General features: G+C 37.8%; 1 protein-coding gene across 1 annotated transcript; it reads left to right on the top strand.

Annotated features, from left to right (window-relative positions):
* The first annotated feature begins 40,452 nt into the window (after positions 1-40,452).
* On the top strand, positions 40,453-46,310 carry LOC149203631 (uncharacterized). Its single transcript, XM_089401940.1, has 3 exons — positions 40,453-41,926; positions 42,106-45,197; positions 45,513-46,310. Exons 1-3 carry the CDS (start codon positions 40,453-40,455, stop codon positions 46,308-46,310), a joined length of 5,364 nt encoding a protein of 1,787 aa, XP_089258066.1.
* The last annotated feature ends 25,779 nt before the right edge of the window (positions 46,311-72,089 follow it).

The following is a 72,089-nucleotide window of genomic DNA, read 5'->3' as shown; positions in this document are numbered from 1 at the left end:
AAATACTTGCAGCGATGAAGAAACATAACATCTATGTGGAGCATTCTTCAACTTCAACTTCATCTTCAGGAATGGCTCTTTCTGCATGTGGTTGTCAATCATCTCGGTCTGGTTATGCATTAAATGTATCTTCTTCTTCTCATTCTCATGAGTGGCTCATTGATTCTGGAGCTTCTTATCACATGGCCAAAAACAAAGCCATGTTTTCTTCTTTAAATGATTGTAACACCAAAAATATATATGTTGGTGATGATAGATCTCTTAATGTTGTAGGGACTGGAACTGTTCATCTAGACAATGGTCAGTTTAATGATGTATTATGTGTTCCAACCTTATCCTGCAACCTTCTATCTTTATATCAGATAACTCATTCAGGTGAAGGTAAAATCATTGAATTTTCACCTCATGATGTTGTAATCAAGGACTTAAGAGATCGTAAACAGATTTTGGCTACTGGCATTGTTGATGATTCTACAAGGTTTTATAAGTTTCACAACTTTGGGTCATCAAATCTTCCCTCAGTATTTGTTGCTCATAACGATGAAGTGAGCAAACTTTGGCATGAGCGATTTGGTCACTTAAACTATCGCTCCCTTCAGCATCTATGTAAAGAAAATATGGTGACAGGTCTTCCTATGGTATCTTGCAGAGATGGTGTTTGTTCCGGATGTGTACTCGGAAAACATCATCGGGACAGTTTTGAAAAACGTGCCTCTTGGCATGCCTCAGCCCCTTTACAGCTTGTGCATAGTGATTTATGTGGTCCACTTCCTGTTGTTTCATTCTCTGGCTGCAAGTATTTCTTAACTTTCATTGATGATTTCCCCAGACGCACTTGGGTATACTTCTTAAAACTCAAGAGTGAAGTATTTAACACATTTTTGGCCTTCAAAGCCTTTGTTGAAAAACAATCTGGACATCAAATTCTTAAGCTAAGATCTGATAATGGCGGAGAATATGTTAAAAACACATTCATCAAGTTTTGCACTGAGAATGGAATAGAAATGCAACATACTGTTCCATATACTCCACAACAAAATGGTGTAGCTGAAAGGAAGAATCGCACCTTAAAGGAAATGGCTAATTGTATGCTACAATTTAAAGGACTTGGTCTTAGTTTTTGGGAAGAAGCAATTAACTGTGAAAATTACATAATAAATCGCACTCCTACTAAGGCTTTAAAGAATATCACTCCAGAAGAAGCATGGATCTCAATCAAACTAGATGTAAGTCACTTCCGTGTTTTTGGAAGTGAAGCGTGGGCCCATATTCCAGATGAAAAACATAAAGCTTTAGAACCTAAGAGTGAAAAATGTACTTTTGTTGGATATTCTGAAGATGTCAAAGGCTATAGACTTATTCCATTTAAGTCCAAAAATGTTATCATTAGAAGAGATGTAAAATTTGATGAAAATATATCGGCCTGCGAGCCTAGTCCGACGGATGTGCCACCTCCCTATCTCTTCTACCTTTGAAAACATTTCTTCTTCAGATGATGAAAGTGAGGATGACAATCCTCCCCCACCATCTCAGGATCCTCCTTCAGCTCTTGATCTTCCAAAATGGGTTCGTGCTACTCGAGATGCAGCAGGTGATCTTGCCGGTGATCCTACAGATCAGCGACGCACACGTTCTCAGTTCGAGAGAGCCTCTTCTTTCTGGCTCAAGCTCCAGTAAATTATGATCCTGACACCTTTGCAGAAGCTTCAGGCCATCCAGATTGGGAAGCAGCTATGAATGAAGAATATCATTCATTATTGGCAAATGATACATGGGATCTTGTTCCTCTACCAAAGGGACGAAAACTTGTTAGATGCAAATGGGTTTACAGAACCAAGTATGGACCAGATGGGAAAGTTGATAAACATAAAGCTCGTCTTTTTGCTAAAGTACATCAAATTCTTAAGCTCTGATACCATGTAGGAATTTACAGGGTAAGTTCCTCAGACAGAACACCAAAGGACACCGCTCACAATCAGATCGCAGATCAATACACCAGTATTTTTGACGTGGTTAAAACCCTCAGAGAGGGAAATAGTCCACAGCCTGAGCCAACGCGGCCACTTCAGGCAATTTATTAATAAAAGAATGAAAATTTACATATGCTTCTCTCATTGCTGCTTCCAAGGCTTCCATATTCTTAAAGCATTTTGATTCTAAGTGGCCATCTCGATTACAAAAATTGCAATGTCTATCAGTCTTCTTCCCTTTGTTTTTATTTGTCTTATCATTTTGTTGAAATGATTTTTCATTTTGGGGCTGAAATTGCTTAGGACCCTTGTTTGGTTTAGGACCATTCTTTTTAGGATATGACTTCTTAGGATTCTTTGAATTTGGTTGCTGCTGGGCGGCTAATGCTTTCTTGGAAGAGTTTCCAAGATTAAGAAGACCAAGGTGTAAGAGTTTTTCTTGTTCTCTTATTAAATAATCACAAAAAGAGTCAAAGGAAGGGGGCTTGTAGTCTGTTCCTTAAGAAATGAAGGCTTCTCTTGTAGAATGGAAGGTGGAAACAAACACAGAGTAGGCTAGTCCCAGCTTAGTAAGAATGAAATAGATAAGGTTACTATCTTCTTTCTTAACTTTAACACCTTCCAAGAGATATCTAAGGGTCTTGAACTTGGACAAGAAATCTTCAATGCAAGAAAAATTATTAGGGTCCAATGTAAGCAACTCATTTTCAAGTTGATGGGCTCTAAGTTCATTTTTAATCCCAAAAACTTTATTGATTTGTTTCATTGCTTCATCAGGAGTATCAAGTTCTGCAATATGGAATCTAAGATCTGGAGAAATAGACATCCCTATCAGTCCATGTGCTTGATCTTGCCTATTTTCCCATTTAGCAGCCTTATCTTCATCCTTTGGTTTCTTTTCTTGGCCTGAGGCTATTCTGTAGAGACCTTTACTTCTAAGTAAATCCTCAATGTAGGACAACCATTGGAAGTAGTTTGTGCTGTCAAGGGTAACTTGGTATTGACTTTCCATTTCAACGAAAACTGAAGCTAAAGATGCTAAACATAAGTGTTCCAATGGATAGATCTCGAAAATTAGGTTGGTTTACAAAAAACAGCTCTGAAAACGGCTTCTGGATGAAGAAGTTATGGCTTTTTGAAAAAAGTTGTTGAAGTTGCTAACGAAGTGCGGGAATGTGCGGAAATGAAAAAGTCCACCCCCAAAAAATGGAGACTTGAACCCAAGACCTCTACTCTCTTAAAATATCTTTGAACCAATTGAGCTATACAAAAAATTTGAGAGAGAGAGAGAGAGGGGGGGGGGGGGTGCTTTGGGTTGCGTGCTTGCTTTGAGAAAGCTCTTTTTCCCTACAAAACAAAAAACACAAAACCCAACACGGACATGCAAAGAAAACGAACCTTACGACTCGAAGTTAGCTTTACCCGAAAAACTAAATATTTTCAAAAATGAACCTTGCGGCTCAAAGTTAGCTTTAGCCGGAAACTAAATATTTTCCTCAATGTTTCTGATTTTCCGAGATCACCCTAAGGCGCAGGGAAAAGAGCATACACATGAGAAAAATCCTTCCTTTCTGTTTCTGATTTGCCCAGATCGCATAGAGTCGCAGGGAAAAGAGCATACGCAGAAATGAAAGGTATAGATCCGGTAATAAAAAAAAGCTAAATAAACCGAAACCGAAATAAACAGAGAGAAAATAACAGTAAACTGCAAATAAACACTGTATACCTCCAGATCTTAAAAATGACGCAGCTAGGGCTACCAGAAACCTTTTCGCGTGAAAAGAAAGGGGTTCCTCACTAGAACAGATGCTCCCAACACAACAGAGCAGTCCTCTCGGCCCGAAAGCAGTCAGAAACACCAGATCTAGGAAACAACAGTCTGATGCAGTTCTACCGGCTTCAGATTTGGATCACCAATGGACGCGGCCCTCAAATAGCTTTGATACCATGTAGGAATTTACAGGGTAAGTTCCTTAGACAGAACACCAAAGGACACCGCTCACAACCAGATCGCATACACCAATATTTTTGACGTGGTTAAAACCCTCAAAGAGGGAAACAGTCCACGGCCTGAGCCAACGCGGCCATGTCAGGCAATTTATTAATAAAAGAATGAAAATTTACATAAGCTTCTCTCATGCACGGATTACCCTACAAATGACCCTCCATGCGCTTTAAATAGAAATCATGGACCAATCGGGTGTCAAGCCACGGATCAAGTGTCGGTAATACCGAGGAGAGAATGAACTGTTAGATCACTACATATCGTGACCGTCGGATTGTAAGTTACAAAAATGTACAGCGGTAAAGAAACACACTTTACCTAACTCTATACTAGACCAAGTTGTACTTAACTATTTCCTATGTGTCGGAATATCCTAACACTTATGATCATGCCATCCTTTGTTTCAAGCCATTAATGTCATCCTTGGTCATGTTGCTAAGGTGTTCAAGTCTTCCTTTGAGAATTCTAAGTGTCAAAGCGACCTAATTTTACATGTTTGTCTTGTCATTCCTCCATAGAAAACTTCTTCTAAGTAAGCCTAGAAGTGAATGTGTATCCTTGGAAGTCAAGCATTATGCAGTCCTTGATGATAATTGTTGTGAAGTGCCTAATGACAGTGACTGCATAGTCTCCAGAATTAGTGACTGTGCAATCCTTGATGATAATGCTTATGAAATCCTTGTGGATAGTGCTTGTGCATTCCTTGATGATAGTGCTTATGTAATCCTTATGGATAGTTCTTGCGAAGTCCTTGATGCTAGTGTTTACGTATTTCCCAGAGACAAAAATTGTACAATCCTAATGGACAGAGATAGCACAAGGACATCTCTACAAATAGTGACCGCACAATCTTTTTTGACAGTGAGATCAATTGTGCAATTCCTAATCCTCTCTCTCAGTCCTTGCGCAATGTTCCATCATAATCAGTATGCTACATGACCAAACAAAAATAGAATAGGTGATTATGGGAAATATGTTGTCATTTCATGAGTGAACTTCATTTGTAGGTGATATCAGTCTATCATGGAGAGATGATGTTCCGGGAAGTTAGCAAGAAGAGGTTACAACAAGGAAACTTGTGGAGACAAGATGGAAAGATGCTATCATGCGAGAGTAAAGGAATCTTGGATCACTACAGACAAATGGAAAATTACATTGAATTAGAAGGTTCCAACACTCATCCAGACCCTTTGGAAGGAAAAGTTGAAGCACATCCTAGATCAAACATCAATAGTTGAAGACATAAAAATGGATAAAGAAGCCTCACATCATACATTATCATCAAGTCTCATGTCACAATCACCAAACTATCGTCATGAAAAGTGTCAACACAAGAGTGTTGTTTGGTCCCATGTGTTTTGCCACATTATTTGTGGAATGTAATTATGTAATTTCAAAATGAGAAAATGTAAAATGTATGTAAGCCCAAGGGTCCCACATGGAATGTGAAAAATCACTAGATAGTTATAAAGTCATGTAGAAGCTCAAAGGTCATACATGAATTTGAAAAGTCACATGGAAGCTCAAGAGTCATGAGGGAAAGTCAAGAGTCACAAGGGAGGTGGAGAGTTACCTCATTTGTTATAAAAACACCCTCAACAAAAGGAAATTTTCACCTTGGATTATCTAGATTGGCATAGGAGATAAGATCATTCTTTGGAGGAGCAAGTGGGGGATTAATGTTCCACTATCGAGGATAGTGTCGCATCATTGTAACTATGTATCTTGGGACTTTCACTTAGTATTTGAAGCTCTTGGAGCCAACACACTTTCATGCGTATGTCGTGAATGATTGTATGACTATTATTTCATTGTTTGTGGTGTATGTTTATGTTTCTACATACTAATTAAAATGAACTATTTTGTTGGATTTGGTATGCATCTTTTTGAATGTACATTGTTACTTGCTTTTATGATCATTGTTATCTTGTGAAATACTTTGTAGATTAACCAACGATTAGCTCTATTCTCTTAGGCGTCTCTTTTAGGATAATACTATTACTTTTCTTCTAGAGGCTCACTCTTTCTTTCCCTTATGTGAAATTACCTTATATACATTGCAATTGTATGCTTAACAATGTCAAATTTCTTGTTTCAAAGGTTGTGTGCATAATCTCTTATGTTGATAATTACAACGAAGGAAAGTCTCTAAGTTATGGTGGTTAAGCCTATTATCCGGATGGGGCTCCTACTCCAAACCGTGTTAGTTCTAGTTGGGACTTCATATTGAGGGTACCCCCCATTGTTGGTGACATCCAACACTGTCAACAAATTTGGCGCTAGAAGGAGGATCAAATGACAAGCTGAGCCCGTTAAATATATTTTTAATCTCTCATCTTAAATGGCTTCTTCCCAAATAATAATACCGATATGTTTTGCTACAATTGGAAATATTGTAGTCCCCACAAAACTGATTCATGACTTGTCACATTTGAAGTTCAATGGCAAGGATGGAACATCTATAACTATGCATACACTTCAATTTCTTAAGTTTTGTAATTTTCATGAAATCAATTCTGAAGACGTTGCTTGTATGTGATTCATCCTCACTTTTGAAGGTCACACTAAGAAATGTTGTCATACCTTGCCATGTGTTTCTATCCAATCATTCGAATAAATTTTCAAGGAGATTCATCGAGATTTTGATAGGTATAATTGTAAAGATCTATATAAAAGGGTTACTCAACTTAGAATGAAATCTGATGAATTTTTAGAAGATTTTCTTAATCAATTTCTGAATCTTTATTATGAGTTTCATGAGGAAGATGTGGATTGGGATTTCATGAGTGAAAAGTTTCAGTATTTGGTTCAGACCTCTATTGAACAATTTCAATTTGAATAATCTTCAAGCCTCATTCCAATCTTTTTTTTCAAAACTCATCTCAATCATAAGGAACCTCAAATATTAGAGGAGGAGTCTGATGTCCCTTTTGTTCCTTATCCTCCTCCTTTTCCTTTACTGAATAAAGTAAACTAATATATTGATTTTGAAGTTAGTAAAATTGAAAGTCAAAATGTTGGTCCACCTATTCTACCCTCATTCCCTTTCAATGGTCAAGATCTTATCCAAAGGAGCTTTGAATATTCTGACACATTCATAAATCCTAATGTAAAGTTTGATTCTTTGGTTTCCCAAGATAACATTAACACACAATTTTAATCTTGGATATGATTTGATGGAAAACATTTCCTTTTCAAGGCATACCTTTTGACCTTTATCATTTACATCTCATGGCTCCCTATTACTTGATTCACTATTTCAACCTTCTCCATCACCATTTTCTTTAGATACCCTTGATTCTCAATTGGTTGGTTCAAGTGGTGTTCAAATAGAGGATGGATACATTTCACAAGTTAAGGAGAAAAAGGATAAAGATTTGTTCTATCTTACTTCTCTTTTTCAAATCCTAGTGTATGTTCAGGTGATCCTTCCACATTTTTAGTTGATCAAGAATCTTGTGATCCTAATGATCATTCAAGCAAAATTTGAGCCCTTGATCAAGGTAAAGAATTAAGAAACCATCACCGTAATCACAATGACTCCACTGATATACATGATGGTGACTGCCCAAATTCATGTGTTGATTTCTTGATTTCTAAAATAGACTTGGATATGCATGATTTTGATTTAGAATATGATATGATCATAAAATAATTTCTTATCGAAGTTTCTTATTTTCACCCTCCTTTATCCCTTGACACATGTAATGAAACAATAGATGGATAAAATGTGCTATTCTCTTTGGATCCACCATTTGATGAGCTTGATTTCAAAGCGACACAAGGTGATGAGTTTGTGTGCAATGAAGAAGAAAGTAATTCAATATTTGAGCATTTATTGTGTAATCTATTTTATGATGATGAAATAACCATTGAAACTGTTGATTCTAACAACTGCCATCTAATTGGTAATGATCTTGCTGAAACAATTGATGATAACTGTCTCCACACAAATGCTAACTTGACCATGCTTTCAAAATTCAATCATCCAACATTTGAAAGTTCAAAGACTTGTCAGGAAGTCGAGGAACTTCAGCTTTAGTTGATGGTTATGTCAAGTTCTTGCAATTATGATGGGATCTTTGAACTAGGTCAGATTAGAATTCTCTCCCATAATTCTTTTCTCGTCATTGTTTCATTGGATGTGTGACAACCCCTAGTTGATTTTATATGTCAATAAAATATAATACCAAGGTCATGGGACACATATTCTAAGCTGAATGTTGGGAAAAACATAGTGATGGGTATCATTGGTGATTAATTTATAGCTATGGAAATTGGAAAAGGAATTAGAAAAGGAAAAGTGGCAATAATTTATATTTTATTTATGATATACAAGAAAATAGGAGAAAAGGAAGGTGAAGAGACATATATTTGCATGTGAGGGAAATTGAATGAAAAATGAATAAAATAGAGGCCTCAATGATAAAAAGGCTTATGAGGATAAGTTCATTTGTCAGTTTTACATTTTGTCAGTTTAGTTTTGGAGCTCTCTTCTACTCTCTCATTCTCTCACACTCTTTCACACTTAGAGAAATATTGGAGCATTCTTGGAGCACTTTGGCATACATTGGATTTGGAGAAAGAAGGAAAAGGAAAGCAGGAAAACACAAGCAAATAGGTGGATCAAAAACTTCAGATAGATTTACTTGCATGTAACATGTTGCATGTGTGATTCCCTTGCTGATTTATGGATATATGGTATATGCATGTGATTTTATGGTTATGTTCTTTCATTGTCATGGAGATTTTCTTGGATTGACAATGGTTTTAGCCTTGCCTTGCCATTTCCTGGAGAGCCATGGTGTTGTGGGTTTTTTCCACTTGATTTTTTTCTGATTGGTGCTCATGATTCCTTATGGCTGTGGATTGGAACAAACACTATAGAAACCCTGGAACAACTTGGATTGAGTTGCTAGTCCTAGAGCCTAGGTTGGCACAAAAACTATGGAGCCCTTGGTGGGTTGAGTTACTAGTACCTAGATTCCGGTTGGATATACATTGTGGAGCCTTGGAAGGCTGTGGGTTGAATTACTAGGTCTTAAAGCCCTGGAAAACTTGGGTAGAGACCGACCTAGTTGGTGTTAGTGATGTCCGACGATGGAGGTGGAATCACTTCTTTTTAGGGTTGAGGTGGTTTGGCCTTTGGAAGCCCTGTATTGGTTTTTTATTGGTTTATTCTATGAGATCCCACATTCATGCTTGGAATATGGTGCAGGGGTGATGGGTGAAAGAGAGATTTGGTTCAACCCAATCTATGGTCGGGTGGTATGTGGAAGTCCTTGACTTGGTTGGTATTTTCACATGTTAATATGAGACATTTTCCTATTGTGATCTATGAGAATTTGTAGTGATATTATGGATGATTATCCATGGTTTCTATGTTGGTTATATGTTGGTTAAATGATGTACTCTATCTATGGCTCTTTACATGTTTTGGTAAGCTAATGAATGGTTCATGAATGCATGGACTGACAAGTGTTGTTGTAGCTATATGGAGAGGGAATAGAGATTTCTTGGTTATTCTCAGATTAATCTCAGACTATTATGATCAAATATGCATTCATGATCTATAGCTTCTATGTTTTCCATGTGTTTGACGAAATGTCTAGTATGTTCTAGGAAGTCTAGGTCAAGTACTTGATTCAAGTTTGAATGTTTAGCTTTGTCCTCATGTCAATAATGATTTTGGAAAGTATCAGACATTTTTGGGAAGTGGTCTAGAGGTTGGCCTAGAATTGTGGTTCAAGTCTTGGGACCACATCCTTTGAACTAGAAATTTTGGGTTATAACTGCATGGAAGTAGTGTCATGCATGCAGTTGGAGCCCTATGACCGCACCCTTGTAGGGTTGCACGTGTGGTTAGGATGTTAAGTTAGAGAAACGTAGCCCCAACTCAGGGTTTGGTCACTTGTGGTGGTTATTTGGCCTATGAGTGTCTTGTAAGCCTTGAGGAATGTCTGTGAGTTGTCAATTGTCAACCCCTATTTCATAACCGAAGCTTGGAGGTCGGGTCATGTCATAGTAAGTCTTCATCTATTATTTACCCTGGTAGGTCAGTGAAATTGGGTAAATGTGGGAGGGGGTGGTTATAGATTGGTATCAGAGATTCCAGGTTCAAACACTTAGAGTGGATGGGCGGAATGTGTTTTTCATGCATACATGTTAGTTGTCGATGTGTTTTTTATGCATGCAATGTGATGGTCATTGTTGCAATTTTGTCATCATGTACAGGTTGACAATTTTGATGTTGGGATGATTGATATATTGATTTTGTTATATATACATATGTTGTTCTAATCTGGATTAACTGTGTAAACAAGATATCCTCCCTTGAACTTTGCTAAGGTATGCTTAATTATGTTTATTTTTGGTTTATCTGACATGGTACGTTTGCGAGAAGTAGAAGATTAGTGATGAAAAGAAAAATGGTGGACTACAGTTCATGTGACTCTCCTTATAGATTAGATGAGAAACAAAGAGATGAGTACTCTTCTGACATAACAAATACTTTGAGAAGTTTAAAGGCAAAGATCAAAAGTTGTAAGGCGGATAATGATAGAATCATTCAGTCACATGATAGAATTGTCAGGGCACATGAAAAGAAAGTAGAGGTCAATGTGGCCATCCTTCAAAGTTTATTAGATTTATAGAGACATGGTTAGCCACATATCAGTTATGGACTGGAGGAAATAACTAATTGGGTGTATGGTAGAAGGTCTCATGGTGGGCACATGTCAGGCAGGGATGACACAACCAGAGGTGGCAGTTGGATGGATTCACCTGACAAGAGAGGTAGTGGTTATGGGTTCTATTCTATTTTTGGTTTATATAGGAAGCATGGTCACCATTGTTATCATCCTTACAAGAATAATGAGAAGAAATACTTTCCAGATGAGTTTGAGAAAGCCAAGCCTCCTACATTTGATGGAGAGTTAAAGAAATTGGAAGATGCAGAAGCATGGTTGTTTATGATGAATAAGTTCTTTGAGCTGCATTATTATTCATAGAATATGAAAGCCAAGATAGCCATTTTCAGACTCAAAGGGAAAAAAGACATCTGGTGGGAAGATGTGAAGCATGTCAGAAGCATAAAGACAGAGGAGTTGAGTTGGCATGAATACAAGAGACTTTTCAGGAAGAAGTATTTTTCAAAGGGATTTTATGACGATAAGGCTAAGGAATTCTATGAATTGAAGATGGGATATATGACAGATGATGAGTATATGACTAAGTTCTTGGATCTATTGAGTTATGTACCATATCTTAAGGATGAGAAGATGAAGGTTCAAATATTCGTTAGTGGATTTTCCTTAGGATTTAAAGATCAAATTGAGTATGATGAGCCTCAAACATTAGATGAAGTAATTGGGAAGTTGAAAAATTATTATGAGTAGTCTAAGTGTAATTCAAAGCCTAAGAAGGTTTAGAAAGGTAATGACAAGACTAAGGGAAAGTGGGATAAGAAGTGAGGAAGATCTTAGGATGTAGGTAACAAAGAGAATGCAATTCCATACAAGAAATTCAATGTAATTGACAGAGGACAAAGATTTCATTCTAAGGAGAATAATAAGGGTGATGGCCGAAAGCCTTTGCAATGTTGGACTTGTGGCAAGGATCATCATAGGAGATATTTTCTATAGCATCAAGGTGGCAGACCTCAGATTTACATTGCTCAGGAGGCATAGACAATTGGGGATGTTGGACATATTATTCCTCATATTTATGTAGCATTGGATAATAGGCAGGTTAATCATCATGCATCTATTATCGAGATGGAAGGTAAGCTTTGTGATCAAGTTATTTCTATTTTTATTGACCCTATATCTAACTATAATTATATCAGTCTTGACCTGGTGGATAATTGTTGCTTGAATAAAGAAGTGCATGCAAAATCTTGGTTGGTGCAATTAGCTATAGGTACTAAGAAAATAGTTCATCATTGGGTAAGATCTTGTGTATTTGATCTGAACAATATGTTTACATCAACACATCTAAATGTGCTTCTATTGGGATCATAGAATATGTTGTTGGGTATGGATTTATTGTACATTCATAAGACCAAGGTAGATTTCTATGATAAGTCTATTGAGTTCTTTGATGATGATGGAGAGAGGAGAATCTTGTAGGGTAAGAAGAAACCTACATCAGTGAGAATGGTTACAACTATGCAGGAAAAGCGCAGTAGCAAGAAGGGATGTGTATTGTTTGTAGTTCATATTTCTAGTGACAGAGAAAAGGATGTTGAGGATTCTGAAGTCTTGAAGAGGTATCATGTTTTGTAGTGGTTTCATGATGTATTTCTAGTAGAGATTTCAGAGTTGTTGCCTCATAGGGAAGTGGACTTTTCTATTGAGTTGATGACGAAAGCAACACCAACATATAAGGCACCTTATAGGATGACCACTCTGAAGTTAGTGGAAATAAAGTCACAACTTAAGAAAATGCTTGATAAGGGATACATCAAGCCAAGTGTGTGACCTTGGGGTATACAAATATTGTTTGTGAAGAATAATGATGGTACTCCCAGGTTGTGTATTGACTATAAGTAGTTGAACAAGGTGACGATCAAGAACAAGTACCCTTTTCCACGGATTGATGACTTGTTTGATTAGTTGAACAGGGCATCAATGTTCTTGAAGATTGATTTGAGACCAAGATATCATTAGGTACGCATCAAAGAAGAGGAAATCTACAAAATCAGTAGTTCCTTTTGGTCTTACTAATGCTCCAACTACTTTCATGTGCTTAATGAACAGTGTGTTGCATCCTTATCAGGACAAGTTTGTGATAGTATTCATTGATGACATATTGATATATTCTAAGAATGAGGAAGAGCATGAAAAATATCTAGCAACATTGTTAAGATTGTGAAGAGAGCATCAATTGTATGCCAAGCTTAGTAAGTTCAGTTTCTTTCAGACAAAATTTCATTACTTGGGGCATGTTGTTTCCAAGGAAGGTATAACAGTGGAACCAGAAAAGATTAGAGCTATCATGGAGAAGGAAACTCCTAGAAATGTGGATGAGGTCAGATCATTAATGGGATTATCAAATTACTACAGGTGATTCATCAGGAACTTATCATAGTTTTCTTATCCTATTACATCTTTGTAGAAAAAAGGAAAGAAGTTTGAATGAAAAGAGGAATGTGCAACTAGTTTTGAGCAGTTGAAGGAGTTGCTTAAAAATGCTCCAGTCTTGAAGATTGCAGATCTAGATAAATCATTTGTGGTATGTACAGATGCTTGCAAGAGAGGAATTGGTGGAGTCTTGATGCAAGAAGGACAAGTAGTATGCTACGAGTCAAGGAAGTTGAATGAGCACAAGAAAAAATATGTGACTCATGATCTTGACTTGGAAGCTGTTATTCATGCATTGAAGATGTGGACATTATCTTCTTGGCAAGAGATTTATTCTGACGAGTGATCATAATGGACTGAGATACTTGTTTGACCAACCTAATTTGAATGCCAAACAAGCTAGGTTATTGGCTACTTTTAATGAATTTTCCATCAAGATCAGGTACATCAAGGGAGAGGAGAACATGGTTGCAAATGATCTTAGCAGAAGAGTGCAGGTAAATCACATTGCAACTATGAGTTCATATGGGATAGATTTGCAAGAGCAGATATTGCAGGTAGGGTAGTAAGATGATAGGTACTGACAACTTAAGCACATGTTACAACAACATGGTACAGGTGAATAGAATGTTGATTATCATCTCACAGAAGATTTCTTGGTGATATTTAAGGACATGATCTATGTGTCGGATAACAATGAACTCAAGAAGCTTATATTGAGGGAATTTCATGTTAAGCCGTATTTAGGTCACCTGGGATATCAGAAGACATTGACAATTGTGAAGAAATTCTATCATTTGCCAAAGTTTAAGAAAGAGGTGGTTGAGTTTGTTGCGAAATTTTTGTATTTCCAGTAGGTGAAATTAGAGTGTAAGCATCCAGCTGGTTTATTACAATCGATTCCAATTCGAGAGTGGAAATGGGATGTCATTTCCATGGATTTCATTACAGGTTTTCCAAAGACATCTAGACAACATGTTTCCATTATGGTTGTGGTGGACATGTTTACCAAGGTAGCTCAATTCATTCCCGTGAATTTTACTAATTCAACTAATGAGGTAGATCATGTCTTCATCAAGGAGATAGTGAGATTTCATGGTGTTCTTAAGAAGATTGTATCCGACAGAGACGCCAAGTTCACTTCTAGGTTTTGGAAGGGATTGTTTGTAGGTTTGGGGACATAGTTGGCCTTGAGTACAACTTATCATCCTTAGATATATGAACAAACAAAGATGTTCAACATGATTCTTGAGGACATGTTGAGGATGTACATCATGTATCAACAGAGAAAGTGGGAAGAGTACCTTTCACTGGTAGAATTTGCATATAAAAACAGGTATTAGGAGTCCTTGAAGATGAGCCCATTTGAGGCACTTTATGAGTGGAGTTGTAATACTCTTATGAACTAGAGTTATCCATTGAAAAAGGTACTGATTGGACCAGATATATTGGCAGAGATGGAAAAATAAATGTAGGTTATTAAAACAAAGCTAAAGGAAACATAGGACACACAGAAGAGCTATGCAAATAAGAACAGGGTATTGTTTTAGGTTGGGGAACATGTGTGCTTGTGCATCAATCCCAAGAATAACTCCTTGAGGATTGGGTCATGTGCCAAGATGGCACCTCGATATTGCAGTACTTTCGAGATCCTTGAGAGGATTGGACTAGTGGACTATAAACATTCACTTCCTCCGACAATGAAAGTCCATGATGTTTTCCATGTTTCATTGCTTAAGAAGTTTGTTTTGGATGTTGATCATGTGATTGTATGGTTTGTATTGCAAGTGGAAATAGAGGGATAATTCCAACCAGAACCACAATGCATATTGTAGTGGAAACAACTTATGCTTCAGAAATGAGAAATTGAGCAGGTTAAAGTACACTGGAAGCAATTTGGGCCCTATGAATCTACGTGGGAGATGACTAATCATATGCTCACTTTATATCCTTCATTATTTTCTAGTTCAAGAAAATGAGTTTTTGGTATATGTAAATGTGTATATGGATGTTGTTGTAAGTGCCATAATGAGTTGTGTTATAAAGCTCCAATAAGCGATATTATTGTCATGTTTGTCATGTTGTTCATGGTTTGTAGTAGTTTTTCATTATAAATATTGCATTGAGTTATGTTATAAAGCTCCACATGCCAATATGTTTTGTTTTCAGCGGTTTGTTGGTCATAGGTGTCATTGAACACCGATGATAGTGCTCCCCCAAGGGGGAGGGGTTTGTAACATCCCCTGATTGATTTTCTATGTAAATAAAATATAAGACCAAGGCCACGGGACACATATTCCAAGCTGAATGTTGGGAAAACCATAGTGATGGGTATCAATGGTGATTAATTTATGGCCGTGAATATTGGCAAAGGAATTGGAAAAGGCAAAGTGGAATAATTGGCATTTTATTTATGAAATAAAGGAAAATAGGAGAAAAGGAAGGCGAAGACACATATATTTGCATGAGAGGGAAACTGAAGGAAAAATGAAGGAAAATGAAGAAAATAGAGGCCTCAATGATAAAAGGCTTATGAGGATGAGTTCACAAATTTTGTCAGTTTTACCTTTTGTTAGTTGAATTTTGGAGCTCTCTTCTACTCTGTCATTCTCTCACAGTCTTGCACACTTAGAGAGAAATATTGGAGCATGCTTTGCAGGTAACAGGTTGCATGTGTGATTTCCTTATTTTTTTATTAATGCATGGTATATGCATGTGATTTTTTGGTTATGTGTTTTCATTGACATGGGGATTTTCCTCAATTGATAGTGGTTTTAGCATTGCCTTGTCATTGCCTGGATAACCATGGTGTTGTGGGTTTTTCCACTTGATTTTTTTCTAATTGGTGCTCATAATTCCTTATGGTTGTGGGCTGGAACAAACACTTTGGAAGCCTTAGAACAACTTGGGTTGAGTTACTAGTCCTGGAGCCTAGGTTGGGACAAATGCTCTGGATCCCTTGGTGGGTTGGGTTACTAGTCCCTGGAGATGGGTTGGAAAAACACTCTGGAGCCATGGAAGGTTGTGGGTTGGTTACTAGTTCTTAGAGCCCGGACAACTTGGGTAGAGACCAATCTGGTTTATGTTAGTGATGTTCGGCCATGGAGGTGGAATCACCATGGTTGGGGGTTGAGGTGGTTTGGCCTCTGGAAGCCCTGGTTTGGTTTTCTATTGGCTTATTCCATGAGATCCCACATTCATGTTTGGAATATGGTGTGGGGGTGGTTGGATGAAAGAGAGATTTGGTTCAACCCAATATATGGTCAGGTGGTATGTGGAAGTCCTTGACTTGGTTGGTATTTTCACATGTTAATATGATACATTTTCCTATTGTGATATATGAGCATTTGTAGCAATTATGTTAGTGATATTATGGCTAAGTTTCCATGGTTTCTATGTTGGTTAACTGATGTACTCTATGTATGGATATTTACATGTTTTGGTAAGCTAATGAATGGTTGATGAATTCATGGAATAAAAAGTGTTGTCGTGGCTATGTGGAGAGGGCATAGATCTTTCCTAGTGATTCTCAGATGAATCTCATAATATTATGATCATATATGCATTCATGACCTGTAGATTCAATGTTTTCCATGTGTTTGATGAAATGTCTAGTATGTTCTAGGCAGACTAGGTCAAGTGCTTGATTTGAGTTTGAATTTTTAGCTTTGTCCTCATGTCAATAATGATTCTAGAAAGTCTTAGCAAGTTATGGGTTGTGGTCTGGAGGTTGACCCAAAATTGTGGCACATATCTCGGGACCACACCCTCTGAACTGGAAATTTTGGGCTATAACTACATGGAAGCAATGGCATGTGTGGTTTGAGACCTATAACCACACCCTTACAGGATTGTGTGTGTGGTTGGGTCATTAAGTCAAAGAAAATCAGCCCCAACTCAGGGTTTTGTCACCTGGGGTGGTTCTTTGGCCCTTGAGTGTATTGTGAGCCTTAAGGAATGTCTATGAGTTGTCAGTGGTCGACCCCACTTTCATACCTAAAGCTTGGGGGTAGGGTAATGTCATAGTAACTCTTCGTTTCATGGTTACCCTGGCAGGGTGGTGAAATTGGGTAAATGTGGGAGAGGGTGGTTACAAGATGTAATCTCACTCTTGAAATATTTTCAATGTTATCAAGTTGATCTTCTCAGTCCTTAAGATAAAGATTCTAATAGGGTCAAATATTCTTATTTGGTTAGTTCTTCTTCACGTGAATCCCTTGTATCTAAACTAGGGTTGTAATGCATATCTTTCATGGATGTACATAGATTTGAAGCAAATCATTTTGATTATTGAGACAAAGATTATCATTAGCTAAAAGATTCTTTCTTATCAAATTCGTATGTGAATAATCAATTTCTTATCCCTCTAGTGTATGTTATGAAGTTAATCATTTTTTGGCACAATCAATCCTTTTGATTACCATCAATGCTTGAATCATTTGGTGGATCAAAACCCTCATGTTGATATGGATACTAGATTTGATTTAACATATATTTCTAATTTATTTTCGGCCTAGTATCCTAATTGGTTTCCTGGATTTATGATGCTAGCAATTTTTAATCCCCAAATCTCTCATATTATTGATCTAGTATGCGATCGGGTACAATGGGAACCAATGGAGAATCAATAATCTTATATGCCAATTCATTAATTTGATCTTAAAACTGGTTCTAAAAACTATCACTCTATTAATCATTTTCCCACTAGTATATTTGATGATATTTTTTATATATCAGTTAATCTTGTTAAGCCCATTGATCCTTGTGATTCATCATTTCACTATTTTGGTACCTGTCAGATAGTTGAGGCACTTCAACTTCTGCTGATGTTTATGTCAGGTCCTCACGATCTTGACAAAGTTTCTTAGCAAAATCAGATTAAATATCTCTTGCAATATTCTCTTTGTAATTCGATTGTTCTGATTGAAAGTTTATATTTCCAAGAGTTTCAAGTTTTCAAAAAGGTTGTTTCGAATACTATGACCGAATCTTTGATTGGCTAGAAGACTCTTATCAAGCGATTTCTATTGCTAGTAATAAGTTTTGATCTTTCTTGATGTCCGCTAATATTGAAAATACAAAGAAATGTATATTCACGAGAAACCCTTATGGTTTGTATGATCATTGTTCTGATCAATAAGGTAAAGTTGTAGATTGGTTAAAGCTAACTATTATGGCACATATTTCTGACAATAGGAAATACCTTCAATTTCTTGTGCAAGGTACTCAAATTGACATCTTTATTTTTGCACATTATTTTATATTGTTTCTAATCATTTATATATTTAAGCTTCTAGGTTGGGAACAACTTGAATGGTTACATTGGAAATTTGAGTTCACATAATCCTGGATTTTTAGTTTAGATATATTATGATTTAGGTTTAGTTTTTTTTTCTTCTTATTTGCATCCTAGTTACTTTTGTAAAGTTGTAGATTGGTTAAAGCTAGCTATTATGACACATATTTCTGACAATAGGAAAGACCTTAGATTTCTTATGCAAGGTACTCAGGTTGACATCTTTATTTTTGCACATTATTTTATATTGTTTCTAATCATTTATATATTTAATCTTGCAAGTTGGGAACAACTTGAATGGTTACGTTGGAAATTTGACTTCACATAATCTTGGATGTTTAGTTTAGATATATTAGTATTTAGGTTTTTATTTTTTTATTTTTCATATCCTCTTTACTAGCCTTTGATTTGCTTTCATATGTTTTGCCTTTTATGCCATGTCATGTTTTCTTTGTCACATTTTGTTTTAATAAGACAATCTATAAAAGCTGTCATGTTTGGCTCTATGGTAATGTGGCAAAAGTTGAAATGGAAAATGTGACAACTAGAAATGCTTGGCTTATATTTGGTATACTTCTTTGTTTGGGCCTAAATATATTTCAAGGTCAATGATGCACGTATGGACAATATGTTTCATCCTAAACAAAAACTCAAGTGGATCTACGATGCTCGTATCTATAATTGTATATTATTTCCTTGAATCATATTTTATATTGATTGGTTTTAACACGTCATCTCAGTCAAGTAGAGAAGGGAAAGGAGGATAAACTTAAGCGAGCATATTAATTCTAGAGGTGTATATATAAGAGTCTCTACAAAACAAGGAATAAACTCTCTTGTCCATAAGATAAGATGAGATCCCTGTTCTGCCCTTGGCGAAGTAAACACTTATGAAATAAAAAAGAGCATAAAGTAATAAAATAAATAGAGTGAAAGAAGAGAAAGGATTCATGTGTAAAGAGGTGAAAGAAGAAACTTCTTCGGGGTACTAAACAAGATCGTTGGAAGTGAAGCAATGCTTGTGATTCCTTGAAGTGAATTCGCTAGGGTACTGAATAAGTCTACTGGAAGTGGAGAAGCACTAGAGACAATAATAAGACTCTAAGTATCTTAAACTCGTGGAACTTACATACTCCTACTCCCTAATCAAAACCATTGAATACTTTACTAGTCTTGTGGAATGTGTTAAGTTGACAAGAGGAATAGAAGGGACTACATCTGTAACTAGGTAAGTAAATAAGCTAGAGTGACGAGCCGAATGAGTCAAAACTTCTAGAAGATAAGTTGGGGTCCTTTTAGTGTGTCACCAAGTGTTTTTGCTGTGAAAAACACCCTCCAAATTTTACCTACATCCAAATTTTGGAGCCTCCTTATGGTCATGCCATCCTTTGTTTCAAGCCATTAAATTCAATCATGGTCATGTTTCTTAGGTGTACAAGTCCTCCTATTGGAATTATAAGTGTTAAAGCAATATAATTTTACATGCATGTCTTGTCATGCCTCCATAGAAAACTTATTCTAAGAAAGCCTAAAAATGAATGTGTATCTTGGAAGTCAAGAATTGTGCAATCCTTGATGATAGTAGATGCGTAGTGCCTATTGACAGTGATTGCACAGTCTCTAGAACTAGTGAGTGTGCAATCCTTGATGACAATGCTTGCATAATCCTTGTAAATAATGCTTGCTCACTACTTTTGACAATGCTTGCACAATCCTTATAGATAGTTCTTGCACAACCCTTGATGCCAATGTTTGTGCAGTTCCTAGAGATAGAAACTATGCAGTCCTCATGGACAAAGATAATGTGAGGGAATCTATGAAAATAATTATTGCACACTCTTTGTTGAAAGTGATGGTACTTCTTCAAAGTCAGTGAATTCAATTTTGGCTCATAGTTTCCCAATATGCACTAAGTGTGTTCACCAATCTTAACTCTAATTGCATATCCTCTATCCCTATATAAGGAGTACAATCCAGGGTTCATCCTTATGTTCATCTTTTGCTTTTGATCTCTATGAACTATTCGAGTATAAGGATCATTCTTGTTGAAATTAGCAACAAGAAATGCTAAAAATAGCACTGCTATTAATAAAATTTTGGGATACATTCCAATTTTAGTTAGTCCCTAAACTAAAATTGAGAATTAAAATCTGAATTTGATATTAGCAGCTATTAGTAAAATAATTAATTAATTCATCTTAAGTTAATTAGTTGTAGAAAATAAAACATGAAGTCTATGTGAAGACATGCAACAATTTCTCCTTTGATTGAGGAAGTTATCCCTTGATTAAAGGAGATCAGGATGAGTTGTACCTTGAGTTGTAATTAGTTAGCTTAGTTAACTGAGTTAAGTCCAGTTAGATTAGTTCCAAAAGTTTGTGGAACTGATTGTGAGTTTAGTTAGTTAATGCATGCATGCATGTAACTATTGCACTTCAGATAACTGAATATTATCTCATAAATAACTCATGCATGTTAGTTTAGTCAAAGACCCAGTTGAGATCAGATGCTGGGATAGTGTACTATCAGTTGCAGGAATATTCCATTAAGGATATCTCTTGCATGCAGAAGGAATTCATTCCTTGGAGATTACGTAGTTACTTCTGAGTTTGATGAGTGTGTGATGAGGCCAATTCACACAGGTGGCAACATTGGACCCCAGGAGAAACTGCACAAGGAAATAGGAGGCTTGGAGGATTGGAGGAAGACATATGTTGTGTCTATTCAGTCTGTGAGCTGGATTGAGGGATTTTACTGAGAGTTGGATAGCTTGTGAGCTAAAGCTTTGTGTAATCCAAACCTATTTCCACTTGTATGATAATACAAAGATCGAGGTTTTTAGCTGAGGCTTTCCCAGAGTATTCTTTTGTGTTCATGTGTGATTGATTTCTAATTCTCTATTATATGTGTTCTATTTGATCTTGCTCATAATTGATTAAGCTTTCGCAAGTTTGTTTGTAGAAGTATATCAAGTATTTTTCTTTAGTATATTGCATTATCAGGTGATCTACAGTGGGAATCTCTACATGGTATCAGAGCAAAGGTGATCAAAGTGAAGAACAGTATACAAAGAAGGGAGAAGTTCGAGGTTTGAAGTTCTTGATTATAGAAATCGAGTTCTTATCACAAATCAAATTTCACCAATGGAATTCAACGGTTTAAGACTCGAGTATGCCCTTGATGACAGCTCGAATTATATAGCCTGGAAGGATCGCATGGAAGCAATATTAGAGGACAATGGTTTGAAGGACTTCATTGATCAAGAAGTCCCCAAGCCAGCAGCAACTAATGTTACAGAATTGGAGGAATGGAAGAAATGTGTGGCTAGAGCGAGGAGAATCCTCCTGGAGGGAGTTCGAGACCACATTGTATCGAGCCTCAATGGGAAGGAGACACCACTTTCAATGTGGAAAACATTGAAGGATCTATATCAGAATAAAAATGATTAGAGGAAGCTGGCATTGAAAGACAAGCTTCGAAAAATCAAGTTTGAAAAGGGCGACACCATATCTACATATTTGAACAAGCTCACCACCTGCAAGGATGAGCTTGGAAGCGTAGGGATCACGACAACCGATGATGACATGGTGAGTCTTTCTCTCCTCGGTCTTCCTAAGAGCTGGCATAGCTACCAAGACTTGATAAATGGAAGAGAGAAACTGCTAGATTGGGAACGACTTTGGTCGGATTTGATGCAGGAGGAGATAAGAAGAAGCACTAGAGATGGATGTTCATCAAAACAAGATGATGAAGAAAATCTAGCCTTAGAAAGTAAGGCTAGGAAATGGAAAGGGAAGGCATCCCATCCCAAATCCAGTTCTTTCCATGGTGGGAAGAAGTTTGACAAATTGAAAGTGTGATGCTTTCATTGTCATGAGGTGGGACATTATGCTACAAATTGTCCACAGAAGAAATCCAAGAAGGGATCCTCGAAGGGATCAGATGGTGAGGCACTGGCCTCATAGTTCGAATTTGATTTCTCTCTCATCGCATGCATGGTTTCATCCATGGTGGGATGTGTTTGGTACCTGGACAGTGGAGTCTCTTTCCACATGTCTGGCGACAATAATATTTTTAGTACCTTGGAGGAGAAGGATATCCAGATGTGGATCGAGATGGGCGATGATGGAAAGCACCGTGTTTCAGGTGAAGGTACAGTTGTGTTTCAGAGGGAGCATGGAGCTCCTCTCACTCTAACTGATGTAAACTATGTACTGGGTCTGAAGAAGAATCTCGTGTCTGTTGCTATGCTAGAAGACAAAGGCTATGATGTAGTATTTAGTAAAGGAAAGGTATTCTTGAGGCATATCGGTACTGGACAGACCAAGGGGATTGGGATTCAAGTTAAGAATCTCTACAAGCTGGAGGTAGATGATTGTGCTGCATTGAGTTCCAAAGCAGAGTTGGTGCAGAGCCAAGATGTTGGTGAGCTATGGCATAGAATATTGGGCCACTTGCACCATGGGGCCTTGAATATCATGCAACAGATTTCTACCGGACTTCCCAAGGGAAACTGGAGCAGAAAAATACATTCAAAGGTTGTACCTTAGGTAAGTATGCGAAATATTCCTTTCAGGATCGACACAGTAGAGCTAGAGCAATCTTGGAGCGAGTTCACACAGATGTGTGTGGACCATTCTCTACAGCCTCCACCACTAAACAAAGGTACTATGCTATTTTTATTAATGATTCTTCTCGTAGATGTTAGATCTACTTTATGCAAAAGAAGGATTAGACCTTCTTAAGGTTTTGTGAGTTTAAAGCCTTGGCAGAGAAAGAATTTGGAAAGAAAATAAGGGCCTTGCGTAGCGACAATGGTGGAGAGTATTTCTCCCAACAGTTTAAGGACTTCTGCGCAATAGAAGAAATTAAACGGGAGTTGACGACACCCCATAACCCACAACAGAATGGGGTGGCTGAAAGGAAGGACATATCGATTATGGGAGCAACTCGAGCACTGTTGCATGACCAAAGCCTACCACTTCATTTGTGGGCTGAGGCATGCAATACAATAGCATAATTGCAGAACAAAAGCCTGCACCATATACTGGGGATGAAGACACCAATGGAAGCATTTTTTTGGGAAGTGACCAGATGTGAGTCACTTTAGGATCTTTGGATCATCGCTTTATTTCCATGCGACCAAAGATGCCCGGAAGAAGCTAGATCCAATAACTGAGTTGGGGATACTTGTGGGGTACACTAATTCACCCCACAACTATCGAGTGTTCATGCCTACCAGTTAGAGGATAGTAGTACGCAGAGATCTGAAGTTCGATAAGCAAAAAGCCATGCGAGTATCACTTGAGAGGGAGCTCAAGTTGCATGAAGAGGAGGAACTTTTAATTCCTAAGTAGGAGAAGCCTCAGATTGATGTGAAGCAACCACATGCAGAGGATTTGGGAGTGGAGACATCCACTCATACTGAGTCTTCCAGAGATGGGTGGAAATGCTCAAGGGATGCTGACAGGTTGATGATGGATGTGTAAGAGAATGTGGGAAAACCATCTTCTCAGTGCAGACAGAGGTCACCCGAGCAGTACACTGGTTACATGGCCTTGGTTGGGGAGTGTGTAGAGTCTGAACCTTCTTCATTCGAGGAAGCAGTGCAACAACCAGTCTGGGTTGATGCTATGGTAGAGGAGTATGACTCTATCATTCGGAATAGTGTGTGGGATGTTGTCCCAAGACCTCAGGACAAGTCAGTGGTGAGTTCCCGATGGCTTTACAAGGTAAAGCAAGTAGCTGATGGCAGTGTTGAGAAACATAACGCAAGGTTTGTTTCCTGTGGTTTCTCATAGGTCGAGGGGATCATGTACAATGAGAATTTTTCTCCTATAGCAAGGTACTCATCTATCAAATCGATGTTGGCACTATCAGCTCAGATGGGTTGGAAGATCCATCAGATGGATGTGAAGACCGTGTTCCTCAATGGGAAGATTGAGGAAGAGGTGTACATTGAGCAGCTAGAAGGTTTTGAGACCTTTGATCGTGAGTCGCATGTGTGCCGACTCAAGAAGGCTTTGTACGAGCTGAAGCAAGCACCTCGTGCTTGGTATACCAGGATCGATAGATATTTCACTAGGTTGGGCTTCACCAAGAGTGAAGTGAATCCGAACCTTTATCACATCATGGTAGAAGGTAAGCCATTGATCATTGTTCTTTATGTGGATGATCTGATTTTGACAAATGATGATCAGTTGATCAAGTCTTGCAAGGAGGACCTTGCAAGAGAGTTCGAGATGAAAAACATGGGTCTTATGCACTACTTTCTAAGCATGGAAGTGTGGCAGAAGGATGGGGAAGTGTTTGTGTCTCAAGGCAAGTATGCCAATGATATACTCAGGCAATTCCACATGTAGAAGTGCAAGCCCATGCAGACTCCTCTAGCTGGTAACTAGAGGAAGGAGGATGCTACTTTAGGTGAGGTAGTAGCTGCGACTGTTTATCAGCAGCTTGTGGGTTCATTGATGTATCTAGTGAACACATGACCAGATTTATGCTTTGCGGTGAACCAACTGAGTCAAGCTATGTTTCAGCCTACCAAGCTGTTTTGGAAGGCAACGAAGCATGTGCTGAGATACCTCAGAGGCACATCTTAGTATGGATTATGGTACAGACGGACAGAGGGAGTGAAGCTTCAAGGCTTCATAGATGTATATTGGGCAAGGATTCCATCAGATCAGAAGAGCACTTCTAGAGGAATCTTCAACCTTGGTTCAGCTGCAGTTTCCTGGTACAGTAGGAAATAGAGGTCAATTGCACTTAGCTCAATAGAGGCTGAATACATGGTTGCCAGTCAGGTAGCATGCGACGCCATTTGGATGCAGAAGATTCTAGTGGGATTGTTTGGTCAGAGGATGGATCCAACTGTGATCTACTATGATAATCATAGATGTATCAAACTCTCTGAGAATCTAGTATTTCATGACAGGTCCAAGCACATAAATATCTGGTATCATCATCTTCGAGACTGTGTGGTGAACAGGATCATGTTGTTGCTGTATGTTTCAACCAAGGAACAAGATGCATATATTTTGACTAAGACATTGTAAAAATGCAAGTTTGAGTTCCACAGAGACAATATTGGGGTGACTGATAATCCCTTTCTCGTTGAGAGGGAGTGTTGAAAATAGCAACAATAAATACTAAAAATAGAAGTGCTAAAAATAGCATTGTTATAAATATCATTTCAGGATACATTCTAATTTTAGTTAGTCCCTAAACTAAAAATGAGAATTAAAATTCGAATTTGATCTTAGCAGCTGTTTGTAAAATAAATAATTAATTCATCTTGAGTTACATAGTTCTAGAAAATCAAACATGAAGTCTATGTGAAGACATGCAATAGTTTCTCCTTTGATTGAGGAATTTATCCCTTGATTAAAGGAGATCATGATTATTTGTACTTTGAGTTGTAATTAGTTAGCTCAGTTAACTGAGTTAAGTCCAGTTAGATTAGTTCCAATAGTTTATGGAACTAATTATGAGTTTAGTTAGTTAATGCATGCATGCATGCATGTAACTGCTGCATTTCAGATAACTAGATATTCTCTCATAGATAACTCATGCATGTCAGTTTATTCAGAGACCCAGTTGAGATCAGATGATGGGAAATTGTACTATCAATTGCAGGAATATTCCATTGAGGATATCTCTTGCATGCAGAAGGAATTCATTCCTTGAAGATTGCGCAGTTACTTATGAGTTTGATGAGTGTGTGATGAGGCCAATTCACGCAGGTGGCAGCATTAGACCCCAGGAGAAACTGCGCAAGGAAATAGGAGGCTTGGAGGATTGGAGGAAGACATGTGTTGTGTCTATTCAATCTGTGAGATGGATTGAGGGATTGTACTAAGAGATGGATAGTTTGTGAGTTAAAGCTTTGTGTAATCCAGACATATTTCCACTTGTATGATAATACAGAGATCGGGGTTTTTAGCTGATTCTTTCCCAGAGTATTCTTTTGTGTTCATGTGTGATTGATTTCTCATTCTCTATTATATTTGTTCTATTTGATCTTGCTCATAATTGATTAAGCTTACGCAAGTTTGATTGTAGAAGTAGATCAAGTATTTTGCTTTAGTATATTGCATTATCAAGTGACCTAAAATGGGAATTTCTATAGTTCTCTCACCCATGGTTGCAACTGCCCCATCATTTGGGTGAGTTACTCAACTATTTATTTTTCTTTCACAAGTGTCAATTTTTCTTTCTTTTTCTCTTACATTTGTCATTTTCTCTTTCTCTATATTCTAGTACTGTTTCTTTTTCCTACTTTAATTATTGCATGTGTCACATGTGTTTTCTTTGTATTTGCAAGTGTTGTTTTCACTCTTGCATGTATTACTTTCACTTTTTTCACACATATTAAGAGCACCTCCTAGAGGCGGCTCCAACACACTCTCTTGCACCAGTTGATGCTATTTATCATTAGGACATGGATTGGACACATTATTATGGCATAGCGCACCTTTTGGTTGCATTGTGACACTTGTGTCGTAAAGGTACATCATAAGTGTCACATTTGGAGATAAGTGTTGTTTTACTGTACATTTGTTGGTTTTTGGTATTGTGTGTCTTCTTGTCATGTGCTTGAGTGTATATGTGTGTGTGATCATGTTTGAGACCTGCTACATGCTATTAACCTTTTGTCTCATTGATCTCACTCTTAGTTAATTTCGGAGTTCATACCTATCCTCATAACTTGCACAACTCACGAGCACACTCAATATTCAAGTTAAAATGATGAGTTCACTACACACTACTGAGCCTTAGAGATGAAATACTTACCTCTTGGACCTATGCATTACACCCATATTGAGGACAACCTCCTCCAATTGTGCATTGAGAAACCTTAAAGTACAAACCCTCAATCTTGTTGTTTAGCCTTTCCCACTACACAATTCATGATCCCTTTCCCCTGCATTGTGCATTGCATAGTTTCAATGGAAATTTGGGTCATCTCAAGACTCTTACACATCTCATCTATGTAGTCCCCTAAGCCTCCTCTTCAATTATTACACACTATGCAATTAATGCACAAACTTGCCTCCCTTGTCTTCACCACTTGCTCAATTGTGCAATTCCTTGCCCTGCCTTGCCTCAACTAAACATTGTGAAGTTCTAGTGGAAAATAGGTACATATTTAAGTCACTATAGTGCTAAACTGAGCAATCCAATAGTCTTCTCCTCAAACACTACACATTGTGTAGTTATAGTGCCTAGTCTTGTCACCCTTGTTAATTGAACCTGCTTACTGCGCAATTCCTTGTCCTTCCTTGCCTCCTATTGTGCATTGCACAGTTCCAGTTGATAGCATGGTCATCCCTTAGTCCCTACAGAGATAAAATGAACAATTCCTAAGCCTCTCTCTTATTCCTTACACAACGTTCCATCACAATCAACATGCTACATGAACAAACACAAATAGAATAGGTGATTATGGGACTGATACTGTCTTTTTGTGAGTGAAATTCATTTGTAGATGATATCAGCCTATCATCGAAAGATGATGTTCAAGGAGGTTAGCATTAAGAGGCTACAGGATGGACACTTGTGGAGACAAGATGGCAAGATGCCATCATGCAAAAATAAATGAATCTTGGACCACTACAGACAAATGGAAACTTACATTGACTTAGAACGTTCAAACACTCATTTAGGCCCTTTTGAAGGAAAAGTTGAAGCGCATCGTAAATAAAAAAATGAAGAGTTGAAGGCATACTAGTGGAGAAAGGAACCTCACATCAATACATTTCCATCAAGTCTCATGTCGCAGTCACCAAAATATGGACATGCAAAGTGTCAACACAAGAGTGTTATTTGGTCCCATGTGTTTTGCCACATTATTCGTGGAATGTAATTGCATAATTTCAAAATGAGAAAATGTAAAATGTGTGGAATCTCAAGGGCCCCACATGGAATGTGAAAAGTCACTAGATAGTTCTAAAGTAGTGTAAAGGCTCAAAGGTCATATAGGAATTCAAAAAGTCACATGGAAGCTCAAGAGTCACAAGGGAAAGTCGGGAATCAAAAGGGAGGTGGAGAGTCACGTCATTTTTTATATATACACCCTCATCAAAATGAAATTTTCACCTTGGATTATATAGCTTGGCATAAGAGAGAATATCATTATTTTGAGGAGTAAGTGGTGACTTAGTGTTCCACGGGCTAGTGTCACATCATTTTAACTGTGTATCTTGGGACTTTCACTTAATGTCTGAAGCTCTTGGAACCAACACACTTTCATGCATATGCCGTGAATTATTGTAAGACTATTCTTTCATTGTTTGTAGTGTATTCTTATTTTTATACATACTAATGAAATTGAACTATTTCTTTGGCTTTGATATGCATCTTGTTGAATGTGCGTTGTTTCTTTCTTTTATGATATTTTTAATCTTGTGAAATACTTTGTAGGTTAACCAATGATTCTCTCTATTCTCTTGTGCGTCTCTTTTAGGATAGTACTATTACTTTTCTTCTAGAGGCTCACTCTTTCTTTCCCTTCTAAGAAGGTACCTTATATACATTGCAATTGTATGCTTCACAATGTCAACTTACTTGCTTGTTTCAAAGGTTGTGTGCATAATCTCTTATGTTGATAATTGCATCGAAAAAAAAGCTCTAAGTTATGGTAGTCAAGCCTATTATCCAGATGGGACTCCTACTATAAATGGTGTGAGGTATAGCTGAGAATTCATACGTAGGAGAACCCCTACTATTGGTGGCATCTATCACTTTCAACATAACTCTTAAGTAAGTATACCTATGGGATGACCTAGTACCAACAATCTCACTCTATACCTCTAACTAAGAGCAATGTTGATTTGTTTTATTAGCTATATATATATATATATATATATATATATATATATATATATATATATATATATATATATATATATATATATATATATATATATATATATATATATATATATATATATATATATATCTATATATCTATATATAGATATATATATATATATATATATATATATATATATATATATATATATATATATATATATATATATATATATATATATATATATATATATCTATATATATATATATCTATATCTATATATATATATATATAACAAACTTAACATAAGAGACATTAGAATTTTTTTGTTTTTGTTTTTTTATCATGATTATTTTATGCTTTGATGGGTCTTTTAATAAAAAATTCCATGTTGTTAAAAACATAATCATGTACACGAGACAACGTTAATATATTTGAAGATTTGAAAACAAGTAACATAATACTATTGATAAATATGTTGAGATTGGTAGCTTGGGAGGTAATCCAAACATTAGGGTATAGGATTTTGGAGGAATTGGCACCACAAAAGAGCTTTGTGGGCTAAGAACCCAAGAGGTGGGTTTTGGACCCAAACTTATGGGTGTGAAACCATGCATAGATTTGATGACTTGGAACATAGAGATGATAAAGCACCCTTAAAGGAGCAAGGGGCTACTTCAAGCTCTAAGATATCCCTTGTCATTGTGGATGAATTAATTTTTATGTGTTTTGTGTGGGCCAAATGGTTAGAGATTCAAGTCGGCCTTGACTTGAGGAGACCCTTTAATGGGCTAGTTGTTACCCCTAGAGAGACATATAAATAGAGATGAGGAGGAGCCTCATTGTAAATCCAATCAAGGCATTCATTCCTCATGTGGAGACTGAACTAGGAACCAAAATTTCCTGATATATCTGTAACCTTAATAAACTCAAGTGAAGGAGAGAATACGACGAGTTTGAGGTTTGTTCTTGTGACTGTTTAGGATGCATTTTGGGTAGGTAAAGATAGAAATGGAAAGGAGGCTATGTAGGAGAACATGTCAAATTTTTTGAGGGAAATTATGGGCATAAAACAGCGATGATTTCTCTGTAGCAAGCCGATAATTTTTTTTTTGATTGCAGGTGGGAGGAAGCCCTGATTTGGGAGGTTGAATAGTCTAGGAGGCTACCTAGACTAGGCCACATTCTTATTTAGCAAGAGCACATGGGATAAGGTTTGTTGGTGAGGAATTTTTGTCTTTTATGCAAGTGAAATATGCCTTAGATAGGGTCGAGTTCTACAGAGAACTCTTGTTAAGATCCGATGTGTTTTGGAGAGTAGAAGAAGACATCTTCTAAGAAAGAAGGGTGAAAGATTGGTTTCCTAGTTAGAACAATTTCTTTTCACATCTTGTGGCTGATTGGAGGGTAGCAAGTAGGTTTCCAAAGTGTGTGCTAAGTAAAAACCTGAGAAGGAAATTAGGTCTACTAGGATTTTTAGTGGTTTGGAGGTCAAGGGTTGACTCTTTGAATGTCAAAAGAAGGAAGTCAAGTGGAACAATTAGTCATCCCTAAGTTGACTGTTGGAGAAGGTATTTTGACAATGATAAATGGTAACCTCCATGCCCTAAGTTTTTTTTCATTGGAGCATCACAAGAAGGAAATAGAGGGAAGAAGTCCCTAAGTGTTGAGGAGCAGCAGTGGGCAGTCTATGAGTTTTCACAAATAAAGTTGTAAACAACTCACAGGAAGACCTTATGTGTTCATTCGTTAATGGACTAATGATCAACTAGAGGGAATATTGGAGATGTGTTCAGTGACCTAAAGGAGAAAGAATCGTTGATAGAGGAATATTTTTGTTGCTTTAAATCGAGAGCCAAAGGACCAACATATGTGTTTAGGACATGTGCATTGAAAGGGGTAAGGGGAACCACATCAACAAGTAGGTCAAGTGTTGTCTTGTTCAAGGTAGATTGGTTATCAAAGGACTGACACCAAACCCTAGTTTGTATTTTTTTACCAGTGATTGTATGAGGTCCATGATCCCTGGTACGAGAGCCCTAGACAATTGTATTATATATTTATAATGTAACATAGTTTGTTTATTGAAAATTTGTAAAAATTTGTCTTTTTTTGCATGTGTTGATTTACTGTTGTGTTTATTCCACTGTGAAAAGTAGTTTGTTGTGGAATTTGAGTTGGTTGTGTCAGAGATTCTAAGACCGTATCCTAGATTCTCTAGTTCCAAGGTAAAACAAAATTGTATTAGAGCTAATTTGAAGGGCCATTGAATCATAGTGTGCACAACAAAGTAGATCAAAGGGAGCTGAGATTGTCTAGATCATGAAGCAGAGGGATCAACTAAATATGTTGAGATGTGGTCTTGATTGACTTGGAAGTGAGATAGGCTAGGAGTTCCGGTGGATTGGTAGAAAACCTGGTGAATAACAATTTGTTGCGTGGCAGGTTACTTATCATGGAATTCCTTTGACTTTCCATGGATCATTGGTACAACTCAAGGATTGATTTGGCATGGATGAGATTGGCATGATCGAGATTTATTCATGTGATGGAAAAGATGATGGCATGATAGTTTCTTCATTGGATCATGATGTTGCATATCTGAGATTGGCAGGATGTACACCTGTTGTGTTTGATCCAAGAGGATGAATGCTTATAGGACCGAGTTGTGGTAATGATAGTCCATGTTCAACTGTAATTGGGACGAACTGTGTAGAACATTTTATTAGTAGAAAAATGAGCAAGTGGAGATCATGTAGGTTCAAGGGGGAGTCTAGCTTCAGAGGGAAAATTCCTATGGAAGTGTTGAGGTCTTTAGGAGTTGAGATCTTTAGGTTCATATGGGATGAAGCAGAGGCAATACTAAGATAGTTTGGTTCATTCATAGAGTATGTTGTAGTGATGGACTCTAGATGGGCTAGTGTCGTGGTGAAAAGTTACTTCATAGTGTTGGAAGTACCTCCCTCACTAAGAGGGAGTGTTGAGATTGGTAGCTTGGGAGGTACTCCAAACCCTATGGTACAATGTTGTGGAGGAATTTGCACCACAAAAGGGATTTTTGGGCTAAGAACCCAAGAGTTTGGTTTTTCACCCAAGCTTGTGGGTGTTGAACTATGCATAGATTTGTTGACTTGACACTTGGAGATGATAGGGAACCCTTAAAGGAGCGATTGGTTTATTCAATCACCAAGAGATCCCTTTTCATTGTGGAGAAATGAATTTTTATGTCTTCTGTGTGGGCTAAATGGCTAGACATTCAAGTTTCCCTTGACTTGAAGAGACCTTTTGATAAGCTAGGCATTACCCATAAAAAGACATGTAAACGGAGATGAGGAGGAGATTCATTCCATATCCAATCAAGGAACTAATTCCTCATGTGAAGAATGATCTAGGATGTTGAATTTATTGAGATAGTCGCAACCATAAGAAGCTTAATCTAAGTAGAGAATAGGATGAGTTTGAGGTATGTTCTTCTGACTGTTTGGGATGGATATTGGTCAGGTAAAGGAAACGAAGGAAAGGAGGCTATATAGGAGAACATACCAAAGTTTTTGACGGAAATTGTAGGCATACAACAATGATATGGTAGTATGCCAACAAATTCTATAGTGACTGTAGGTGGGAGGAAGCCCTGATTTGGGAGGCTGAATAGTCTAAGACACTGCCTAGACTAGGTTGCATTTTTCTTCTTCAGCAAGATCAAAGAGGATAAGGGTTTGTGGGTGAGGAATTTCTATGTTTTGTGTAGATGCAGGATTCTCTAGATAGGGTTAAGTTCCATAGAGAAGTCTTTCTCATATCCAAGGTTTTTTATAGAGCAAAAGAAGATGTATTCTAGGCAGAAGGGTGCAGGATTGGTGTCCTGGTTAGGACAGTTTTTTTGGGCATCTTGTGGCTGATTGGAGGGAAGCAAGTAGGTGTCCAAAGGGTGCCCAAAGTGCAAACCTAAGAAGGAAATTAGGTCTTTAAGAAGTGGCAATGGTTTGGAGGTCAATGGTTGACTCTTTGAAGGACAAAATAAGGAAACCAAGTGGGCTATTTTTTAAGCCCTAAGTTTATTGTTGTGGAAGGACTTTAGATAGCGATAAAAGATAGCCTACATGCCCTAAGTTTGTCTTCATTGGAGTAGCACAAGAAGGAAATATATTGAAGAAGCCCATAAGTGTTGAGGAGCAATAGTGAGCAGTATAGGAGTTGTTGACTGTAAACAAAGTTGTGAACAACTCATAAGAAGACCCTATGTGTTGATTCATTGATGGAATAATGATCAACTAGAGGGTAGATTGGGAGATGGTATGAACCTTTTTCTAGCTACATTTTTCCATAATTAGCCCAAAATCCAGTAGGAAATTTAAATTAATTGTTGGAATTGCATATATCATTTATTAAAATTGCAAAATATGATTAGATTCAGGGTTTATGAGGGCACTAGATTCATATATGCATTAAAAAAATAATTTGGGAAATTGAAAATTATAATTTCACAACAATTACATCATTGGATTCTTGTGATATTTCATGGAAAAACCCAAAATTTTTAACATTTAAACTTGTCCATTTAGATTTAATTGTAGTATAAATTAAAAATAGTTAGATGTCAACAATATCCTTGATTACACTTCTACATTTGGGATCGAAATCCAAAATTTGAACTCTCATTTGCTTTTTTTTTAACATTGGAAATCAATTAAAAAAATCTTAAAACTGCCCTTTTGTTCCCTAACAAACATTACTTAACTAACATTAAGAACTTAATGTCACTTAACCAACATTTAAGACATCAATTAAACATTGCTTAAGAGATGTAGGTATTTTTTTTTCTTTCTACCATGGTTATTTTATGCTTTGATGTGTTTGCAAATAAAAGTTTTTTCCATCTTGTTGAACATATAGTGATGCAAAAAATAACCCTATGTTTTGTGAATAGGTGGGATTAGATTTCTACCCATAATTGAAATTTCACTTTCCATAATCCAAAATTTATTCAATAAAATTTGGTTAATAACATTCTTTGATGTATTCCTTTTGTATTAATGAATGTTTTGAACACTTTATTGAAATATAAAACAATATTAAATAACCTTAACTTAGGCATTGGCGCATCCAAAAGATTTGCCTATATAGAGTATGTAATTAAAGAAGAATTGGTTCTCATAGTGGATGTTGATTTTAATGAGCTAAAAACTACCAAGGATATTCCACTCGAACAGTTTATTGCAACAAATCTAATCAAATATTGAAATATTTATTTTGAATGTAATTCCATTTAGATATGATATGATATTATTTATTGTTTTTACGTTTAAATGAATAAATTAGTTGAAATGTGACAAATATATAACAAAAATAAATACACACACTGTTTATAATATATGTGAAATTTTCTCTAGGAAGCCCTTATGGGAGAAGCCCCTACTTAAAGGTGAGGATGATCTCCTCTCTTTTCTCTGGTATGGAAATATACAGGTACAAACAAAGAGTTGTTCTCTATGAAGTTACCGAAGACCTATAGGTTGTAGGGTTGTTACAAAACACTCACTTTGTTCCTCTCTCTAACTTCCCATTCCTAAATGTTCTTCTTGATTATGAAACAAAAGACAATAGCATATAATGGAACCCTTACTCCTCCTAGTGGTATGATAATTAACATATTCTTATAGCCAACTGGGGGTAAGATTTGACTCCCTCAACCATTAACTAGAGTTATGATTTTTGACATTCCAAAGTATTCTTGAAATTCCACAAATGTCAAGCCCCATATGCATGAGTATTGTGGGTTAACTTGGCATCCTCTAGTACCATGGTGATCAACACGGTAGGTCAGCTTACAAGAGGCATAACTTTTGGATACAAAGTAAGTTTGATTTGATTCTTGCATTGCTAGAAAGGCATCTAAGTGTAGAACAATGCCATAGGGTATGACACAAGTGAGAGCTTTTTTACCCCAAAAAATGTAATTGAATACCTCAAAATGGACTTGGAAGTTTTCACAACCTGATTCTCCAAACTAGGGCCCACTATTAAAATAACTCTACAAGTTGATTCCTCCAATTTTTCCCACTCTAAAAGCATCAATATAGATGAAAAATAATATAATTATCTAATTTGGTTCACTTAATGAATTGAATTATTTTGTATATACCCATAATCATCAAAAATCATCTCAAACTTCTTGATATGGTAATGGGAAGTGTTATTTCCCTTGCACAAAATGCAAAGGAGTAAATACAAGAATAATTAATGATGTTAGGACCAATGAATATCATTAAAGGATAATAATTAATGGTTAAGGGTCAAGAGTTGAGCATTAACTAGACATAATGTTTAACTAGGGTTAAGGGTTAAAAGTTAACATTGTTATATTTAAGGTTAAAGGTTAAGGATTTAGATTTTTGTACTCTAAACATTAAACTTTTTAAACCTTTTCTAGCTACATTTTTGGATCAGTTTTGCCAAAAATCTAGTTAAACATTTAGAATAATTGTTGGAATTGCATATATTAGTTGTAGAGATTGTAAAATCCAAGTGAATTAAGGGTTTTTGAAGGAATTAGGTTCGTTTACGCATTCAAAGTTGCAATTTAAGCAATAAAAAATTACAATTTTCACCAACAACTGCATCACTGGATTCTAGTGTTAATTATGTAGAAAAATCAAAAAAGTTTAATGTTTAGGCTTGTCTGTTTAGATTTAACTATAAGATATCTAGAAAATAACCAGATATTTACTAAGTCCATGATTGTACTATTATATTAAGAGTCGAAATCCAACATTTGAACTTATGTTTGTTGATTTTTTAAGATTCAAAGTTAATGAAAATATGTTAAATATGTTTTTCCCCTAACAAACATTTCTTAACTAGCATTAGAACATATGCTACTTACCATTTTTTAGTACCTCTATTATGAATGTGACATACACACATAGCTTGCATTAGTTAAACATAGCTTAAGAGCTGTTTGACTCTTTTTTTGCTTTTGTTTTTTATCATAATTATTTAGTACTTTTGACATGTCTAATAATAAAATCTCTTTCCATTTGGTTGACTTTTCAACGATGTAAAAGAAACAACCTTAATATTTTTAAAGAGTTGGGATTAGGTGACATAATATCACAGGTAAATATTTAAAGAGTTGGGATTAGGTGACATAATATCACAGGTAAATATTGCAACCCACAATTGAAATTTCACTTTCCATAATCTCAATTTATTCGGTTAAAATTTGTTAATACCATTTGAGATATTTATTTGTAAAATTCTTTGAATGTACTCCTCTTGTACTAATTAATGGGTTACAAATTTTATTGAAATATAAAAAAATATCAAATAAAACTAACTTGGATTTGGTGCATCTTATTGGTTAACTTACATAGAGTTTGTAATCAAAGAAGCATTTTTTCTCATAGTGGATGTTGAGCTTGATTAATGCAATTATGTTGTGCATACATGTAGTCATGAAAAATCATATCAAAATCATCCCATTCATCTTGATATTGGTAATAGGAAATGTAGGAAATGTTATTTCCCTTGCATTAAATGAAAAGGAATAAATAGAAGAAGAATTGACAAGTCAATATTTAAGAAATATTGTTTTAGAGCATGGACATTAACAAGGGGAAATGAATGTCACCCCTTAGTACATAAAAAAATCTTGTTTTTTCTCACTTTTGGAATTTGTAATGTTACAATTTGTAATAGATATGGTGAGTTTGATAGAATGATATTAGTTTATATTATGGATTAAAATTACACTATTATTATTGAGAATATATGGACAAATAGGTTGATCCATGAAAGTTTTGTTTCCATGGATAAAAAAGTCTTATGATGAAATATATAAAGATATTCATGATGTATCTCTCGTTGATAAGACATAAAACACCTTATATAAAGACCTCAGAAACAAGTTTTCTCTATGTTAATGATATTTCAAACACATGTATGACACAAATCCCAAGGTATGCAAGGTGATTCTTTATATAAATATAAGTTTTTGTCTATAACTTATGATTGCGATATATAAGCCCTTAATATCCACTATTTGTTATATGAATTTATTTTTCCTTGTACATTGGTAAATGATATCCTCTTTACATTGTCAAATACTTTCCCGTGTACATTAAAAAATTGTTTTCATTATGAAATAGATAGTAATGGAGTACCACATAATTGATGCATATCCTAATGATCATATTATAAATTATGGATAACATGCAACAAAGTTTGAATGCACTAATTCTATAGTTCATAGATGTTGCACTAACTTGGTAACAATTAAGGTGCCCTGAAAATTTCATCATATCCCCCTAATTCCATGTTTCAAATCATTATTGAGACGCAAGAGCATATAATAGTTTATACATTATCAAGAATGGAAGAGAAGTGAAGACAATGTTATGTAACATGTGAGTTCTTGGAGATGATTTTGCATTTAGAAACATTGAGGAAATATGGCCCATTGGTGTTCTAAACACTTTGGCTATTAGAGCCCTTCGAATTTTTGACTCTGAGCATTTGGATGAAGACAAGAAGCATTTAGTTTCAACTTTTAAGGGTATAGGCTACAAACAAAAAGAATTTAAAATAGCTATAGAGAGAGCTGAAAGAAGGGTGTTATCTCAGGAACTTAAGGCTCAAGACCTACCTCAGTGTGATAGTGTATTTCTACCTTATATTCAAGGAGTAACAGATAAGATTGCTAAAATCCTAAGAAAGAAAAGCATAATCACACAATTCTCAGTGCCTAGAACTATTAGGCAAGGAATGAGGTCTGTCAAAGATAATATTGATAGACATCAACTTAAGGGAGTCTATAAAATAAATTGTTCCTGTGGAAAAAGTTACATTGGTGAAACAGGTTGCTCCTTGCAGACAAGACTCAAGGAACATGGAGTTGATATTAGGAATGAAAGATCTCGTACTTAGGCCCTGGCAGAGCATTCCTCAAAAACTAAGCACCATATCTGTTTGGAAAATGCCTCAATTGTCGCAAGAGAAGAACAACATCATAGGTGAAAGATTAGAGAAGCTCTTGAGATTATCAAACATCCACATAATCTCAATAGGGACAATGGTATTGAGATTAGTGGAAGCTGGCTTCCCTTAATCAGAGAAATTAAGATCACCAATACATCTCAGGTATAGCGCTCAGTGGGTAGATATCTCCCTCTCCTATTCCAATAGTTAGTAGTATTACTATTATTGTTACTCTTAATAATAATTTTCAAAACTATTAAGTATGATAATAATAATAATTATTATTATTTAATTATAACATTTACAATAATAATTATGATAATAACTATTACTATTATCATTAATTATTATTAATTATTAATTAAAATCTATTAATTAATTTAATTAATAATAATATTAACTATTAACTATTGTTAGCCCTATGGGGGCAAGCGAGTTGGTAATCACAAAACGGTGAAGTTCGTTAGAAAGGCGGGCACAGTTTCCCAAGGGATATAGTGGTAGCGGTCAAAATTGACCCCGTGTAACGTGAGTTGTGAGGCTGCACCAGTTGCTGATTCCTCTGTTACCAAAAAAAAAAAAAAAACTCTTAACTATTGTTAACTATCAATAACTATTAACTATTATTAATGATTATTAATTATAATTAATTATTAATTAATAATTAATAATAATAATAACTATTATTAATTATTATTAATAATTAATAATAAAAACTAAAAAAGATAATAATAAATATTATTAACTAAGCCGACCTGCATAAATCAACTCACCTCATAACTATTTAATTCTCTTAGTTAAGCTCTTCTACTATCAACATTCAAGAAGTCTTGATGATTGGATCCCTGTTGGAATTTGAAACGTTGATGAAAAATGGTTTTTATTGTGGGTTCTCTGGTAACTAAGTCAAAAGAACCTCATAATTTCAGAGATGAAAAATTTTAGGGGCTAATATTCGCAAGTGGGTTAATTTTCTATGCTTTTTCCAAAAAACAATATTCATAAATTTCCATTTTTTTCTAAAAAAGATTCTCCCAAATTTTATAGTATAAAATAATTTTACCTTAAAAATCACCAAAATGTTATAAATACTATATAAAATTATTAGAAATATGAATATTTTTGGAAAAATATCATGAAACATTTCACATTTTTCATATTAGGGAATAGTAAGAATTGTCAAAAGCTTCTAAACTTTAAGATATATTTTCATCCTTAAAATGCTTCTTGATTTTCAATGGAAACCAATTGTATCAATTCATTTGCAGGGCTTAAATCCATTTACTTAACTTATTTAGTTCTGGTTAGAAATAATAACCTTCTCCTTGGATGTCAATCAGTGATTAAATTTGAAGGGTTGGTCTTAATTTTATTTGGAAGGGCATATATTTATCTAACCCTTCAAAGATGAAAAGTCGTAAAAAAAAGTGTACTTCTATTAACAAGTGTATATTAAATAAACTCTTCACAAAAAAAATGCCGAAATGAAATGGTGTCCTTCTAAATGCTTAAAATTTAAAAAGTGGCTACATTAAAACACTATAAAATCTCAATGAAATTTAGTAAATAGGCAAACATTTTTCTCAAATTCTATTAAAAAGAAGGTAAACATATGTTTCTTCTATTCATTAGATAATATTCAAAAGTATTTGAATTTCCATCATTGAAAATATAAATCTATTTGCACAATGGAAAAAGTTTTTTTAGCTTTCATTTGTTTCTAATTTATACTATCTGTTTTGTTTAGTTTGAAACATTTTAAAGCAAACCAAAAAACAAATATATACCTTCAACAACCAAGAGAACTGAACTTTTCTCTTAACATTGCTTAATCAAAGACCACTATCAATAGACTTTCATCTCCATTAAAAACTTCAAGCTCTATAAATTCAAAAATTTATGTAATTAAAATGAAAGTTTTCTATATCTAATAGGGAAATATTGTAATATGTAATACACATCTGCAGTGTTGTTTTTGTATGGCTTGGTTGGTCGTTTTTTTGTTTAGGAATGGTTTTCAAATTTGGTCCTTACAATAAATTCAAGTTTGGTTGATGTCTTTTTCTAATAATGTGGTTTCTTTTTGTTGATGTCTTCTAATAATATGGTTTCTTTTCATTAACAATGTCGTTTAATTTAGGTGCACATGGGGAGGGTTGCTAAAGGCATAGAGGCGGACTAGGGTTTCTGTAACCCATCCTAGGGTTTCTGCAGCCCCTGCTACAACAAGCTTGACTGGCAAAGCTCAGTACTGAAGGAAACAGGGCGGATCAGAGGTTTTCGTGGTCCTGCCATAAGCGCGAAGGAAAATGCAGCCCCCTCAGGGGGAGGGCGATGCGCCTCCCCCAAAAAAGGACAGCCAAAAGCAGCAGACGGAAGACTTTGACAAAGAAAACAGACAGAATGAGGGCAATACGAACAACAGCAAGCAACAGGACAATGAACAAGATCAGAAAGACAAAAATAAAGCAAGTTCCTCCACATGCAGACCGGTGGCAACTCACAGGCCAAAAGTGGAATTTCCCAGTCACCGAATCAATGCCAGAATACAATTTATGAGAGATCATGCGCTGATTGGCAAGTTTATTGGAATATGGCCAACTGAGAGAGCGTTAAGGAGCTGGATAAGCACCAAATGGAACCCAAAGGGACACATCACTTTGCATCTAGGTCCAAAGGGGTTTTTCACTGCCGTTTTTAACTGCTTGGAAGATCGCAACAGGATTCTGGATGGGGGTCCTTATTTTTTCAATTCTGCAGGACTATATCTCAAAGGGTGGGTTGAACGATTCAATCCAGACAAGGAAGACCTTAGTTATGCTCCCGTTTGGATAAGGTTGTACTCGCTTCCTTGGGAATATTGGGAAGAAAACTCCCTCCAGGAGATTGGAAATGCTCTGGGCGAATTCGTCAAGGTGGCCGAGGAAACAAAATTATGCAGATACACGTCTTATGCCCGGATCTGCGTTTATATGGACCTCAAGCAAGCCCTGCCAGACACGGTAAGTCTCTTCCATGAAGATGTTGAATGGATTCAATTAATAGACTATGAGCACGTACCGTTTAGATGCAGGAAATGCCATGATCTAGGACATCTCTACAGAGATTGTCCTCTGAACAGGAAACCCCCTCCTCAATTGAGCTCAGATAACCAGGCGTCTGACGGTTTTACCAAAGTGATAAACCGCAGAAGAGGGAACAAAAAATCGACAGCCAATCCCAAGACCAATCAAGTTAATATGTCAAAACCCTCAACGAGTAACAGCTTTGAGGCCCTGGCCAGTAATGATATGCAAGATCCTGATAATGGACCTCAAAATGACAAAGAATCCAACAAAGAGCAGCCGGAGAGAACTTCACAGCAACCAGGGGATATCTTATTCAATAAATCAACCCTTCAATCCCAAACCAAAACCCAAGCCTGGCATTTTCAAGGAATGGAAGTTGATAATCCTGAACCAAGCTCCAAGACGCCGAAGGAAAGAGAGGAAGCCTCTCAAGAACCCCAGATCATGGAGGAAGACCCTGAGAATATTGACATTGGTGAACTGGATATCCTAGGACTCGAGCAAGCATGCAAGACAGGGAACTTTGACAAAATACCAGACCGGCAAGTGGATAACCTGGTGGAGGTCCTCAATCGAGCACAAAAGAAATACTCTCTAGGAGTCCAGATCGGAAGTCAATGGGATGGCAAGTTCATCACCAAAGACAGCAAGAAGCGAGGAAGAAAAACAACCCTCGAAAGAACCATCAAGATAGGTGAAGTGCTAGTTGAGTCAGGTAGGTACGCCAAGCTGACCAAGTACTTTAATATCAATCCCAATCCTTCTCAATGAAGCTGATATCATGGAACATAAGGGGGCTCAACGACCCTAGGAAAGGTAGACTATTAAAAAATATGCTTATGCAGGAAAAACCAAATATACTCTTTTTGCAAGAAACTAAATGCAATTCGACAGTTTTGGAAAAAATAGCAGCGAAAGCCTGGCCAGGAGGGCTAGTAACAGCTGTTGATGCTCAAGGGGCGTCGGGAGGACTGGCAATTCTCTGGGATGCACGAGTAATTCAACTCGATAATATACATGCAAACAAGAACTTCATTCAGGCAATATTTCATATAATTGGTACCAACACTCATGGTCATATAACTAATGTATATTTCCCTCAGGAAACCATACACAAAGCTGAAATTTTGGATACCTTGTCGGAGCTTAACTCAAGTAGGCTATACCCGCTTTGGATATCTGGAGGAGATTTTAACATGATAGCAAGAATGGAGGAAAAGCAGGGAGGCAGAAGCAGAAGGAATAGAGATGGGAACCTACTGAAAGACTTTATTCAAAACAACTGGCTGGTAGATCTTCCTTCAAACAATGGCATGTTCACTTGGAACAATAAAAGAGAGGGATTGCAACAAATAGCTTCGCGTCTCGATAGATTTCTAATATCAGACAATGCAACTCACCTGGGAGGGGAATTCATTGCCTCCATCCTTCCAGTATCAGGTTCAGATCACTGGCCCATAGCTCTCCAATGGAACCAGCCAGGTAACAGTATTAGGCGTCCCTTCCGGTTTGAGGCCTTCTGGTTAACTCATCCGGATTTCTATGAATTTGTTAGATCAACTTGGCTCAAGTTCAATCCCACTAGTGGTACCAAGATGTCTATATTCCAGCAGAAACTAAAGCACCTCAAAGGAGAAATCAAACACTGGAATCATACCACTTTTGGCAATATTTTCAAAGCACAGGCTGCACTCAATCAAGAAATGAAGATTGTCCAGCAAAGGATCATCATCGAAGGACGCTCCGAGGAACTCGTAAAGAAGGAACAAGCTATCGAATCCCAAATTCTAGATAGAGCACAACAGGAGGAAACCCTTTGGAGGCAGAAATCGAGGATCAGATGGCTCAAGGATGGGGAAAAGAATACAAATTTTTTTCATAAAACCACAGTGCAGCGCAGAATGAATAATTACATTTCCCACATCAAAAACGAGCAGGGAGACAGAATTGAGACGCATGAAGGCATTGAAGATGAGTTTCTCAGATACTTTAAGAAAGCTCACCAAGAACCCAGCATAGATAGAATGCCTGCTATAAACAAAATTCTAAGGAACATTCCAAAATTAATTACAGAGGAGCATAATCTTCTCCTCCTCAAGCCCACAAGTATGCAGGAAGTCGAAAATGTTGTTCATCAGTTGAAAGCAGGGAAAGCGCCGGGTCCGGATGGATTCACCTCCAACTTTTTTCATAACTTTTGGGATCTTATCAAAGTGGAGGTCTGGCAAGTTGTTGAGGAATCTCGCACTTTACGATGGATGTACCCAGGGCTGAATGCCACCTTCATCGCTTTAATACCCAAGGCAGAGGAATCCAATACTCCAGACAAGTACAGACCGATTGCTCTATGCAACATCATCTACAAAATTGTCTCAAAAGTGATAGCTACTAGACTGAAACCGCTGCTCCCTCTCATTATCTCGCCCGAGCAATCTGGTTATGTAGAAGGCCGGCAGATAACAGATGGTATCATTTTAACTCATGAAATAATCCACTCTTTGAAGCAAACCAAAAAACCAGGTATGTTGCTTAAAATCGATTTGTCCAAAGCTTTTGATAGTATCAGCTGGGTTTACATTCAAAAAATTCTTACTGCCTTTGGCTTTGCCCCATCCTGGGTCAGATGGATTATCAATCTTTTGTCTTCCTCATTCTTTTCTGTGCTTATCAATGGTATCCCTTCGGCTACGTTTCGTCCTTCCAGGGGTATCAGGCAGGGAGATCCCCTTTCACCTTTTCTTTTTGTTATTATGGCAGAAGGACTAGGTAGGAGTCTAAATTCCGCCCTGCTTACCCAGCGTCTCAAAGGCCTATCTTTCAACAATTCTCCTACCTACTCCCACCAGCAATTTGTGGATGATAACATGCTTTTTGGTCATCCCTCGGTCCAAGAAGCTCGCCTTCTCAAAGCCCTCCTATCGAACTTCTCTGATGCTTCCGGAGCCCTTATCAATCGTGTCAAATCTCAAATCTTTTTCTTTAACACCCCTGCTCCCACTCAAAAAGCCATTGCCCGTATTCTCGGTTTTACCATTGCTTCCCTTCCCTCCAAATACCTAGGAGCTCCCCTAATAGCCTCGGCCCTCAAGCACTCCTCTTGGAAAAACCTGTTAGAAAAGCTAGAGGCAAGGCTTTTCCTCTGGACTCATAGAGCTCTTAATATGGCCAGCAGACTTGTTCTCATTAAGGCGGTTCTCCATTCCATGCCCCTGTATCTTTTCTCTATTCTTGCAGCTCCTAAATGGGTTCTCAAGGAGATAAAGAATCTCCAGCGCAACTTCTTATGGGGCAGTTCAGGCCCTAATCGAAAGTGGGCTCTGGTTAAATGGGACAATGTGTGTCTTCCGAAGAAGGCTGGGGGCATTGGGCTAAGAGATCCAGGGCACAGTAATAAGGCAATGGGAGCCAAAATATGGTGGAGGTGGCTTGCAAATCCTAACACCCCCTGGGCCTCCCTTTGGACAGCAAAATATGCGAATAATAGCCCTATTGAAGAAAGAATTCGGATGACAGAAGTAAGCATGGGGTCTGTAATTTGGAATTCGGCCATTCAACATAGGGATCTAATACAAAAGCATAGTTTCTGGGAAGTTAAGAGCGGCAACACAGCAAGATTTTGGGAAGACTCCTGGCAGCAGCTCCCAAAGATAAAGGATACACTCTCTAACCTTCCCTTACCAGAGCAAGATATAAATCAGTTAGCAACGGTTAATCAGTTCTGGGACCCCTCTTCCACACAGGGATATAGACAATGGATGGATGCCAATCAAATCATGATGCACGGCTCTGAGCAAACTCAGCTATCTCTTTCCTTAGAATTACAAAAACGGCAAATCCTCATCTCAGAAGGATCGGACATACTAAGATGGGGATATGAAGAGAGAGGTACTTTCACCACAAGGGAAGCATATAAGATAATTATCAAAGAACGGATAATCAAAGACACTTTATGGGATAAAATCTGGCATTCCTCAAACTGGCCGAAGGTGTCTACTTTTTTATGGCTCCTATGTCACAATAAAATTCTCACATGGGATAATCTTAGAAAAAGAAGCTTCTCTGGCCCATCTATATGTCTCAACTGTAAGCAAGAAGAGGAATCAGCTATACATCTAATGCAAACCTGTCAAATAGGACGGAAGCTGTGGGAAAAGGTTGCCTTCTGATGCCAAAAAGAAGGCAGAGTGCAAGGGGATATCAGAGCTACTATTCACAATTGGAGTCACGAGCCATATCAAAGCAAACTCCTCAACACACTATGGCAGCTTATTCCTGGTCTACTGATGTGGAATATCTGGAAGGAGCGGAACATAAGAGTTTTTAAGGATCAATCTATGTCTATAGAGCAGATATGGACCAAATTACATCAGAACATTAAGGAGTCATTATCTATTAAAGACTGGTCCCCAGAAGATTTTCCTTCATTGCCGCAGGAACAATCAGTATGGGACAATTGGAAGATACATTTAAATCAACAGCCTACCCTTAAAAACAATCCTACTAAGAAGAAACAAAAGTCAACAAAGTGGACTCCGCCGCCCAGCAACATGTTCCAGCTCAACTTCGATGGAGCTTCAAAGGGTAATCCGGGAAAAGCAGGTTATGGGGGGGTCTTCAGGGATCATTATGGCACTCCTCAACTCATCTTTCTCGGCTCAAAAGGTTGGGACTCCAACAACTCAGCGGAATTGGAAGGACTATGGCGAGGTCTCACCCTGGCTCAGGACAAAAGTTTTTTTCCACTTATCATAGAAGGGGACTCGCAAATCATCATAAAGATGGTCACAAAACTAATGCAGGGATCCCCCATACATAAGGTCAGTAACAGTTGGAGGATGGCTCAAAGGCTCGAGCTAATAGACAGATGGCTTTCTCAACATCAAGCAATTTCCTTCAGGCACACTAAGCGGGAAGGAAATAAGCTTGCTGATTTTCTTGCTAATATAGGAGTGGAAATTGGGGTAGATCTCTTTGTAGGCTCAATCTCCAGCATAGCCTCCGAGGATCAACTCTCTGAGTTCCAGAATATTGTGAAGGATGACATGCTTCAGGAGGATGACACACACCCGGATGCGGGTGTTAATGTGCTGCATTTATGAGGGCTCGCTCAAGGCAGGCAGCTGGCCCTGCACCTGGCTGGCGGACGAAGGCTGTAGATCTCCATGGCATGCGCATTTATTTGGATGCTGGACGGAATGTTGGTCGCACAGATTGGCATTAATGTGCGCCTGGTTCGAGAGTTCATGCTCAAGGTTTTATGTATGGCTCGGTATTTGGTTCACGCCATCGCTCCTGGTTCTTTTCACCTCCTCCCGTTGTTCTTCCCGCACCCCTGCCTCGCTCAGATTGTCTGGAAGCACGCCTGGTTTTTCTGTATCGCCGGGTTCCTCTGTGCTCAATCCCTCTCCCGTCAGCTCTGCCATCTTCCCTTTCTCAGCTGTTCTGTCATTTCGAGAATGCCTCGCCGTCGAGGAGTCTCTCGCCGAGGAGGTAATACCGGTAACAGAGGCAGAGCCTCTCGGTCTACTCCTCAGAATGTAATCCCCATTGCTTCGGCCTCCCCGTCCTCACCGCCCTCTGGCCATGCTGGGCCTCTCCCGCACAATTCCTTTCAAACTACCCGGTTCACCTTCCATAGCAGGCTCAACAGGCCAGTTTTGTCTGCCAGTATCACGGTTATTCTTGCTGAGGAAGAGGACAATCCCAACAGCTCAGCCCACACCACCACCTCTCAATCTCAGGAAGACAGCGTCCTTCAGGGGGAGATGGTTGGGGTTGTGTTTAATGCAGATAATATGCAGGACGATACCCCTGTTCCTGAAGCGCCTCCGCATCCGGCTGATTCAACTCAGCACGAGATCCTTGCTTGTGGACCGACTCATCATGCAGGCAGCATCCTCAACCTGGTAACTCCTCCAGAAGGTGGTATCGAAGGAATTGAAGATAATGGTTTCGTCACCTGGGTTGCCTCGTCTAGCCAGGTGGACAAGGATATGCCCGACTCTCCGCAACATGTCGATTGATGCTGGTTCATCACCGATGGGTGGCATTCTCGCCTTCGCTCTGTTTGATTTTATGCTATGTGTCTATGTTTTTGGGTCTCTGGTTATGGGTCTGGTCTCAGTTCTTGTTTAGTTTTGGCGCTAGCCAACCTGTTCTCGATTTGCAGCAACAACTCTGGGTTTGGTGAGTTCTGTTTTGCCTCTTTTTGTCCATGACGGGCATGACAACATGCTTCTCAGTAAAGCCTCTGCAGGCGATAGTTATGATGTGTTAGACTCAGAACAGAATTATTTTTTAGTGGGTCACTGTCTAACAAATCAAGTTTTTGAAGTCTGTAATCCGGAAATGGCAGATAGTAGGATATGTATGTCTCAGAATCTCTGGCTGAGGGCTGGCCTCTGCCCCCTCTGAGGTCTCGACCTCCATGTACATATTTTTCTCTTTTTTAATAGAATTAGTATTTACGCAGAAAAAAAAAACAATGTCGTTTAATTTTTCTATGATTTCAACATCTCCTTAAAAACCCTTCATAGCAGCAACTACATGGACACCCACAGACACAACTTATTTCCTAGATGTCGAATGGAGAGAATGAAGCAGGAGACACAATAGTAGTTGTATGGATAGCTACTGGCATCCTATATCTTTTGGGAAGACCAACCGGAAAAAGAAATTAAGTTGTAGCCTTGTAGGCAGACCAATCTTTGGTTGTGTGGTTATTAATAGAGCCTTGGAGTTTCATTTTAACACTTCTTCTCAGTTCAAAACACTTATTATTTCTCATTTTTTTTAGTATTAATTTGTATGTTTTCAAAAACTATAGAGTTAATAAAGAAAAAGGATTTTTAAGATAAGAGAAGAAATACGGGGTTTTAAATAAAGTTTGATTTTACAAATGTTAAGCTTAATAGTAAGCTTGATTATAGTAAGTTCAAATGGTAGCAATGCTAGGCTTTTGTAAGCATTATGGTTGTTAGTCACGGAATCATCTAAAAATAGAAAAGAGATGGCAATAGTTATTTACAAGAATATAAAAAACGTTCGAATCACTAAGCGTAGTTACCACCATCTAATGGGGTAATCTCATAATTGATGTAATCTCATAATTGAACAATCTTGTCTGAATGGTTGTCAAAATCGAACAATCTTGTCTAATGGCTGGTTGATAAGAAAGAAAAAAATTGGAAATTAGGAAGGAAAATGAGGATACAACAGAAAATATGGTTATGATGTAAAAATGTTAATATTATCACTTTAATCTAATTTTAAACACGATAAAATTACATCTTTAACTAATATATTTCATTTATTACTATAAAATAAAAAATTATTCATTTATTACTATAAAGTGAGAATGTATTCATTTATTACTATAAAATAAGAATTTAAATTAATAAAGAGATTACTCTGTCTATATACGAATGTTCGCTCAAAAGAAACCCTAAAGAAAGAACCCTATTGGTCTTATTATGCTATCTCAAGATTTCCATTTCGAACATCAGAGTTTCAAGGAACCATATCAGCCTTATTATACTATCTCAAGATATCTATGTGGAACATCAAAGTAATGTCGTGAATATGTCCTCATAAAGGTAGGATGGAAGATGTTTTCATAGTGGTAGGATGATCAGTATTCGAATATATTTGGCATGATCAGTACTCGAATATATTCGACATCCTCGAAGATGTAGTAGATGGTAGTAGTTATTTACAAGATGAAAAAAAGGTTTGTGAATCAGTAAGCGTAGTTATCACCATTTAATCGGGTAATCTCATAATTGAACAATTTTGTGTTAATTGTGTTAATGGTGGGTTGACAAGAAAGAATAAAATTTTACAAATTAAGGAAGGAAAATGGAGATGCACAGAAAATGTAGTATGTGGTTATGATGTAAAAATGTCAATATTGTCACTTTAATCTATTTTTAAGCGCGGGACAAGTATGAAAATTATCGTTTCAAATGCTGAAATGCATCCCTGAAGGCCGTTGATTGGGACCATGAAATCGCTTTCCTTTATCGATGCTTCAAAAGCTTCATAACTCCCCTTCCAATCCCCTGGAAAAACAAATATATGAAAAAATATAAAGTGAAATACTTCAATGGATTGATTCTTCAGAGTTGAGTAGAACAAGATGTAATTACAAGAAGAAATAAATATAAGGAGACACAAATCCATATCAAACCTATGGGTTGAATGGAAAGATTAAGAGATTCTGCTTGATACAGAGTGTAACCTTGATAGTTCTCATTCCACAGCAATTTCATTGTTTCCTCCTCAGGAATGGAATAAAGCCGTCGACTTTGCTCAAAGACTTAGTCCAAAAAATCTTCATCGATGACATGATGGACGATATAAAAAAAATCCAGTCTACACATGACTATATAAAGATCAATCAACCATTCCATACATAACAATTTTAAAAGTTTCGCCTAAATCAATGAACTGAATGAAAGGCCAGGGAAATGAAAGTTGAAAATTAAAACTGAGAGTTAAAAATACCTTACAAACTTGTGCTGCACTCGTCGTAAGGTTGGGATTGGAAAAATCAATGCAGGAAAGTTTCACAGGCTCAGAAGAATCTACCTCAGTCATCATTAATTCTGTCTTTTGTCATTTGTTTCTTCTAAATCTCTGATACCTTCAAAATATGCCCTGTTCACGGATACCAATATATACCTACTTCTCCTCTGCTATCAATGAATGCTAAAAGAAACTTATGTTATCAACGAATGTGAACATAAACCTCATATCATGATTGTTAACTCTATCAGTGCTGCCATTTTGACTAAAGGCCTCGGAATGGATGAACAACCGCCATTATGTCCCATTACATGTTGCTGGAACCTCCTGCAGACTTTAGAGTGTTACATCAGTCAGAGAATTGGAATTTTTTGAAATGTCCTATGGACAGGCCGCCCTTCATAGGGAATTTTATAATATTATTTAAATTAAAAAAAAAAAAAAACTTGTAAAAATCAAAATTTAAATTTCTTTTGACTGGTAAATTTTGCTGAGCACTTCTCTGACGTGTTAGAGGGCTTTAGAAGGGTTGTGACGTGTTCAAATTTGAGCACTGATGTCAATAAAGGGGGATCCCATAAAATTGACATAAATTATTCTAAGTAATTATTTTTAGCAATGCTAACAAATTTCATTTCATTTTTTATTTTTGTTACATATTTTCCTATACAAAGAATTAATTATTTGTATTTTAAATAACTATGTAAGCACCAAAAGAGAGATATGTATGTGTATCTTGAGCCTCTTATTGATGAATTGTTAAAGCTATGGGTAGCATCACTATGTATTGTTGAAACTAATAGGGGGAAATAATTTCAATTTCATAGAATATATACATTGATGATTCATGGTGTGAGGGCTAACACATTTTTGTGGTATAAACATAGTTACTGATCAAACGAGAAAATTATTGAGTACTCGTTTTTTTGAAGTAGCAAAAAATCACTCCATTTTGAAAAGCAGTGATTCAGAATATACCATTTTTGGTGCATATATTTAACACTTTATATTTTCTTATGAACAATTTCTTTTAAATATTAGTGATTTTCATGCTGATTTTGAAAAGTGTTGATACAACATCAACCCTTTTTTTCTGAAGCATATTTTGAATACTTCAATTTTTTTTTATGTATCAAGTATGAACATTTTTTTTAAATGTTAGTGATTTTCATATTGATTTTGAAAAGTGTTGATGCAGCATCAACCCCATTTTTTAGAGGGCTTATTTCTGACACTTTAAATTTTATAATGTATTGAGTGTGGATAAAAAAATTTAAATGTTTTTGATTTTCATGCAAATTTTGAAAATCATCATTTTTTTATAAGACATATTTTTTACACTTAAAATTTTCAGATGTCCTAAGTATGCAGGCCCTTTTTTTTTAAATGTGTATTATTTAACTATTGTTCAAGTTACTTTATTCATTTTCTTGTTTTTGATTATAAGATGTTTATTTTTTAAGGGATTTTCAAATATGTGTTTTTTTGTTTTTTTGCAATGTTTTTTTATAATGAAATTTTATTTTTGTAAAATTTTAAAAAAATAATGACATTAATATTTTGAGGTTAAGATTTTTTATAAATTTATATATAGTTAATTAATAATTTAATACCAAAAAAACAAAACAAAAAAATTTGTTAACATATATATAACAAAAAATGAAAAAAATTCAAAAAAAATATAATTTAAGGAAAATTTAAAAAAATTAATTAAAAAACGAATAAACCAAAGTGACTGAAATAATTAAAAAATAAACAAATAAAAAAATAAAATACAAACTAAAAAAACCATAAAATAAAATAAAAATAAAATTGTTGAATTGAGGCTTCTGTGATCCATAACAATTATAAGAAGAATTTCAGCATAAATCACATGTAGAAAACCTTTGTGGACGCGTTTCGAACCAACTAGTAACCAAGGTTTTCTACATGTGATTTATGCCGAAATTCTTCTTATAAAATAAAATTCTAAAAATATAAAATATAAACTTTATAAAACATAAAACAGTTAAATAGATATAAATAAATAAATAAAATTGATATTTAATAATTTTTATTTTTATTTTTAAACTGTTCAAATATTTAAATTAAATTAAATTAATTTTTTTTTAATTGAAAATTGAATTTTTAAAATAAATGAAATTAATTAAAAATGATTTTTAAAAGATGTCATAAAAATTAAATAAAATTACATTTTTAAAATAAATTATTCAAAAAAATTATAATTTATAATTTAAAGTTATTTAACTAAATTCCCGGAATCACTGGAGTTGAGGGCCGATTATTATTATTATTATTTTAAAATTTTAATAAAAAAAAAATAAATTTTAATATTTTTATTAAAATAAATAAAAAATAGAATTTTTAAAAAATTTAAATTATGGAGGAGGAGGATGAGGATGATGATGATGGTGGTGGTGGTGGTGGTGGTGGTGGTTAACGTCCATTGAGACCAGATTGGTCTTTCAGACCTATAATTTTCTTAGTTTTTAATTATTTCGCTCCTCATCTTTCTTGGCGAGATTGGTGTTGTAGCTTTCTTTTTTTTCTCTACGGTCTTCCAACTTCCTTTATCTTGCATCCCCTTCATCTCTTCTAGTTTTTGGGACATTGGTGTCTTAGCTTCGCGATCTATTGTGTTCGTCCTTTTTGGTGGGCTCCAGTATTGTAGCAATAATGCTACAACTCCTGGAGCTTCCTATCTCTAATTTTATCAACCCGGTAGTTCGTACAAACTTGGAAGCGACGATGTTGTATGCACAAGTACTAGCTCTTGTCGCAGCTGTCACTTGGTCAGCTGGCACAAGTCCGCTAGGGCTCAAGCCAACTTCTATATGCTCACAGAAGAAGCTTTATGAGTGATGGACGAAAGCTAACTCAAAGGAGGCTAATCTACTTGCAGAAAGAAACTAAAAGCCAACAAAGCATGGAAACCCTAGTAAACCCTAATTTGACTAGCTTGACCCTTACAATGCAAAAATGTGAATGAAACTTCTACCAATGATGCCATTACTTCTAGTGAGTTGAAATGCATGAATCTAAGCTACTTGCATATGAAAAGACATGTTTTTGTATTTTGTTCTTAAGTGGTTGGATTTATTGTGATGGTGATTTTGATTAGGGTTTGACTGTGCAGGAGCGGTTCGAATGGAAGGAAAGCATGGGCAAGGTCAGGGGGGGCTAGGAGAGGCCCTAGAGGATCTCTAGCATCAGTCCACAGAAGTCTACCACGTTCGGATGCTCAGCAACCGAGTTTGCAGGCTTCTACAGGAAGTCTGCAGGGGATCCTACAGGAAACTCAGGGGTTTCTACAGGAAGTCTGTGAAATTCTACAGGATGTTCGACCGTGGGAGTTTTGGGAGATGGTGAAGTGATGGAGTGGTATGGGAGGATAGGTGAGATGGAGATGGAACTGGTGATGGCTCAGGAGCAGAGAAGTCAGATGGAGAAAGAGTGCATGCAGTGGGTTGATGGCTGGAAGGATGGGATCAACGAAATGTTAAGTAAATGGAGCTACGTGAGTAATGGAAGAGCTGGAAGGTAAACGAGCTGAACAGAGGTCGGTTGAGTGGCTTTAGGTGTGGTTGACAAGAAGGTGAAGGTAATGGAATGGTGTGGAGCAGTGTAGATGAAACAAATTGTCTTTGAATGTCGCCAAAAACGAGAACTCTTTAACCTACGTTAACTATGCTATTTTGAACCAATGAACAGCAGTGCAATTTGTGAAAGAAACTCGTGCATGGAAGTGGAATGAAGAAGTAATGATCAAGACCAAAGTGCATGGATGGATCTACGACTAAAGTAACTGTTGCAGCTTGCATGGACGTGAAAAGAACTGCGTTTGGTTTTGGTGGTTGGTTCAGACTACACCCCAATCCCTAACAGAGATGGCAGTGAGGTCCTTTCAACCTTTTTCTGGAGCTCCAATGAATTATAACTATCCTATTCTAACCTAAGCAACTGGAAGCAAATTCACCATAAACTAATCCTATTTGATCTCATAAAAACTAAATCAGCAGACTGTAAATTCGAATTGCATGTCAAAGTAAAGAAACAAAGTGCTGGAACGAAAGGAAAATAACATTACAACACAGAGGAGGTCTATTGCTCTCAGGTTGGGCCCTAACCTGAGAGCTATAGCTCCCTTAGAAACTCAGAATGAGATCAAAATCTGCCTGCCTTTATTCATAACCAAAAATCTGATGTCATGCCAAAACTGGCTTACAAAACAACAAAAACCGAGCTGTAACTCGTGCTCAGAGATTACAATAGTAATTCCAAAAGTAAAAAAGCTCCTATCAGAGGCTATGGCCTCAGTATTTATGCAAAATGATAATCCAACAGGTTTCCTTGATTTGTGGAGCTCGGCTGTCCAACTGAAGGTTAAACTGCTGATCCTGTAGAACAGTTGTAACTGCTGTTCCTGTAGAACAGTTGGCTGCCTCTAAGCTCGGTGGGGAGATTGGTTGGAGCTCGGAGCTATGGTGGGAATCACGAGGAAGGTCCCCAAGACTGTGGACATCCTCTCCTAAAAACCAGCAGTGCCAGCTTACTGTCTCCTTGTCTCCTTTTTCGTGGTCTTTGCTCCCTTTTAATGCCAAAAACCTGAAATCATCATGTATTAGTCACGTAGATAGAATGCCTACCCTTCTTCCTACAAACAACACGAATAAACCAAGAAATGAATGCGTAAGCAATAAAAGATGAATGGTTTGAGAAAAGCAAGTAGGCCAAATGAGCCCAAATTGTACCAAAAATTGGGGCTCATCATCACCCCCCAGCTAAACTATTTGCTCATCCTTGAGCAACTTTGCTCTGGCTCCTCGTCTTTGGCCGAGAACTAGAGCCCGGAGCATGCTCTTCCTTTCCTATTTTTGGTGGCCCTGCCTTTTCTGCCCCTGGTGGTGACGAGGGTGGCGCTTCTTCCCCCTTTTCCATTTCCTTGAGCCAGGCTTCGGAAGGCGATTAGCCTATTTTTCGTGTCCAGGAAGTTATTTTTGGGCTTCCCCTCTCGGGGGTGGCTGATGTTTTAGAGGGGGTTCTTGCACTGGGTGAAGTAGGGACATCCCCTAAAATGGTTTGGCTGTTGGGTGGAGGCTGCGGCTTGCCCGTGTTTATCCTCTTACTTCTCCTGGCTTCAGATGATAGAGGGGTCTCCCTCTTCCTCTTTTCTTTTGGCTTAGGTGGCGTGCTGAGGCTAGCCAATACAGCTGCTGCCTCCCGTGCCAGAATATCCACCTTCTTCTCTTTGGGTTTCACCTTTTCGGGGCTTCCTATAGAAGCCCCTGTTTTGGTAATTTTCGGGCTTCCTGTAGAAGACCCTCTTGCCAATTTCGGGCTTCCTGTAGAAGCCTGCTTCTTTGTTTTCGGGCTTCCTGTAGAAGCCTATTTCTGCTTCCCTGTAGGTACAGGTGTCACCACCTTTTCTTGCTCTGCTGCCTGGGTCTTGCTTTTTGGTTTGGTTGCAGGTGCTGATGAGGTACTTGTGCTGATGTGGACCATCTCCACTTTGTCCTTTCTGCTCTGCAACCTCTTCTCCCTTGCTGATAAGATGGGTGTGCTACCTTTTTCTTTGTCATCCTTTTCCTTGTGCTTCTTCTTTTGTTCTCTCTTCTGTACTGTGGTCGGGGTCTTATGGGCTGCTTCTTTCTTCCCCTCGGCCACTGCTTCTTGTTCCTCACTGTTGGAGGAACCACTTTCTTCAATCAACATTTTAATGTCTCCATCTCTTGTCAAATTCCGGAAGGATTCCCATGAGAGGGGAACCTTATATGAATGCAGCGCATCCTCCACAAGAAGCTTGATAAGCCCATGGTGGGCTATCTGATCTGGTATGCCCTCTTTTAGCTTTGTGGCACACTCAATTAGAGACTGCAACATGAAATAATGGATGCTCAGTTTTTGTTCTACAGGAAGATCAATCCGGTGCCTTAATTCAGTGAGCAACCGAAAGTGATATGCATACACGATGCTAAAACGGCCTTCACAAGTTATATATTTCATGATTTGCAAACTGACTTCATTCCGTGGTGGCAACAGACTCATTCTTCGCACCCCATTTTTGTCCTCCGAGAATTCCTCCTCAGGTGGAAAGAATTCTTTCTTGGCCTGCTGGCTCAACTTCCGTTCTTCCTTATCCCACGGCAGACCCATAGGAAGTTCTGTAATCCGACTGATATACTGTGGGGTGAGCTTGAGGCTTAGGCCCCTGAAGGTTACTGTAGCCAGTGTTTTGGATTTCGGCCTTAAAGCTTGCAGAAATTCTTCGGCCACTTCATCATCGTAACCCTGCAATTTATCACAAAAAGATATCCATTGAACCCGTGTGAAGAGTTCTACCACCTCCTGGTTTTCCCTTAACTTGGTTGAATCAGTGGGTTCCCGTCTAATAAACCCACCCGGCATGATGAACACGGTTGTTTTAACTAAAGGTGGCAAATGCGAAAGAGATTTGGTCTATTGAGACAGAGCATGCACATAATCCACAAAATTCAACACAGTCTAATTACACTGACATCCTGTAGAACGACAATATAGGCACAGCAAACAACAATTTCACCGATATCTTTATGACCAGACTGTGGACAATGATCCTGCCACCTTTGAAAACCAATTGCATGAAGAGTTTCAGGGTTACCTTTTTCTGCCACCCTTTTTTTTTACGTGGGGAACCCGCTTTCCTGTAGAACTGCGTACCTGTAGAGACTGTGTTCCTGTAGAAACTGTGTTCCTGTAGGAGCAGTGCGCAAATTTCGGGGAGGACTGTAGTTGGCCTGCGCTCGAGGTGTGCTTCACCGGTGTTCTGGTAGCCAAAAGCTCGGTGTATCAAAGTGCAGAAGAGATCAGAATAGCCACTCGAGTTTGAAGTGGTGGTTGATAAATGCATGCGCACAATCTAGCCGATTAGATTTTGAATCGGCGCAATCCGTGGCGCGGGGGGTGAGCTGTCCCTGCCGGACCGTTGGGCAATGTCATCCATCATTCGCCTGCGTATTCGCTTGCTGCCGCATCCATTCCCACAGATCTGCCGCCGCCTCTTTCTGTTAAACTCATTGCTTCCGACGGGAGTGTTCTCACGTGCGTGCTGCTCATTCTCTTTGTCGTGGCCGCCACCTAAACATCCAACTATACCATAACTAGCCGACGTGGCCAGTCGACTGGCCATACGGCCGCTCAACCATTCACTTTTACGCTGTGCAAACAATTCAAAGTAAAATTCATGCGATTTTATGGAAGGAAGGGTCGAGACACTTACCTGCGTGGCTGCACACGATTTTCCAGTTTTTGGACGATGGTGAGTGGATCTACCTGCTGCATGCGAACTTACACAGACCTGGAGGCTCATGGTTACAGGCTGCCGACGATGGAGTGGATGCTTTGGTTGCATGCACCCGCATTTCATTGCAGATGGCGGTGCTGTGAATGGTATCCACTCTAGCAGGTTTAACTGTTACAGGATTCCCGCGGGGTGTCTCGTAACAGTTCTTCCTCCTTGGGTGCATGTTGCACGACGGAGGATCTGGCCTTTCGATCACGCTCCCGGAGCTTCTGATGCCTGTGGTATGAGATCTCACCACTTGTTTATCTTTGAAAATGGCTTTTCCCGCGAGAACTCATCGATCTGCTTTGCTAGTGCAGGGAACTTGGTTGCATGTCGACAAGGATGGTGGAGCAAGGTAACAGCAATGTGCAAGGGTGCCAACAGAGGCTTGCATGCGTCCAAACCAATCCTTAGTCGCTAGATATCCTTTTAAAATGAATTCTGGGCCGTCCCAAACTTCTACAGGAAGTTTCCTGTAGAACACAGAGCTTCCTGTAGAAAGTTCGGGCTTTCTGTAGAAAGTCTGCACTTTCCTGTAGAAAATCCGCGTCTTCCTGTAGAAAGACTGCATCTTCCTGTAGAAGATTCAAACCATGATAAAATTGCACATACCTTGAAAAAACATGGGTATCCTTGGAGGAGGTGCTGGCGAGGTCCCTTGACAGCATGATAAGGACCCTTGGCTTTGAGTTGAGAGGCTTCCTCTCCTCCATAGAACATCTGCAACCTGCATGCAATTTTACCATATTTTGCTTATTGTTTTTTCTTTTTTTCTTTTTTCTCTTTTTTTTTTTTTGAAAGATAATAGGGGCGCCCCAAAGAGGTTTTCACCCGTGCCATTTGCCCTGAGCGCCTCAAAGAGGTTTTCACTCAAGGATCTTTTTCAAACCTTTTCCTTTTTTTATTTGAAAGACAATAGGGGCGCCTCAATGAGGTTTTCACCCCTACCACCTGCCTTGGGCGCCTCAGAGAGGTTTTCACCCAAGGATCTTTATTATTATTATTATTATTATTTTTTTTTTTTTTTTAAATCCTTCAGGGTATGCCCAAAGCAGAGGCAGAACCCTTCTCTATGACCCATACAGATTTCTCCATAGTTTTGATGAACTCTTGTCTTGAGAGAGGTCTCCTGTAGATCTTCAATCGATGCCCATTGACAAGCATGGGAATGGCTTCCTCATCAATGGTTCGAATAAGGACAGATCCATTGTCATGGCATTTTTCCACTGCATATGGTCCTAGCCATCTGGTTCTCAGCTTCCCCTTGAAATCTTTGTATCTGGAGTCACACAACAAAGCCCAATCTCCCGGCTGAACTGAAATTGCTTGTCATGGAGATGTTGGTCATGCCACACCTTTCTCTAAAGTTGAACCACTTCTGAGTGAAGGAGGGCCTGCATTCGGTGCTCATCCAATCCATTCAGCTGCAATAACCTTTCTTGCTGTGCATGGCTGAGATCTAGGTCCAGTTGAGCTGCCATCCTCAAAGTGTTGTATTCAGACTCATTGGACAGCAAAGCTTTCTTCCCATAGACCAGCTCATAAGGTGTGAAGCTGGTGGTGGTCTTCCAAGTGGTGTTGTAAGCCCATGTGGCTTCAACCAGGCGATCTGCCCAGTCCTTTCTGCTGTTGCTCACCACCTTAGTCAAGATCCCTTCCAATGCTCTATTGGTGACTTCCACCTGCCCATTTGCTTGAGGGTGATAAGGGGTGGAAGTCCTATGCTTGATCTTGTGATGAGCTAGTAGATCTTCAACCAGGTTGGATGTGAACTAGCTCCCTTGATCGGTGACCAGCTCTCTTGGATAGCCAAACTTATAGAAGATGTTTTCTCTTAGGAACTCAGCCACCTTCTCTTCTGTTGCTGCTTTGATTGCTTTGGTCTCTACCCACTTTGTCAAATAGTCAGTACACACAATGATGTAAGACCTTTGCCTCGAAGAAGGGTTGATTGGGCCCACAAAGTCCATGCCCCACTTCTCAAATGGCTCAAGAGTCACTTGAGGTTGGAGAGGCATCTCATCCCTTTGGGTTGGTTTCCCCATTCTTTGGCATTGGTCACACTGGCTAACATATCTTCTGACATCTTGATGAAGTGTGGGCCAATAGTAGCCTGCCTGCAAGATCTTGAAGGCAGTTCTCTTTGCTGCAAAATGTCCTCCACAAGGCCCATCATGACAAGTGAGGAGGATATCAAAGACTTCCTCCTCCCTTACACAACGCCTTAAGATCTGATCGGGGCCAAGCTTGAACAGATTGCCCCCGATCCAAGTAAATGAGGCACTTTTTCTGATGATTCTGCTCTTCTCTCTGGAAGATAGGTGCGGAGGAAACTGTGCTGAAACAAGGTAGTTTGCTATATCAGCAAACCATGGAGAGAGTACTGAAATAGCAAACAGATGTTCATCGGGGATTTGGTCATCCACCGTTCCATCCTCATCTGCAGACAAATCCAATCTAGATAAAAAGTCAGCAACAACATTTTCTCTACCTGGTTTGTCAACAATGGTCAAATCAAACTGCTGCAATAGAAGTAACCATCTAATAATACGAGCATTCACATCTGGTTTATTCATTAAATATCTGATTGCAGCATGGTCAGTATGTACAAATGTTTGATAGCCAGTAATATAATGTCGGAACTTGTTCAGTGCATGGACCACAGCCAAGAATTCTTTCTCGGTTACAGTGTAATTCAGCTCAGCTTTGGACAAGTTTTTGCTAACAAAGTAAATGGCATATGGAAGTTTTTGCTCAACCTGTCCTAAAGCTGCACCTATGGCTTTGTTCGAGGCATCAGTGTGGATGTGGAAAGGTAGGGCCCAGTTTGGACCTCTCAAGATTGGTGCTGACACCAACTTGTCCTTTAATTCATTCAAACTCTTCTGACAATCGTCAGTCCATTTAAACTCCACATCTTTTGCCAACAGGCCAAACAATGGCGAGGCTAGCTTGCTGAAATCTTTAATGAATCTTTGGTAATACCCTGCTAATCCTAAGAAACTCCGAACATCCCTTACCTTTTGAGGAGGTGGAACCTTCTTGATGAGAGCAATTTTGTTAAGATCCACCTGCAACCCCTGGCAAGAAATGGTATGGCCTAGCACGGTCCCTTCAGTCATTAGGAATTCACATTTTTCAGGACTAAGGGACAAGTTCATCTCAATGCATTTGGTTAGGACTTTTCCTAGGTTGGACAATGCTTCCTGGAAGTTAGCCCCATAAGGAGTAAAGTCATCCATATAGATTTCTACTGCATCATGGACCAGCTTCGAGAAGATGCTCAAGACAGCTCTATGGAAGGTAGCAGGAGCATTGCATAGCCCAAAGGGAAGAACTCGGTAGGCAAAGGTACCCCAAGGACAAGTGAAGGTGGTCTTATCATGGTCTTCTGGGCTGATTTGGATTTGGTTGTACCCGCTAAACCCATCCAGGAAAGAGAAGAACTTCTTTCCTGCCAGTCCATCCAACACTTGATCTATGAAAGGTAGAGGGAAATGGTCTTTCTTGGTAGCTTTGTTCAATTCTTGGTAGTCCACAAAGATTCTCCATTTCCCATTTTTCTTGGGAACCAACACTAGAGGGGACACCCATTCACTATCTGAGATGGGGTAGATGAATCCTGCATCCAACAGTTTTTGCAATTCTTCCTTGACAATGTCCTTAAGAGCTGGATTCATTCTCCTCTAGGGTTGCCTCACCAGTTTACAATCCTCTTTGATGTATATATGATGGGTACAGACCGAAGGATGGACTCCTTTCATTTCCTTATAGTTCCAAGCAAAAGCATCTAGGTGGTTGGCCAACAGACTACACAGCTCCTTTTCCTGGGAAGGAGATAGGGAGGAGCTGATCTTCAATGCTTTCTCAGGGCCGAACTCCACATTCTTGATTCAGGAAGTAACAGGGTTGGTTGTACAAAGATCCATTAAGGTGCTAGCTTGGGCATCCTCCACCAATTTCTCTAAGGGTAGTGCACGGGAAGGTGGATTCTGGATCAAGGTCTCGATCAAGTCATCCTCGGTTGGGGGGTCTCTTCTAGTGGTCTCTAAGGTGCACAGAGGTGCTGAGTACACCTCGTCTTCCTATCCTTCTTCCAACCAGAGTGGAAAGTCATGCTCTAAGGAGGGTTGGGCAGGAGGGTATAGGACTAGCTGCTTGGACATGGGACCATTTTTGATGGTCATGTTTCCTGCACGACAACTTATGTAAGCATCTGCAGTAGCTAACCAAGGCCTTCCCAAAATGAGAGGATATCCAGTAAGCTTTGCCTTTGGTTGCAGAACCAGGAAGTCTGCAGGGTATTCCCAAGAGTCAATAGAGACCAAGGCATCCTCCACAATCCCTTCGGGAGTCACAATGGAGCGATCTGCTAATTGCATTACTGTCGAGGTCTTCCTCAAGGAACCTTGAAGATTGAGTTTGAGCATGGTATCCCTGGTCATCACATTAATGGCAGCCCCTAGATCAATCAAGGTGTGAGGTATGATGGTGCCATTGATGTGGACATCTACTACAGGACTTCCAGGATCTAGGTACTTTGGGCAGATGACTTGTCCTAGCATCAGGTCAGACAGTTGTCCTATGACATTAATGGTTGAAGCATCTTTCTTCCGCCTGCCTGGGTGTTTGAAGCACTTTTCCTTAACCAGTTTGTTGTATATTGGCACATCCTTGATGGCTTGGAGAAGTGGTATTTTTACACACAACTGCTTGAGCTCACCCAGAAGCTCATCCTCCTCTGGGTTGGGTTGTGTGGTGGCTGTTAGTCTCTCAGGAAAGGGTGGAATAGCCTTTGGTTCACTTTCCTGTTTATCTTCCTCATCCTCTGGGGGAGGAGGTTGGCGATCTGGTAGAGTCTTTCCAGATCGAAGATTGATCTCCTGGATCTCCACAGCATAGGTAGGGCATGAGGTTTCCCCAGTGTCTACCTGCTGGGCCTGTCTATTGTTGGGGTTCGGGTTCGGTTGAGCAAGCATTTGAGGTTGCCTTGGAGGAGCAGGAGGTAATGGCTGAGGTTGAACTGGTGGTGGAGGCAAGATGGCAGGAGGAGTGTTGTATTGGGGCCTCCACCCCGACTGAGGTGCATTCCATTGAGGCTGTGGCTGGGCATGTGAATGATATGAATGAGAAGTAGGTTGAGCGGGGTACTGAGGTGGATAAGACCATGGAGGAGGCATGGACCATGAAGGATGAGTAGGGGGACCCCAGGAAGGCATAGGAGTCGATTGGTTGGGGCTGTAATAAGCTTGAGATGCCCCTTGCATCCCCTGCTGATAAGGTCTAGATCCTTGTGGCCTCCTTTGGTTGAGGTAATAGAGAGGTTCAGTGGGAGCTTCTGTCCGTTGGTACATGGCTTTAAACCCAGGTAAGGTTGGACACTGATTTGTGGGATGGTCCTCCTCACAAATGAAACATACTTCAACCGAATGCAATGGGCATTCGTTCTTAGGGTGTCTCCTTGTGCACCTAGGGCAGAAGACAGCCAAGGCTCTCCCAGCTTCTTCTTTCTTCTGCTGGATTCTGAATGTGTCCAGCTGCATGGCAATGGTCTGTCTCACCTCACTCTTGAGATCTTCTAATTGATTTGCAAGCTCATGTTTGGAGAAAGGGACACTAGTTGAGAGGAGGTTTCTCCTACCTCGTTTCTTGGCTGCCCTGGAGTGGTTTCTAAACACAGCCTTGATGTCCTCATAAGGCAGTTGGTAAATGTGCCCCCCAGCTAACATGTGAAGGGTATCTAAGAGGTCTTCAGAGACTCCTCAGAGCAGGACCAACTTGAGGGATTCAGGGTCAAGTGTGCACCTAGCCCGCTTATAGCTTAGTTGGAACCTCTCCTCATAATCCTCTAAGGACTCATCATTTCCCATGGTCATCCGAAAGATTTCTCCCTTGGTTTCCTTAGACCTACAATAATCCCTGTACTTGGTATTGAAAGCTTGCTGCATCTGAGCCCAAGTGGTGATACTATTCCCAGGTAATCCCATGAACCAGCGTAATGCTGCATCCTTAAGAGTTGAAGGGAAGAGTTTCAGCTTTTGCTCATCTTCAGTATAGTCATAGGTTCTACAAAGGACAGCAAACTCAAACAGGAAGGTATCAGGATCTTCAGTAGTCAGTCCATGGAAGTGAGGTAAGGCGGAGGGGCTAATGTTCTTCATTTTCATTTCTCCATTGGTCTCTCGGATGGGGAAGGCACCTTCTATTCTCTCATCTTCTCTTCTATTGTCAGCCATAGCTTCAGATGGAGTGGTCTCTAACTCTTCTTCTACTATAGGATCTTTGTATATCTCTGGATGCTCACCTATAGGTTCTTCTGGGTCACTGTCACCAAAGAAGAGAGAAGGGTGACTCAGTGATGTGGTGGGGGTGTTTGGTAGGAATTTGCCTGATCTATCTCGGTTCCTACGAGGCATGAAATGGAAAAGACTTTCTTTTGATTGTTTTTGCTTTTTTTTCTTTGGTACCTGCAAAACTGAAACAGATTGATCTACAACTAACTATGAAAGATGCAGAATTAAACTGAAAGCAGGAAAGAACTAATCTACTTTGCTCAAATGAAATTGCAAGAATGGAAATGCTAGTCTACGCTTGCAGAAAGGAAATGCTAATCTATGAAAGCAGGAAATGCTAATCTATGAAAGCAGGAAATGTCTATGCTACTTTTGCATAATGGAAATGAAATAAACTACTTAGCAGAAGGCAAGAGTAAGAAAATAGAAGAAAAGCAACAATTACTAATACTCTGACGCTTCCCCGGCAACGGCGCCAAAAATATGGCGGGCTCCAGTATTGTAGCAATAATGCTACAACTCCTGGAGCTTCCTATCTCTAATTTTATCAACCCGGTAGTTTGTACAAACTTGGAAGCGACGGTGCTCTATGCACAAGTACTAGCTCTTGTCGCAGCTGTCACTTGGTCAGTTGGCAAAAGTCCGCTAGGGCTCAAGCCAACTTCTATATGCTCACAGAAGAAGCTTTATGAGTGATGGACGAAAGCTAACTCAGAGGAGGCTAATCTACTTGCAGAAAGAAAATGAAAGCCAACAAAGCATGGAAACTCTAGTAAACCCTAATTTGACTAGCTTGACCCTTACAATGCAAAAATGTGAATGAAACTTCTACCAATGATGCCATTACTTCTAGTGAGTTGAAATGCATGAATCTAAGCTACTTGCATCTGAAAAGACATGTTTTTGTATTTTGTTCTTAATTGGTTGGATTTATTGTGATGGTGCTTTTGATTAGGGTTTGACTGTGCAGGAGCGGTTCGAATGGAAGGAAAGCATGGGCAAGGTCAGGGGGGGCTAGGAGAGGCCCTAGAGGATCTCTAGCATCAGTCCACAGAAGTCTACCACATTCGGATGCTCAGCAACTGAGTTTACAGGCTTCTACAGGAAGTCTGCAGGGGATCCTACAGGAAACTCAGGGGTTTCTACAGGAAGTCTGTGAAATTCTACAGGATGTTCGACCGTGGGAGTTTTGGGAGATGGTGAAGTGATGGAGTGGTATGGGAGGATAGGTGAGATGGAGATGGAATTGGTGATGGCTCAGGAGCAGAGAAGTCAGATGGAGAAAGAGTGCATGCAGTGGGTTGATGGCTGGAAGGATGGGATCAACGAAAGGTTAAGTAAATGGAGCTACGTGAGTAATGGAAGAGCTGGAAGGTAAACGAGCTGAACAGAGGTCGGTTGAGTGGCTTTAGGTGTGGTTGACAAGAAGGTGAAGGTAATGGAATGGTGTGGAGCAGTGTAGATGAAACAAATTGTCTTTGAATGTCACCAAAAACGAGAACTCTTTAACCTACGTTAACTATGCTATTTTGAACCAATGAACAGCAGTGCAATTTGTGAAAGAAACTCGTGCATGGAAGTGGAATGAAGAAGTAATGATCAAGACCAAAGTGCATGGATGGATCTACGACTAAAGTAACTGTTGCAGCTTGCATGGACGTGAAAAGAACTGCGTTTGGTTTTGGTGGTTGGTTCAGACTACACCCCAATCCCTAACAGAGATGGCAGTGAGGTCCTTTCAACCTTTTTCTGGAGCTCCAATGAATTATAACTATCCTATTCTAACCTAAGCAACTGGAAGAAAATTCACCATAAACTAATCCTATTCGATCTCATAAAAACTAAATCAGTAGACTGTAAATTCGAATTGCATGTCAAAGTAAAGAAACAAAGTGCTGGAACGAAAGGAAAATAACATTACAACACAGAGGAGGTCTATTGCTCTCAGGTTGGGCCCTAACCTGAGAGCTATAGCTCCCTTAGAAACTCATAATGAGATCAAAATCTGCCTGCCTTTATTCATAACCAAAAATCTGATGTCATGCCAAAACTGGCTTACAAAACAACAAAAACCGAGCTGTAACTCGTGCTCAGAGATTACAATAGTAATTCCAAAAGTCAAAAAGCTCCTATCAGAGGCTACGACCTCAGTATTTATGAAAAATGATAATCCAACAAGTTTCCTTGATTTGTGGAGCTCGGCTGTCCAACTGAAGGTTAAACTGCTGATCCTGTAGAACAGTTGTAACTGCTGTTCCTGTAGAACGGTTGGCTGCCTCTAAGCTCGGTGGGGAGATTGGTTGGAGCTCGGAGCTATGGTGGGAATCACGAGGAAGGTCCCCAAGACTGTGGACATTCTCTTCTAAAAACCAACAGTGCCACCTTACTGTCTCCTTGTCTCCTTTTTTGTGGTCTTTGCTCCCTTTTAATGCCAAAAACCTGAAATCATCATGTATTAGTCACGTAGATAGAATGCCTACCCTTCTTCCTACAAACAACACGAATAAACCAAGAAATGAATGCGTAAGCAATAAAAGATGAATGGTTTGAGCAAAGCAAGTAGGCCAAATGAGCCCAAATTGTACCAAAAATTGGGGCTCATCACTTTTGAAGATAGTCGGAGAAGAAGTTTGGTCTAGGAGATCTGCTTTGCTATTAAATGAAGATTTATTTTGTGCAGTCGAATCCTCATAACTGTTGATTTGTTGGGCGGGGCTTTCTCCATGCCTGTCTTGAGAGTTGTTTCTTTCCTGCCTGATTTCTTGTGATTCAGAGTTTTCTCTAGAGTATTCTTCTTTGATGACAGTGTAGTGTTCTTTTTGTGCTCCTTCCCACCATGTAGATCTGTGGTGGTTGTTTCTAGCAAAATTTTTCTGGGAGGTTTTTGGGCAATTTTTGGCTAGATGCCCTGTCTCAAAGCAGGATCGACATCTGAAGAGGACACTTTCATAATCGAGTTTCTGGTTCCACACATAGTCTTTACTTGTTAGGTTTATTTCAGTTGGGAATCCGGCGCTGAAATCCATTTCCACACAGATGCGTGCATAGGTGGTTCTAGCATATTCCTCTGTTTCTGGGCACCTGCAATAAAATTTCCCATTTGCATTTCCAATGGCTTTTAGCGAGGAGAGATTCCAGATATGCAAAGGTAGGCTTGGCAATCTCACCCAAACTGGCGCTGAGGTTATGACTGCTATAGAGGGATCGAATGATGGGTTCCATGGCTTCATGAATAGGCCTGATTTTTCCCAAAACCAAGGGCCGGAATCTAGAATACATTATCTGCTTTCAGGATTTTCAAAATCTACTATAAAGAAACCTCTAGCACAGGGGTAGATATTAATTTCATCAGAAATGACAGGTTTCCATACCTCCGAGATCCAGTTGTGGAGAGTTGTCAGCCGCGGCCAAAAACCATTGAACCGACAAATTAGGGCACTTTCGGAAAACTTCAAAGCTTCATCGAGTGAGGCCTGGACCACCTGGACAGTGGGAGTTGGGGCTTCACTGACGATATGGGCAGGAGCTTGTCCTCCAGAAGCGGACTTGTCCTCTAGAAGCGGACTTGTCCTCTAGAATCGGACTTGTCCTCAATTCTTTAAATTTATAAATCTTGAATTTTTTTTTTTTTTTTTTTTTTTTTGAAACTTTAAATATTGTTGAATTGAGGATTCTGTGATCCATAATAGTTATAAATAGAACTTCGGCGTAAATCACATATAGAAACCTTTGTCGACGCGTTTTGAACCAACCAGTGTGGTTCATCATCACAACAAGTTGAAAAAATAGATCCAGCTTTTCATGTTAAATAGTCTGAGCAGAGCCTCCAACGGCTATCTTGGCCGATGGCTAATTTTGACTTAGGGACCAGAGTCAAAAAGTCAATTTGATAATTTAAAGGAAGTTAGTTATCATCTGTGACCAGACCTTAATATATAAATATATATATATATATATATATATATATATATATATATATATATATATATATATATATATATATATATGAAATAATTTTAGATGGTGTTTACGTAATTAGTCAGTTAAAAAGGTATAATTTAATATTTAATTTTTTTTAATTTAAATGAGAATTAGTTAAATTGAGGACCTAACTTTTTTTATATAAATAAGGTAATTGTAAGATGATAGTTAGTTAAAATAATTATATATTGGAACGAGAGAAAAAAATAAATAAATAAATAATATTATATATATATATAGATAACACATAAATAAATATAAAGTAAAATAAATAAATTCAATTAAGAACATAGTTGGTAAAGGTTAAAATAATATATATATATATATATATATATATATATATATATATATATATATATATATATATATATATATATATATATATATATATATGTACAGATAAATAAATATAGAGTAAAATAAATAAATTCAATTAAGAACGTAGCTGGTAAAGGTTAAAAATAGTTTTAATAATAATAATTAAATAAATGAATTAAAATAAACAATAAAAATTAAAATAAAGTAAATTCGAAGAAAAAAATAAATAATAAATAATATATATATATATATATATATATATATAGCTGTTGAAATAAATAAAATTAGTTGTTGGTCAAGATAGCTGTTGAAGGCTCTGCTCAGACTATATAACATGCAAAGCTGGATCTATTTCTTCAACTTGTCCTGACGATGAACCACACTGGTTAGCTCGAAATGCGTCGACAAAGGTCTTTCTACATGTGATTTACGCCAAAGTTCTATTTATAACTTTAGATATTTTTAAATTTTTAAATAATATTTTTAATTGTTTTATTTTTATAATGTTTATATATATATATATATATTCTCTTTTTTTGTTTTTTTGTTTTTAAATATATTTTTAAATTTTCTTTTATTTATTTAAAAAATTAGTTATATATATATATATATATATATATATATATATAGATAGCAATTCAACATGCTCCAGATTCTTTCCTGGAACTGTCGGGGCTTTCCATGGAACAAAAGCCCCAAGCTAAATTGGATCTCGAATGATGATATTATTATTTTGCTTGTTGAAACTTGAGAGCACAAAGAATTTAAGGTCCCTAACATAGATGGCTTTACATTATGGTCTACCTGGATTAAGCAATCCTCCTGTAGAGGCATTGGAGGTATAGCTTGTTACATTAAGAAGAACATCTCTCCCCATGCTAGGATTTATAAAAACGACCCTTACAACCAATATAGTTGGATAGAAATTACTGACATTTATGATAAAAGACCTACATAGCAATCTGTTATTTCTCCCCATCAATTCTAACTTCTATAAGAAAAAGAATCTAGATAAAAATAGTCCTTACAATGGTTTAGAGAATGATATTTCTAGCCAAAGGAATGAAGGCAATATCCTTTTAATGGGCGACTTTAATGCTCGAACTTCAAGCAACCAAGCTATTCTTCTAAGCAATCATTCCAACCCTAATCCTCTTTGGTTAGATGAAGACCTTCCTCTGGCTAGCCGATACAAAGGGAGCTCTGAAGACCTCGGGGAGAATTTGTTTGGGTCGGAGCTAGTCAAGCTCTATAGTGCTCAAGATCATATAATTTGCAACGGTCTAAAGAAGTGGCCCAATTCTAACCAGATGACCTGCATCCATGGGCTTGGTAGCAGCGTGGTAGACTATGTTATCTCTGATATCCCTGTATACAATGAAATAACAAATTTTGACATCTTAAACGACCACAAGCCTATCTCTAATCATAGGCCTTTACTTATAACTCTCAATTTTTTCATGCATAGAGATCCCATAGAAGATAATCCTTATAGCCAAAAGAAGTTAATCTTTGATAGAAATATAAAAGATCTCTTTCTAAATGAATTAAAAACTAATTTGCTTCCTTTATCTAGTATAGACAACATAGAAGATCTCTATCATAATTTTACTACAACCCTCTCATATTCTATTAACAAGTTCTCAATTAAAGTTTCAAGTAATAAAAGAAATAACAAAACCAACCCATGGTATGACAAAGATTATAAAAGTGCGAGGAGAGCAATTAAGGAAGTTGTTGATGAATCTCTTAAAATTAGCAAGATAAAAATATACAAAGCCCTAACTAAATGGAAAAAAGGCAGTATATTCATAAAAGACAAGAGAATCTCTTACTCCTCTCTAAGGTAGCTCCTAAGAAATCCTGGAGGCAGATTCTAACTATGAAAATTAAAGATAATAATAAAATTTCTTTACACAACTGGAATTCCTATCTTAAAAAGCTTTATGAATATCCAAATGTCATGGATAACTTTAAAACCCTGCTCACAACGAAAGAAGTTTTCTCATTAAAAGACATTGATTTTGGGGTTAATCGCTTGGCTAATGGGAAAGCTAAGGACATTGAAGGTTACCAGGCAGAAATATTAAAAATTGGAGGTCTTGTCTTCATCCCCCACATTCACAAGCTTTTCAATCAAGAGGTCAAGCAAGGGTTCCCTAAACCATGGACTCAAAACCTCATTATCCCTATTTTTAAAAGTGGGGATACAAATAACCCCTTTAATTATAGAACAATTATGATCAGCCCTCTCCTAGCCAAGTTATATGATATTATTTTGGGAAGGAAGTTGAGCATATGGCTTGAAAGTGAAGGTAAGTGGGCTAAAGGTCAAGCGGGTTTTAGAAAGTAGCACTCAACAACATACCACCTCGTTACGCTTAAGATCATTGTGGAGGAATTCCGCAATGATAAATCCAATCTCTTTTGTTGCTTTGTGGACTTTAGAAAGGCTTTCGATACAGGTCCTAGAAAAAACCTTTGGAACAGATTATAAGAGCTAAAGGTTCATTTTGAGTTGAGAGCTGCTGCTATAAGGTTATACAAGAATGTAATTGCCAAGTTAAAGAGCAATGAGGGGTGGTCGAAAGATATTAAGTGTAATATCGGAGTTAAACAAGGTTTTCCCCCTCTCCCCTACCCTATTTGGAATTTACATCAACAAGCTAGAAGGTTGTTTAGAGGAAGCAGGATGTGCTAGCACGATCTTAGCTGGGATAGTCATCATCCTTATTCTCTACACTGATGATATCGTTCTTCTCGCAAGGTGCTCATCTGATCTTGATAAGCAATTTATACTTCTTAAGGATTTCTGCTCTACCATGGGTATGATTGTTAATGCTGACGAAATAAAAGTTGCGATTATCAAATCCAAGAAGGACACTTATGCTAATTTTATGTATGAAAATAGTAACTTGGCGGAAGTGTTTTCCTACAAGTACCTAGGAATTGATATTCATCACAAGTTCAAATAGAACTATAGCATTGAGAAAAGGATTAATTGAGGATGGAAAGCTTATTTTGGTCTTGAAAATAATTGTAAAACGACAAACCTCATAATGTGGGATAGAAAGAAGTTCCTCTTTGAAACTTTAGTCACTCCAGTTACCTTATGTGGATGTGAGGTTTGGGGTTGTAGCATCTCTAGAGAATCCTCGAGAAAGATTGAGCAAATCCATAAGCATTTTATAACGTATAACCTCAAAATTAAAAGCAACACACCCTATCCCATTCTCCTTATAGAAGTGGGTATTCCCCCTATCGAGAGTCTAGCTATGACTAGGATTTTGTTGTACAAGCACAAACTCAATAACATAGGAGACCATAGACTTCCTAAGCTAGCTTTAAATTCCAGCCAAAACCACCTAAGGCTCAAACAAGGTTGGTATAAAGACACCAGGGCCTAGTTAAACCATTGGGAGATCGACGAGAATGTTGGATTGCAAAACATTAATAATATTAAAAATATTATTACTTCTAAGTTCAAAGAAAAAATGTGGTGTGAGCAAGATTTAGCAGCTAAAAGAAAATTAAGATATTATAAGGAGGTCATCAACCCCACCCTAGAAAATCAAAAGTATCTCTCTGTTTTAACTAGTTCAAAGAAGAAAATTAATATAGCGAAGATTAGAACGAACGCTCATGAGCTCCATAGTGAAACGGGTCATTGGGCAGTTCCTAAAACACCATGGATGGAAAGGTTCTGCCATCTTTGTGAGAATACGAACATCGAGGATGAAAATCACTTCCTCTTAGAGTGCCCCGTGTACAACCACATTAGATCTCAGTTTCAAAATCTTTGTTGCAATACTGACCTTCCTAGCCTTTTATGTTGTCAAAATTACAGTGAGCTCGGGAGGCTTCTCTCTAAGCTTTTTGAGCATAGGAATAAAATCTTAAATCAAACTAAATAATTCATTTCTTTAGGTTCGATAGACCAAAGTTTGGTCTCAGTGGATGTTAACCACCACCACCATCATCATCATCATATATATGTTTATCTATTTATTAATTGTCTAATTCATCTTTATTTATTTGTTTATTTGTATTTATTGGTTTTTTCTAATTAAATTTTTAAATTTTTTCGTTAAATTATTATTTTTTATAATTTTTGATTTTGTTTTCTTTTAATTTTTAGAAATTTTATCTTTTTGAATTAATTTTTAATATTTTTTAATTCTAAAATTTTAATTATCTATTTTAGTTGTTTTATTTTATATTTGTTTTAAATTTTAAATTTTTAAAATTTCTATATATATTTTAATTTTTTAAATAATATTTATTTAAAATTTAAATTTATTTTATTTTATTTTAACTCTCCTTTTGAATGGTTATTTTTTAATGTTTTCAAGTTGTTCTTTAATATTAATATTATTATTATTTGCTTTTATTTATTTGTTTTTCTACTATTAAAATTTTAAATTATTTTTTTCCTTTTA

Source organism: Pinus tabuliformis, chromosome 2_1 (genome assembly GCF_031772625.1).
Source record: "Pinus tabuliformis cultivar Carrire ecotype Pingquan chromosome 2_1, CPIR1, whole genome shotgun sequence".
Classification (NCBI taxonomy): domain Eukaryota; kingdom Viridiplantae; phylum Streptophyta; class Pinopsida; order Pinales; family Pinaceae; genus Pinus; species Pinus tabuliformis.
The sequence above is the reverse complement of the archived record's forward strand: the minus strand, read 5'-3'. Positions and strand labels throughout refer to the sequence as shown.

Coding starts and splice junctions, on each gene's coding strand:
- LOC149203631 (XM_089401940.1), top strand. CDS start 40,453: ATGCAGCCCCCTCAGGGGGAGGGCGATGCGCCTCCCCCAAAAAAGGAC. Junction 41,927..42,105: donor TGAAGTGCTAGTTGAGTCAG/GTAGGTACGCCA, acceptor GCAATTCGACAG/TTTTGGAAAAAATAGCAGCG. Junction 45,198..45,512: donor ATTCCTCAAACTGGCCGAAG/GTGTCTACTTTT, acceptor AATATCTGGAAG/GAGCGGAACATAAGAGTTTT.